Source organism: Medicago truncatula, chromosome 6 (genome assembly GCF_003473485.1).
Source record: "Medicago truncatula cultivar Jemalong A17 chromosome 6, MtrunA17r5.0-ANR, whole genome shotgun sequence".
Lineage (NCBI taxonomy): Eukaryota > Viridiplantae > Streptophyta > Magnoliopsida > Fabales > Fabaceae > Medicago > Medicago truncatula.
Genome location: NC_053047.1, coordinates 39664817 through 39736905, shown reverse-complemented (window position 1 = coordinate 39736905; position 72089 = coordinate 39664817). Strand labels below are relative to the sequence as shown.

At 33.0% G+C, this 72089-nt stretch overlaps 2 protein-coding genes and 4 long non-coding RNA genes across 7 annotated transcripts; 3 read left to right on the top strand and 3 right to left on the bottom strand.

Moving 5' to 3' along the window:
• Nucleotides 1–5970: 5970 nt before the first annotated feature.
• LOC11426893 (uncharacterized) lies at nucleotides 5971–6431 on the bottom strand. Its single transcript, XR_003012830.2, has 2 exons — nucleotides 6294–6431; nucleotides 5971–6156 (listed from the first exon to the last, which is right to left on the bottom strand). It is a non-coding gene; the product is annotated as an uncharacterized lncRNA (long non-coding RNA).
• Nucleotides 6432–11035: 4604 nt separating this feature from the next.
• LOC11435931 (probable sulfate transporter 3.5) lies at nucleotides 11036–17712 on the top strand. 2 transcript variants are annotated; one of them, XM_024785432.2, is made up of 12 exons: nucleotides 11036–11480; nucleotides 12051–12258; nucleotides 12808–12979; nucleotides 13618–13683; nucleotides 14221–14334; nucleotides 14449–14565; nucleotides 14662–14788; nucleotides 15581–15867; nucleotides 16274–16464; nucleotides 16572–16645; nucleotides 17038–17114; nucleotides 17367–17712. In XM_024785432.2, the coding sequence occupies exons 1-12, from the start codon at nucleotides 11162–11164 to the stop codon at nucleotides 17406–17408; spliced, it is 1794 nt and encodes a 597-aa protein (XP_024641200.1). In that variant the 5' UTR covers nucleotides 11036–11161; the 3' UTR covers nucleotides 17409–17712. The 2 variants fall into 2 exon arrangements, with proteins under 2 accessions (XP_024641200.1, XP_003620505.1); XM_003620457.3 differs by having other exon boundaries at nucleotides 11037–11480; nucleotides 17347–17687.
• A 2909-nt stretch (nucleotides 17713–20621) lies between these two features.
• On the bottom strand, nucleotides 20622–23716 carry LOC112422607 (uncharacterized). Its single transcript, XR_003013079.2, has 4 exons — nucleotides 23033–23716; nucleotides 22025–22100; nucleotides 21112–21218; nucleotides 20622–20992 (listed from the first exon to the last, which is right to left on the bottom strand). It is a non-coding gene; the product is annotated as an uncharacterized lncRNA (long non-coding RNA).
• A 17286-nt stretch (nucleotides 23717–41002) lies between these two features.
• Nucleotides 41003–42693, top strand: LOC112422497 (uncharacterized). Its single transcript, XR_003012817.2, has 2 exons — nucleotides 41003–41218; nucleotides 42422–42693. It is a non-coding gene; the product is annotated as an uncharacterized lncRNA (long non-coding RNA).
• Nucleotides 42694–58630: 15937 nt separating this feature from the next.
• Nucleotides 58631–60847, bottom strand: LOC120575948 (uncharacterized). Its single transcript, XR_005642192.1, has 2 exons — nucleotides 60806–60847; nucleotides 58631–58924 (listed from the first exon to the last, which is right to left on the bottom strand). It is a non-coding gene; the product is annotated as an uncharacterized lncRNA (long non-coding RNA).
• Nucleotides 60848–65124: 4277 nt separating this feature from the next.
• LOC25496891 (leucine-rich repeat extensin-like protein 4) lies at nucleotides 65125–68415 on the top strand. The gene has a single exon (XM_039826682.1). The coding sequence runs from the start codon at nucleotides 65482–65484 to the stop codon at nucleotides 67747–67749; it is 2268 nt and encodes a 755-aa protein (XP_039682616.1). The 5' UTR covers nucleotides 65125–65481; the 3' UTR covers nucleotides 67750–68415.
• The last annotated feature ends 3674 nt before the right edge of the window (nucleotides 68416–72089 follow it).

The window sequence follows — 72089 nt, the reverse complement described above, 5'->3', positions numbered from 1 at the left end:
AAGATAATTTTATAGAAACTAAAAGTTGAAGAATTTTTTCGCTTGGATCAAAAATAATTTTTATATTGGGACTAAAAATTAATATTACCCTACTACTAATTAGCAAATTCAAATATAATTAAAACTTATAATCTTAGTGTTCATCCAAGGCAAACTTGTCTTCAATTTTGACCTTTAGGTAGCACCAAGAGTCAAAACTTATCCACGAAAGGTCTTTTTGTGTGGGGGTTGATTAATGCTGTGTTTTTTTTCTTACTAATCCACAATAATGATGGTTCTAGTGAACCTCTAGTGTGTCTCACAAATTAAGTCATCTAGAAATACTATCAAAATTTGCTTCTCCCTCACAACCCAAGAAATTGAATTCAGGTTTTTCTTATAAGGAAGACATTACAAATTCTTCCTAAATCATGTTGGTTCTCAATACAAGATATTATCGCATATAACGTTTTGACAAATGCATATGTGAAGCTTCAATAAGATTCACTATCTATATAATAAATTAAAATTGCCATATGATGAAGCCACATTTTCAAAGAATTAGTTGCATCTCGGTAAGCTAGGAGACATAGTTATTTTGTTTAGGGTTTATAATGCAATTTGTGTTTCTAGTTATCATTTGAATATTGCTACATCATTATTCCATATTTGGATAGTGCTAGTAATTGGTAGTTGGTAATATGGATGCCACGTTTGATCCATTGCTATTGTTTCTTTGACAAATACACGTTTTACAATTCAATGGGAGAAATTAAGTTTGTTAATTGCTATTGTGTTTTTTTATTTGATCTTCACAAATAAATGCCATGAATGGATGACATTTGACGTTTCCAACTCAAAAACTTATGTGAAACAATCCCATATGTCATAATTCAAAAGCTAAAAATATGGGTTAGAAGGGGGCCGAGGGAGGTATTAATGCATCTATTTGATGAAAGGATTTATGCCGGGTTAGGGAGGGAGAGTGTGTGTGTGGTGGTGGTGGGGTGTTTGGTGACGCGTGTTGGTAATGAGGAAAAAACTTTGTTCTGGAATGATCCCTAGTTAGAAGTGGGACTTTTGAAGTCTATATTCAAGTATCGTTTTTATCTTCATGTTGTTAGTAATAATTTTTTGGTGGAGATGTGGAGGTCGGGGGGAGATGTGGATGTGGAGGTTGGTGGAAAAAACGTTATATGCGATAATATCTTGTATTGACAAAATGTGTTTGACAATACCACTTTGAGTTTTGATGACAACAAGATATTAAAAAATGTCAATTAGATATGCTAATATTTGTTCAAGTGTGCAAGACCATAGACAAAAATTTAAATATCTTTAGATCAAGCATAGGTTCTGGAAGAAAAAATGAGAGCAATGGAATTTACAAAGGAAGCTTGTGTTGCAAGAAAGCATCTGAAGATCATCAGAAGCTGTCTATCAGAAGCTGAAGTCATCAGAGTCTAAAGTTCATAAGAAGCTTAAGACTAGAAGCTCAAGTTAGTTAAATGTTGATATTCTAATGCTTATGATTGCAGAAGGAATGGAAGCCTGGAGCAACGACTATTTCAGAAGAATTTGAAGGGATTAGATGCTTATCCACTGAAGAGCTCTGGAATAGGACGATAGTACAATTGTACAACCACTACTCCACTCACCATGTCTACAACATTACAAGAATACAACTGCACCTATGCTGGTTATTCTCTATACATGGAATGGATTTGAAATTGTTCCCTCATAGGACAATAACCAAATCAAGCAACATATCATTGGTTATTATCAAGCTTCTACAACGACTCTTTTGATGTGCTGGAAATCTACAACGTCTCTCTCACACCTCTATATAAGTGAGTGAAGACTTGAAGATTGTAGAAGACTAACAACATCAAAGTGTATAACTCTGCTGAAATTGTTTCACATCAAAGTTCACTTAGAACTTCTTAACAACTTTCATATTTTTTGAAATTCTAAAGTCTTAAGAGTTTTATCTGATTTGTATTGTGAACACCACTAATTGTATATCAAGTGTTCAACCTCAAACATTTTCTTTGTAATTCTGTTTGATTATAAGTCTCTTGCTTTTGTGCTTGAGCATAGGAAGTCTATTGCGTTTGTGCTTGAGCATATGAGACCTCTTGCTTTTGTGCTTGAGTAGTTTGAAGTCTCTTGCTTTTATGCTCGAGCAATTGTAATCAGATATTGATTTTAGTGAACTCTCCTTGGAAATGCAAAGGGGACATGACTATTTCCGGATTGTGGAAGGAACCTGTATAATTGCTTTGTGTCTTTTTTCTTTCTTTCTCTCTCTCTCTCTCTCTCTCTCTACTTAACCGTTGCATTTAGACTTTGAACATTTCATCAGAAGTTGAACTCTACCAGGTTCTGATCAGTGAATTCAGTTTTAGGAGAAGAAAAAGCTAACACAATTCAACCCCCTTTCTTGTGTTTTTCTCACCTTTATATTTGTTATTGCTTCTAAGTGATCTGGTTTGCTTGAATCAGTAATCTGGAAGAAGCGAAACTCGTGGTTTTTCTCCAACGTAAATATGTCCATTGGACAATCGATTGAAAGGATGAAGTTGCATTCTTGGTGGTGGCTAAAGGCTCAAAGAACTACTTTTTTGCGCTTGAGTTCTTTGGTAGTCTAACCCGTCCTTTTGTATTGTTTATTTCACCTCTTAATGTTGTTTTTGGTGGATTCTTATCTTTGTCTTTTGTTTGTATTCTCATCGACTTTGCTGATTTCACTTCAGGCACACCTTGTGTTTGAATGATTTTTGGCCTTTTAATTTAATATATTTCATTTGGATTCTTAAAAAAAAAAAAAAAAAAAAAATAAAAAAAATTAACTCGTTAAACTACAAGAACATCTTTAAATAATTTTGCAATTGTCCTGTAAGGGGTATAGTATTTTGTTCCTCTTGCAACAATTAAAGAACCTTTGTGTTTTGCGATAACAAGTTATCGTAACCTTCATTACGTAGTTTAGTCATGGGAAGTAAATTTAACCGAATGTTTGAAACATATTTTACATCCTCGACAGATAGCATAGCTTGGTATATTAGACATCTCTAAATTAATTGTTGATGTGTCAAAATAGTTATGATGTTTCAATTGTAAGTTAAAGTCCGTCATTGAATGGAAGAGTTCAGATTGAACAACATATAATTGAGAAGGTTCATAAATCCAACGCCTTAAGTTCTGGATAAAGAATGTGCTGCTCAATCCCACTTGTATGATTTCTCTTATTCCAATGTGTCAATCCACACGAGTGTCGGCTCTCCGAGAAGTCTCAACAACGGTATCAAATCCCTAGGTTGACTTGATTGGGGAGCATCAGAGACTCTACATGTTTGATCAAGGATGAAGAGAGTCTCACACTTAAGGAAGAGATTGTTGTGATTAGTCGAGTGTGAGTTAAAGTCTCACGTTGGATGGAAAATATGAGGTTGAGCGACATATAAACGAGATGATTCATAAATTAAATGACTTAAAGTTTGTGGTGATAATGTGGTGTTTAAAATCACTTGTGTGGTTTCTATTAATCTAATTAATCTAATGTGATAATCCAACCCACGGAGGCTCCCCCATAGTCCAACACCAACTTTACATCACTAAATTGATACTCAATTCTTTTTCGATTATTAATATTAAATTTAAATCTATACCATAATTATAGTGAATTTGAAAACTAACTCTGAATATTTTTCTATTACACATTTGTCTTTAACAGCAAAATCTTTTTTTCAACTAAATTTAAATTAAAGAAAGTAAAACTTAAATAAGGTTATAATATATAGATATTACAAAACAGCAATTTTTTTAAAATATTATACATAATAAAATACAATACAAAAAATGCAGACTATAGTATATATAATCTATATTTATACTATATATAAAGAAAATAATCCCTTTTAGCTTTTTTGAGCTGACTTTTTCTCTTTTCAAAAATGCCCTCAATTTTCAATACAAATAACATATGTAACAAATAAATAAGAATAAATTTAAATATTAAAATAAAAGTGTGACAAACACAAATGTCCAGTTTTTTTGTTTTATCATTTTAAAAGTGTAACAAACTAAATGAATGTATATATACTTACTTTTTCATTATCCTAATTATACCCTTAAACAACAACTTTTTCCATAATAAAGATTGTTGTTGGTGTCATTGAAAAATAAGAATTTAGATTATATTTTTTGTTTTTTTAAGGAGATTATATTGTTGGTTTCGTTGAAATATATAATCACGGTTAGTTTGATCGGTTATAATTTAAAAGAAATAAAATATTTTTACTTTTAATCAAAATTAAAATTTCATAAAAGAAAAACAACGTTCATAATTTTCAAACGGTAGAACAATAAAAATAGCGGAAAAACGGGCACGTGAGTTGTCCGTCTTTTCACTAGTAATGATAATGATTTCAATTTTAGGAGGGGAAGGGTTGGTTTGCAGAGTGGGTCTCGCGAGAGGTGGGGGATGGGGCTGGTATTTTCTTTTGGTATGACCAGTGGATAGGAGATGTTCCTCTTTGTCAGCGTTTTAGTAGGTTGTTTGATCTAGTGGAGAACAAGTCGATTTCGGTTGCAACTTTGTTCTCTCTAGGTTGGGAGGAGGGGGTGAGGCGTGGCAGTGGACGAGGAGGTTGTGTTGTGGGCGTGGGAGGAGGAGATGATAGCGAAGCGTAGGAACTTACAATCTAATGTTACTTTGCAGTCTAATGTTTCAGATAACTGGCAGTGGCATCCCGACATTGTGGGGGGTTACTCGGTGCGTACATGTTATCAGCTGCTCACTTCTCGGAAACCCCCCTCTTGGATGTTTCAGACAACTTGATATGGCATACTCAGGTGTCATTGAAGGTTTCCATTTTAGCTTGGCGTTTGCTTCATGATAGGTTGCCGACATAAATCAATTTACTAAATCATGGCATTATATCTGCCACGGGCACCTCTTGTTCGGCGGGATGTGGACAGGTGGAAAGTGCCCAACATCTATTTCTTCATTGCGTTACTTTTGGCACACTTTGGCAGCAGGTTCGATTTTGGATTGGTGTTTCAGGTGTTGATCATCACAGTCTTTTTGCTCACTGTCTAGTTTACTAATTACTTGAGTGGCCTAAGGGCGCGTCGATCATTTCTCCCGTTACTATGGCTCCTTTGTGTTTGGCTAGTGTGGAATGAACATAATAATAGATTTTTAATAATTCTCACACTCCCATTATGGAGCTTATGGATAAGGTTAAATTTCATTCATATTGATATTGGTGGTTAAAGGCTAATAATGCCACTTTTATTTTTGGTTGTCAGCAGAGGTGGTTAGACCCGTTAACATGTTTGGATATCAGCTAACTACTTGATTGTGTAATTGTTTAACATATACTCTGTATTTTGAGCGTCCTCTTTGATACGCCTTGTGTTAGAGAGACGTTTATACTTGTGTAAATATATATATATATACTATTTTTCTTCTTAAAAAAAAAATGATTTCAATTTTACGTTGAATGTGTTGCACAAATGCACTTCGCGTATTTGATTTGGATTTTTGGACTCTAAAGAGCCAATTGAGGGAGGTTTATTTGGTAGTTTGAACATAATCTAATCCTAAAGTAACCACTCTTTTGGAAGCTTTGTGGAATCAAGATTTCCAAGCTAAGATTTTCTCCGAGACTGCTTTGATAAATGATTTTCCAAACTATAAGTATAAACAAATAATTTAATATATATATCATGAATAAATAGGGGTGGCCTTAAACATGGACGGAAGTCACAGCCCACTCAGAGTACCATTTTTTAAAAACACCAAAATTATTATTTTTACTTAGGAGGTAGTAGTACAGTATGCAAATCTATTTCTTTTTTATTCACTTTAATTAATTCTTTTGAAAATATTTTTTTAGAGAATCTTATTTATAAATAAATCTTTTGCAACAAAAAATATAAGAAGAAAAGTATTTGACTAATTAAACTGACACAATTTATTGATTTATCAAAGACACCAAAAGTTTTAGGATAGGTCTGTAAGTAAATATATAAACCAATAGAAATTGAGTTTAGTTGAATGAGTGAAATTTTCCGATATGGCGAATCAAAGCTCGAACTTCAACTGAGTGATGTATATCCACGTTTAGTGTTTGACGCGCCCGAATGAATATCTCTAATGAAAGGAACCTATAAAAAAAAAGAGTTACATATGAATAAAAACACAATTCTCATACAAATTAAATAACATAATTATCTAACTCCTTAAGCATGTAAATGAGTATTATTTTGTGAAAAAAATATACGAGTATTTTCCATTTTTTTACCTAGTAGTTGCACTTGCATATATTATATTGTAAAAAAAAACATAGTATTGCACTTGAATTTACAGTATATTATCATATATTAATTGCTTTACTTGAACTCCTATCAATTTACGAGTCTATAACTAGCTTTAATAGGCATTCAATTCATAGATTCTTATGAGAACGATATATACAATTTCACTCTACAGCTTGTATGATTTATTATTATACTCACCAAAAAGCATATTTAAAAACTAAAATCATTTTTTTAAAAAAATCGGTGGCCTCTGCGAAGAAAAAACACATTAATTAATAATTAAATAATGGTATCAACTTCAGAATCTTTTACCTTTTAAATATTTAAAATGAAAAATATGAAATATGAATTTTTTTAATTTGATTACTCAAGTTCCCAAACGGTGACACGGTGAAGATCCTATAATAATGCATTTAAAGAAAAATTAAGCTTGATATATTATGAAGACCTGAAAAGGTAACCATATATATGATTAAATAAATTTAGGTAGTTAATTTTTCCTGTCAAAAAAAATTGATCATTTTTATTATTATTTTTCTGTTCTTGGTCATTTTCTGTTAACCACTTAGTTGTTACACATCTGTAAATTTCATTGTAAGTGGTCTTTCCACCTAAATTCTTCTCAAATTATATTAAAACATCAACAGTTCACCCTAAATTTTTAACATAAACCGCTACAATTCTAAATACTTTAATTTCTTTTACTATTAAAAATATTAATTATAATTTAGAATATTTATTTTTATATCAGGTTACCTTTTTTTTTTTTGACAATGAGGTATATGTAGGATTTCATTTTAGTAAGAGATATATGTAGGTATTTGTATATTTGATAACTGTTAATTTTTCACCGTAACATTTTTTAAATGAGTTTTGCGTCAAATAAAAAAGGAAATTTAGATAAGTCATTACCTTTTTCCTAAAAGTATTCATGAAATTGGAGTTTTTTTGGATGGCTGGGATTTGAATCCGGACTTTGCGTATATTATGCATTGTCTCTAACAGAGGCAGAGTCTTTCATGGGCTGTGGTGGGCCACAACCCATCACGAAAAAAATTAAAAAATTAACAATTATAGATCTATTCTGCAAAATTTTAAACAATTTTACGTACCTTCTAATTTCTGGGGGGGGGTTCAAACCTCATTTACATTAAAAAAAAAAACTTCAATTAATATTGTTATACTTGATTTATATTTTCTGAATTAAACATTTCGTAAGTTTATATAATATAGATCATATATGTAAAATTTTATATCTAATGTTATTGAGATCGAACATGATCAACGACATTCAATAAAAATGCATAAACTCTTAGTTGCATTTAAATCGATCTACACCTGATTTCTTCCACTTTGAAGTATCAAAGATATTTTGTACCCTTGAGGGTCCGTTTGATGGTCATGATAAGATAGAGGCGGGATATGATATAAAACTGGATAGAGATAAGATATGATAAGGACATGATAAACATTAATCATATCATGTGTTTGATACGCACATGATAACAAATATGATATCATTAAATTAAATGAAAAAATTGCTCTCATAATTAATTCAATATTGTAAAAACGGTATGTTATTAATTATAATAGAAAATACATGCTATCATCATTTTAAAAATGACAATATTTTCAAAATGGTAGAATATCAACATAATAAATAAGGAATGATCTTCTAAATAATTTCTAACCCAGCATATATTCAGGATATAAATTACAAAGGAAAGTCAGGATAAGATATGAAAATGGTTTATTTTATCATATCCTTTGGTGCATCAAACATGCGATTTAAACAGAATACGATTAATGTATCATATTCTGCCTCCCTATCCTGACCATCAAACGGACCTTGAAGATTGTTGCCAATAGAATTTAGCTTATCTGCTCTCATGTGTGTTGATGGACAGGACAAAAAAATTACAGCCAATTGCTGAAATATATAGACTCTTCCATTCAACCCCTTAAAAAAAATAACTTCAAATAAATACATTGAGTTACTAATATATACTCAGTTACTAATTTGTGATCCTTTAAGATTTTTTTGGTGTGATCCTTTAAGATTTGAGAGTGGGTATTAAGAAATAGTTAAATTAGTTTTTTTAGGGGTGAAATAATAAAATTAGTTAAATTTAGATTTGTTTACCTTTAATTCATTTAATAAAAATAAAAGTAATTTAATGAATGTTTTTGTTTTTTTGAAAGGGTACATAAATATTTATATCATTCGATGTATTTTTTTTTTCTTTCTAAAATCTTATAGTTAGCCCTAGTTTTCTAGTGAGAGAAACTCTAACTTCTCTCTATACTTTCTTTCTCCTTCGTTCATCGAGGAGGGGTGGTTTTAAGTCAGTTTTTGACCTATAATCACCCCTTTGATGTAGTATTTTTGCATCAAACAATTGTAAGTATTTATATCGTCTCCTCAGGGACTAGTGCGATATCGCGGACCGTTCGACACCAGATATCATTCTAAGTTAAAAGATAATTGGTTGTTTGTTTTAGTAACTAAATTGCAAATGATAAAATTGAGATTAATAGGGCGTAAAACTTGTTAGGATTAGAGTTCCTTGATCGAGCGTCACATATAACCTAATGATCATACATGGATTCTAGCTTTTCTTTGATATTATCACGTATCCCTCGACAACACCATTCGTGTCCAAACAATATTGTGAAATCAATTGTATCATTCAATGGTCGATGTCTCAAACTATTGAATGATTCAAGAGTCGATCTTATCGTTCAATCGATGATTTCTCAATCTATTAAATGATAAGAAAGGTTTAGGTTTGGATACTCAAGGTGATTATCAAAGCATCGATTCCATGTCTAGAACCTATGTTTTGATAGATGGTTATTCTAAACCTAGATTCAAAAGTATTTCTCAATCACAATTAAATCAAAGATAAAGATTAAAGTGCAAAAATAACATCAATATCAAATCAAATGCTAGAACCATATATTTATAAATCAAAGGATTACATGTTTAAGCTATGATCAAGTACCTCTAATCCCAACATAGGAGATTTAGCTACTCATTGTCATGGAAGCCTTGCAAGAATGAATTGAAGAAGCAAGATTCATTACAACTTGTGATGTCTCAACAAAGGATGAAGAATCCACTCTCTATCACTCTCACTCTATAAAGCACAAGCCCTATCTCTCTCTCTAGAAATATTACAGGTGAAAAACTCAGAGAAAAACTATGTATATATCTATGTAAAAACTATATCCCAATGAAATGGTTGAGTGGGCTATTTATACAATTCTGACTCTGCATCAACTCGCCTCGCGAGCTCATTCATTCGCCATGGCGAGTTGAGGTTCCTTCGCCATTGGGTTTGTGCCACGTCAGCTGTAAGAGGCTAAACCGCCTTCACTCGCCTCGCGAGTCATTCTACTCGCCATGGCGAGTAAGCTCGCCTTCCACTCGCCATTGCGAGTTGGTGGCGTGTGATCTTTGTTGCATTCTGGAATTGCTCGCCTTTGATGCTTGCCATGGCGAGTTGGAGGCGAGTGATCTCACTTTTCTGCCTTTTTGTACTTTTCTCCATTTTCTTCTCTTTGCTTGATGTCTTGAGTTCGAATCCTGCACAAATGGGTGAAGTAAGATAGATAAAGCGTAAAAGGGCAATAATCACTTATTTCTCGGCTTTTCCCTTAATAACTTGCAAAACAAGTAACAAAAGTGCCTAAAATATATCACTTAAATTACAACTTTCTAGCACTTATCACCCTTTACATCTTTTTTCCCCTTTTCTTTCAATATAAATAAGTGGTTTTCACATCTATCAAGTTTTTCCTTTTGTGTTTTTTGTGATTTCATAGTCTAAGTGCGGCGTTGTGTTGTTCGTCGTCTTGTGCGGCGTTTGATTTCGCGTCTTGTCGCGGTGTTTATTCAATTTCTATTGAAAGATCTACATCAATCAATTACAAATTCAAGCAATGATTTTGACGTTAACGTTGCAGATCCGGAAGCATGAGTAGTTTGGTGATTTAGGTTTTATCATATTATTTGTAGGCATTTTGCCGTATGCTATTAACTTGGGTGCTGTGAGTTTGTTCGCATATTCACCCTTTACGTTTTTAGCGATGTTTGTATCTGATGTACTCTATCGATTTGAATGAATGAATATCGTTTTGTTTTTGTCAAAAAAAAAGTTTTAGGATAAATATAAAACTTAAAAGGACAATAAATCAATTTATTTTTACATTTGAAAAAAAAAAAATCTGCAACAAATTCAGATCCAAACTAGAAATGTCATATTTGTTTTTGGTACATAGAGGTGGTGGTCAAGCCCTTTAGTTTGTCTGGGCATTGGCTAATCTTGTTTCTTCTGTTTGGTGTATTTGTCTTTCTATAACTTGGTAACTTTGTTGTGGTTTTCTAGGCTCACCTTGTGTTTGAGAACTGATTTTTGGTTGGATATATAATTTCATTTTGGTTTCTTAAAAAAAAAAAAAAAATTTCAGATCCAAAATCAAGTCAAATCCACCATGCAAATGGCCAAGTCATAAAAAATTCTTCATCTCATCCCAACATAAAAGTAAAAATAGAAAACCAATCAATTTTGGGTTGGAAATTAGTCTTATGTCGACTTGAAAAAGTTTATATCTATCCACTATTGTGTCAACCACACGTGTGCTATTTAATGGTAATTAATTTTTACCCAAAATAGTTACCTCTACTTAAATGTTAAATCCTATAAATACACACATTACAACTACGCGACTCACTCACACACACCAAAACAAAACAACCTTATTTTCACATTCCAACCTTAATAATACAACACCTTTTTGTGTTTTTGTCTTTGTTTTTTTCTTCTTGAATTCTACACAAAATTTCTTGATGGCAAAAGTGCAAGAGATTCATCATAATGGGGTGAACTTATCAACCCAAAGAGGTTTTGTGACAAAATTGAAATCTGGGTTCAAAGAAGCACTTTTCCCTGATGATCCTTTTAGGCAAATTATGGAAGAGGAAAAAAAATCTCGTAGGTTGATTAAAGGGGTGCAATATTTTATTCCAATCTTTGAGTGGTTACCAAATTATTCTTTGAGATTATTTTTCTCTGACTTAATTGCTGGTCTCACCATTGCTAGTCTTGCCATTCCTCAAGGCATTAGTTATGCCAAACTTGCTAATCTTCCTCCTCTCATTGGCCTTTGTAAGTCATTCTTATTATTACATTACATTCATTCTTAATTACTTCGGTTTTTTTTCTTCTTCGCGCAATTGCAGAGATTATCACTTCAATTTTTCATTTCACTCTTTTAAACCTAAAGTATTTTGCTTTTCACGTCGTTTTAACTTTAATGACGTGAAAAAAAATACATAATATTTTTTTTTGTATTATTTGATGTCTCGGCAACCTCTCAAGGAGTCGAGATATACTGCTGTCAATCGGTATTATATTGCGGTAAGAGAGGGTGAAGAGACATCATAGATATTTTTTTCTTTCTCCTTTTACCCCTTTTAATGGTGGTGGTGTAAAGAGGAAATTGGATTTCCGGTGGTTATAGCGGGGACTTGACCGTCCGATCCCATTGTTAAAGTTTATAATTACAATCTCAATCTAGTGAACATGTAAAAACAAAAAAAAGAACAAAAATTCTAGTACTGCATTTAAGTTTTGCCCATATTCAAATCCTATGTTCTTTTTTTTTTTTTTTTTTTTCTCTATTTACAAATTAACAAGTGATTTTGATTTGATTTTTGGTGAATTAAAATATATCAGATTCAAGCTTTGTGCCACCATTAGTGTATGCTGTTTTTGGGAGTTCTAGGCACATGGCAGTTGGGACAATAGCAGCAGCATCATTGCTTATTGCTAGCATAGTATCAACTGTAGCAGACCCTATAGCAGAACCAACATTGTATCTTCACTTGATTTTCACAACAACCTTTATCACTGGTGTTTTCCAGGCTTGTTTAGGTTTTTTCAGGTAAGAAAAGAACATAGAACATGTCATTTTCCTATAAATACTTTCCTCTAATTTGATGACATGTGATTTTGTTTTGGCTTTGTTTGTCACTAAGAAAGTAAGATATTTATCTAATCTATAGAACAGTAACACATGGATTGAAGACGTATTTGATGTCTGATATCACGATGGTTATATTCAAGTACTTCAAGTTTTGTGCGTGTTTATTTGATTTTCATTCATAAAAATTAAATAGTACCAAATTCAAGGTGTGTCCAATGTCAAATACTAACACAAATTGCGATGAATGTTACTTTCAATTGTTTAGTGTCCAGCATCTGATACTAACACAAATTACGATGAAAGTTACTTTCAAACGTTTACTTATGTCACAAATCACGATGATTATATTCAAGTACTTACGTTTTTTGTCTGGTGTTGGTGTCTTGTTTCTAACATAAAAACAAAAATATAAAACAGTACTATTTGACAAATGCATCTCAATTATTTTCATTCTACTTTTTTTTGTGTGGTTGGTTTGGTGCTGATTTTGTGAAAGGACATTTGTAGGCTTGGGATATTGGTTGATTTCTTTTCCCATTCTACCATCACTGGCTTTATGGGAGGGACAGCAGTGATTCTCATCCTCCAACAATTCAAGGGTATTTTTGGAATGAAACATTTTTCAACCAAAACCAACGTTGTAGCAGTGCTAGAGGGCATCTTTAGCAATAGACATGAGGTTAGTATCTTGTACAAAATATTAATGTTTTTTTTTTTTGGCTTGACTGATCAAAATAATAAGAGGTTAATTACCATGCTAAATCAGATTTTTAATTACCATGCTAAATCACTATTTTTTATAAGGGTACTGATTTTTAAATAATAATGGTTAGTATCATCTTATGCCTTGTTTAATTAACAAATAAATTAAAAAAACATATTTTATTTATATTTGAAGTAAAATACTAATTACATGTCTGCCAAAACCACAATGAACCATAATAATTTTGCAAAAACTATATTGCGTTAAGATACATAAGATAGTTTTTCTAAAATCATCGTGGCTCACTATAATTCATGTCAACCTACCATAATATTAAACATGCACAAAATATGTCTAACTAAACTTTTTTCTTATTTATTTAAGGGAAAAGATTTTGCCACACATCTAAACTAGACATAGAAGTCTAGAAATGAAAGAGAATAGAAAAAAAAAAATGTGTTGTAAAAGAAGAAAGAGTGTGCAGCTATGTTTTGTTCAAATATTTACCCTAAAATAGATATTTGTGAGAAATTATTTTCTGACAAAATAGTTGTAACTATATACTTTTGTGTGTGGAAATAAAGGGTGAACTTCTCTTATTGCTATTTTAACAGATAAGATGGGAAACTACAGTTCTTGGAATAATCTTCCTTGTTTTCTTGCAATTTACAAGGCACTTGGTGAGTGCTCTATTTGGTAGTTATATATATATATATAGTCAATCTCATTTCATCTTTTGCTTTTGCATATTTATTTTGTTAGAAGAACATAGAAAAAGGTGGCTTGAGATAGAAGACTTTTTAGTGCACCACTCAAACTTGTGGACCTCTAGGGAATTTTAATTCCACAAACTATGAATAAAATATGGCACCAATAGCAATATTTTATATGTCTTTCATATTTCGAGTTATATTTTAAGTCTATTCAGTGAAATTAAAGTATGAATTATCTGATTTTTTTTTCAATTTTTAAAATCCTTTGATTTTGAGATATGATGATTTTTCCAATCATAGATCTTAGCTATTAGAGGAAAATCTAACGACTTGTATTTTATATTGTATTTTAAAATCTGTTTTGTAAAATTAACAAGTTGTACGATCTTCATCTAATAGCTAGAATCTCTTGTTTACAAGAAGGCATGTTTTTTCTGACAGTACAACAATTCGGATTCAAATATATTTTCTAATAAAGTTTCACTTTTGAATATAATTTTTCAGAGGCTTAAAAAACCAAAACTCTTTTGGGTATCTGCTATAGCTCCAATAACATGTGTAGTAGTTGGTGGAGTTTTTACATACCTTGTGAAAGGTACACAACATGGAATTCAAATTGTAAGTTACTTATAATTAGTATTATTTTTCTTCAATTTCTTAGTATCTTATTTATATAAAATACAACATTTTTTTTCTTCTTATATTTGATATTTGATGTTTATACATATGTAGGTGGGGCATCTAGACAAAGGACTAAATCCTATATCAATTCAATTTCTGACCTTTGATAGAAGATATTTATCCACAGTAATGAAAGCTGGCCTAATCAGTGGAGTATTATCATTAGCGGTAATTAATTAATTAATTAATTAAAATATCTTTAATTTAAACCATAATTAACATATTTTTATCAATTAAGTAAATTTTTTTTGTATGTATATGTAGGAAGGAATAGCCATAGGAAGAAGCTTTTCTGTAACTGCTAATACACCTCATGATGGGAACAAAGAGATGATAGCTTTTGGACTTATGAACTTGTTTGGTTCTTTCACATCATGTTACTTAACTAGTGGTAAGTTAATTTTTTTTTTCTTCACATTATATACTAAGTATGAGACTTGGTGTAACTATAAGATTGTTACCTTGTGAATGTGACCTAAAAGTCACATGTTATAATTTTATAATCAATCTCTCAACTAGTGGAAATATTTGCACTCTATGAATTTCATCTCATGCAATGAGCTACCTTTTTTTATGTACTGATAGTCATCAATAATAAATAATTATGTTTCATCTAAAAAATTATATAATAATAATAATGTATATATTTTTAGTATTTACATCCCTCAAATAAAAAATATTTAGCAATGATATTAGAAAAGGGCAATGACCGAAAATTGACAAAATTACTATCGTTGTCCCGTACTTAATTCTAGGCAATCATTTGGTTATTTACCTTTTTTCACGTCATTTTGGTTCTTCTCCCATGTTTGCATATGAATTTTCAAGTTTCAAATCTATAATTTTCTTTTAGGGCATAACATATATTAAGAATGAGAGCTACATGAAAAGAAAAACATAAATTTAAAGCTTGAAATTCATATTCGAACATGAGTGAAAGATCAAAAGGACATAGAAAAGATAAAGGACTACATCATTATCTAAAATTAAGTAAAGTGATCGCAAGAAACAATTTAGCCTTGAAAATAGAGTAGAGATATTTTCAGGAGGTATAATCAGAAATTCAAGGTTTCAAAAATCGAATCTAATGATTAACATATATCACACTGCAAATATAATCTTTTGACATAAAAATGTTCGTTATTTTATGCTGATATATTTACTCTTAAATTGATTTTTGTAGGACCATTTTCCAAGACGGCTGTGAATTACAATGCAGGATGTAAATCTGCAATGACAAATGTGGTTCAAGCAGTAATAATGGCTCTAACACTACAATTTTTGGCACCATTATTTAGCAACACACCACTTGTTGCTCTATCAGCTATCATTGTATCAGCCATGTTAGGGTTGATAAACTATACAGAAGCTATTCATCTCTTTAAAGTTGATAAGTTTGATTTTATTATCTGCATGAGTGCATTCTTGGGTGTGGCCTTTTTAAGCATGGATATTGGCCTCATGCTCTCTGTGAGTACTCAAATTTTTTTATTTTTTTTCATTTAATCTCTCACTTCTATTTTTTTTTCCCTTAACCCTAAAAAGAGTTGAATTAATGACAAAATATTAGAGAAAGAAAAAGAAATCGTCTCCAATTTTGTTCGTACATGTTACGAACTCCAAATTGGAGACGAGATTTTCATTTTATGTCTCTAATTTCTATCTATAACATGGTTTTGAATTGCAGTCTGCAACAACAATTTCGTACATATAATTGTTGTTAGCATTACTCTTTTTGTGGCAATCACGAACGCTACTACAATTTAAAACCATGATCACTAATTCAACTTTTTTTGGTACATAGAATTGAATTTTTCATAATTTAATTTTATTAAGTTTTTTTTTTATAATTATTTTATATGTATTTGCAATCTAGGTTGGACTAGGTGTACTTAGAGGACTATTATATTTAGCAAGACCACCAGCATGCAAGCTTGGAAAGTTACCTGATTCTGGCTTATATAGAGATGTTGAGCAATATTCTAATGCTTCAACAATTCCAGGAGTTCTAATTATACAAGTTGGTTCTCCTATATACTTTTCAAATTCTACATACCTTAAAGAAAGGTAATTAATTAAATCTTGAATCACTTATTTATTACCATCTAATGATAATCCATTGATATAGACATGTTAATTTAACAATCTAAAAATTTGTTAAAATTGTGCAATAGGATTTTGAGGTATATTAAAAGTGAACAAAGCAGTTCTGGAGATATGGTTGAGCATGTCATACTCGTTTTAACAGGTAAAAGAAAATTATATATGTTTTTAGTCCTTGTTGTTTTATTATATGTGTAATATGAAATACGGATACGGACACAACACGAGCACTGATACGCTGACACCGTTAATAATTTGATAAAATCACATAATTCAATGTCATTATATGTATCGGTGTCGTGTCGTGTGACCGATCCTGGGATACCTCTAATCCGAAGAATATCTGTCCTTCATAGTGTGTGTAATATTCAGTTCATATTGCATATACATGAATCTTAATAAAAAAATTTGTTGTTAATTTTATTATTTCATCAACTAAGTTTAATTACAAAAATAAAAATTAATCTGAATTTAATTTATCTGTCACTAATTTTTTACTAATTAAAATTTACCCCTCTTTTTTGTATGCTTATACAGCTGTGTCATCTATTGACACAACTGCTATTGAAGGATTATTGGAAACACAGAAAATATTGGAAATGAAAGGAATTCAGGTATCACATACATTTCATGTCTTTGTAATTTATTCTTCAAAAAAAAAAATGTCTTTGTAATTTATCTTTAATATTTCCACTACATTTAGTAACAAAAAAAAACATTTCATGTCTTTGTTTTTAATTAATTTTTTTTAGTTGTGTGACAAAATTGAATTTGCATAAATAAATTGAGCCACAAAATGAAAACTTTATCTTTTTTAATATATTTTTCTACCATATTTTTATATAGATGGCATTGGTAAACCCTAGGTTGGAGGTTATGGAGAAGCTAATAGCATCAAAGTTTGTTGAAAAAGTTGGGAAGGAATCATTCTATCTAAATTTGGAAGATGCAGTTTTGGCATGTCAATATTCACTTAGAACATCGAAGCCAAACAATAATGAAGACACTGTTTAATAAGAAACTATATACTGTCATATTCAAGTACATTAATAAACCAAAACTAGGTTGTACACACTTTGGTTGTTATTATCTTTTGTATCAATGTTGTATAACGCTACATTTTATGGAATTGAGAATGTGTTTGCCAAAATTACTTCTCTTCTCCTCATACTTGAAGCATATGGCAAGATTCATAGTGTTTTTTTTTCATTATACTCAAAGAGTTATAGTAGTTTCAAAAAATTATTAATAAGTTTATCATGTTATTACATGTATTAAGAGTTGGTTTTATTTTTTGGAATAACTAATAATATCCAACTTTTTTTTTTAATTATAATAATATCCAACTTGAGAAGTAGAGTTAGCTAGACATCTATCATTGCAATGAAAGACATTCATGAAACATGTATAGTACTAGTAATTTGAAGAGCATGATTTCCCCTCTAACTCAGCTTCTTCTTGTATTTAGAAAGAGTGTTTCTATTAGTAACGAACACAATTTCACGAAAGTGTCTGAAATAAATTATGACCGTTTGATGATTATTTGACACATTAATACATGATGAGTTGATTAAAAAGTAAAGACTTTGACTATAATTCAAAGTATGCAGTCGTGATGTATTCAAGAATATAATCTTCGAGATAAAAAACTTTTTTCATTTAGAAATCATATATGTGAAAGAAAAATTCCCACATCTACGTTGCCTTGCTTGTTGGACATCTAAAGATCTTATTTCAAACCTATTTTTGTAGGCCTAAAACAAAATTTTAAATTAGACCTTTTCAAAATTACCAAATTTTGACGAAAATAACTTTAACAATATCATCGTTTCCTTGCTTGTGGGACATCGAAAGATCTTATTTCAAACCTTCGTCATATGAATTTAAGACCACTCTACTGCATTTGTAGGTCTAAAGAAAAATGTTAAATTAGGAATTTTTAAAATCACAAAATTTTGACATATATAAATTTAACAATAAATCTATTTAAATCTAATTTATGTGTATTATTGTCCTCAGTTTCTTAGTGGAAACATTAGAGTCATGAATACCATAAACTTTCCACCAATTTGTGGTATCAACATAATTAGGAGAAGTAGAATTCCATACATATGGTTTGGGGATTGAAAATATACTACATTGACTTATAATCCCCATTTAAAACATGAATAGGTGAATTTGGGAATATATATGTTCATCATAGAATGTGTCTACAAGGAAACATCACCATCTTAACCTTAAATATATAGTTGTTTTCATCTTAAGTATTTTCTTTATTTAAACAAAGTGTGTCCTCTATTGCAAGTTTGAGCTATGTACCTATCCATTTATTCCCTTCAGTATGTCAGTAACTGAAATAGAGTGGATGCATGTCACAACTCCCAACCACACAATTTGGTGTAATTTCAATTTTTGACCTAATTTTTTTTACCAAATGGTCCCCCCCTTTTTTTTCTTTGAAGAAATCAAATGGTCCCTTAAATTTACCAAATGAAAAAATTAGGCTCTAAAATTGAAAAATTTCAATCAAATTAGTCTTTTTAGAAAAATATGGATAGTTAAATGAAGATCAATGAATGCTTTAAACAAAAACCTACTCAAAAAGGACTGGTCCAATATATTTTTAGGCCAAAAACGAATACTAAATAGTGGTTTTTAAGTGTGTTTATAGAGAAACATAAAAATTAAGAACACTAAATGTTTAATTTTATTTGAGGTATGTTAGACAAAAAATATGCATATTGCTTCGAGTAAGAGTTCAAACATTGATTTGTCAAATTGTGGTAGTTTAACTCCTTTCATTAGACTCAACCCCATTAGTGCAATAACTTTTTAAAGCAAAAATTTAGTTTAGTTAATAATATATGTCCAAATATAATTTTTAATATAGACATTATTTATCAACCGTTAAAACTTGAAATAGCAAAGTAATATTGAATTCTAAAACAAATATAAATTACTTTTTTACTTTTACGTATTTTGGTTGTTCACATCCTCTCTTAATATATTTCCAACAACTAATATCATATTTACAGAGATCTAAAGAAAAAAAAAGTATTTAAGATGCATATGATCTATAAAATAGGTATATTTAAAGATCGAACTTGCAACATGAACTTTAAGTTTACAACTCTTCATTTAACTACTAACCGAGCTAAACGGAAAAATGTTTAAAAAAATTGACTTGCAAAAATATATTTACAGCGAAAAATATTTGAGGACTAATATGAGGCATGAAAAATTTAGAGGTCTAAAGTCTTTACTTTAGTGGCAGCCCCCTTTGTCGACCCTGACTCCAAGTAACTTATAAACAATATGTCAACTCAACATTTTAATCTTATAAGATGACAGAGAGATGAAATTGATTGACAATCTTTAATTTTAAAGATTAATTTGTGTTTTTGCAAGTTTGAAGGATCAAATTGCTCAACCTCCTCCAATTTCAAAGGACAAATAAAAATGACGTTTTTTCTTTTCAAATGGCCACTTACTAGGTAAAAACTGATATCAGTCACTTTTAATTCACCTGCTGCTGTTATTTTTGTGTTGACTCTTCATAGCATGGCTATACAAAACATGCAAAAGATATTGGAATTTTATTTGGCGTTAAATCATAATAGCTTGTCCAAATAAATTTCATAATAAAAATAGCATTGATATAAATTTAAAATAAAGTTTATGTTTCAAATCAAAGTTGTCAATTTAATCAGAGACACGAATCACAATCAAATTCAGACAACAGACATCAAATGAAAGGCAAATGCAATTGGGATTATTATGCATTAACATATTCATGCAATTTAAGCAATCTAATATGATTGGATAACTTGTATTTCAACTTTACAATTACATGATTAAGGCATGCCTAAAATAAATTTTTTAGTGAAGTCTTTGAAAATAAACCAAGCTTTGTTCATTGCAAAATTCAAACCTGGACTAAGAAGGGATATGAGACTCTCATATTGACTAGAGAAATGATATTTGAACAACTATTTTTTACAACTTTAGTGACAGCTTTCTCTTTCATACTCACATTATCTTTTTACTTTATCTCTCTATTGCTTTGGTTTTTGTGTCAGTACCTCATTTTCTTTGTAAAATTTTGGTTGTCACAAAAGTTGTCACATATATGGATGTTCAAATAACACAACTCTATTGACTATTTTTCTTTGAACTGCAAAATTTATTAAAAATATGATCCTTGTTCAAAATGACAGAGACTACATAACTAAGGAACACCAATACACACATCATTTAACCAAGACCTACCTTCAACACACATAAGAACAACAATTACCAAACCTAACTGCATCACCTAGATCAAACTCCACGAGAAATGACCACTGAAAACGAAATTCATAAACACCCATCGCATGTTACTCACCCCAGAAACACCCCTCCTAATCAAACAACCTCTTCTCATCTCAATAGTCGAGACACACAAAAATGTCTTATTCCAACGCTCATTCGGCCTCCACCACCTCTATACCCCCTGTCCACCGAAGAAAAACACCATAATTAGCCCAAAGTAAACTTGAATCAAAGAACTTACTACCGATCTCGAATCAAAAGTGATTGCCCACCAAACTCCAGAACAAATCAATAAGGTACCTCTCATCTCCAATCCACCAGAGAATACACCATAACCAGCGAAACAAACTTGCAACTAGACACTAACTCTCAATCTCGAAGCAAAAACTATCGATCCACAAGAATCCCTAACACAAATATGTAAGGCATTCGATAAGATGGACTGTGGTACAAACAAAAATAATGTCAGAAAATGAAAAGGCTCATATTATATAACTAATTTGTCATGTCATATTACATATATTTTTAGACTCTCTTATGATGTCATGTAATTATAATCTAACATATATCTTTACACTCTATTTTGATACCTAAAGTTTTGGTTTGGATAGTTTGGTCTTTAGGTCAGTCTTATTAACATGACTCTCATATGATCTTATTAACAAATGTCTTTAAGGTATTTGTTAAGAAAGCAAAAAAATAGAAACTTTACATTAAAAACAACGACTTTTAAACATTCAAAAAGTGGAATATATATTTTCTCATCATTTTCTAAGAGAATATTTTTATTTTAATTTTGTTAACAAGTGATCTAAACGATACTCTTTTAACATTTCCATAAATAAAATAAGTTTAGCAAGAAAAAAAAAAAATGACAAACGGTATGATTCTCGTGGCCAAACAAATTATGTGGTCAAGTCTAAAGAGATTGATCATTGTTGTTCCCACTTTTGAGTTTGCTAAAAAAACTCACCCGACGGCAGTTACCTGCCAAAATTTCTTGTTTCACGACAGTTAGCTGCCGAAGTTTTATTTTTTGTAGTGTAAATTCGATGGCAGTTAACTGCTGACGGGATAAATGTGTAATTTACTGATATTCCATAGCAAAGGCTGAAGCGGGAACAACAAGCTTAAAAGAGATTAATATATTCAAACAGCTTTTGCGCAATTTTGGGCATATAATTTAAGTCCAAAAATATTAGTGACAACTTACAATAAACCACGTTCATTTTGCTTCATTCCATGCCTTATTTGAGGCCAACACACAAAATAAACAGCTCTTTTCACACCTAGACACCTCTCAAAAGAAAAATGATGTGAAGGAGGTGTACAAAAATAAAAGGAAATAAAAATGTGATAGATAATAATATGGTAAAAGGTGAAAAGCTTCTTACCAAAAAAGGGGAAAAAAATAGAGCATAAAAATGTCATGGAAAAAAGATAAAAACATACGTAAAAAATGATTTGACACCCTTGGTTGGAAATTTTGCTCAACTAATGCGATAGAGTTAAATTTGTTTGGACACTTGACGTGGGTTTAACAAACTCACTCACATGTTCAATTCAGAGTTTGTAGTTCGTGATGAAAAAGGAATCTAACGTACTGATTTTGTGGATTTTGTTGGCCTTCCAATATTTTTGCACCGAAAAAAAGTTCTTCAAAAGTTATCTAATTAATGATAGTGTACTTTTTTGAACATCTTGATCACACCATATTGATGAAATCGGTGTTGTTGTTATTGCCTGTGTCACACACCAATAAATGTGTTCGACATTGAACACATGTTCAATCTAAAATATCAATGCGACATAGCTTGTAATAACAAACAAAGACAGATTAGAGGGCTTCATATATTACACATACTAGTTGCTACTACATGCATGTTTTTGTTTCTAATTGGTGAAATACTACATTTTATTTGCTTGTATTCAAGAGAGGATTTAGTTTCCTTAAACAAATATGAATTGGATGAATCCTGTTTGTAGAAAGCAAATTCTAGGGTAATCATTTGAAAAAATATGTATCTATGTCGAATCAGTGTCGAACACTAACATGTGTCAGAAGCCGAACATACCTTCAATCTAAAATGTATGTGCTACATAGCTTATAACAAACAAAGACGGATTAGAGGTATTCATATATAATACACCTTCAGTTACAATCTTATCATCGATATGAATCATAAGGATTATCAGATTTTGGATCATGTTTTGCTCTTACCTTGCTCATGTTCATTTTGATGCTTATCTCATCCAAACTAAACTACCTTCAACTTCTAGGCTAATAACTATGAATCTGTCATGCTTATTTCTTGTTTGGGATGCTTTTCAACTTTTTGCTTTCTCTGATGATGTGTTTTAAATTTGTTGATGAAGGCTGTCCATGAGTTGTTGTTTTAAAACCGACTAGCATTGATGTTTTATGAATAAACGATCAATTTGGTCCTAAACTATCATGAAAACATATGCTAGCTTTGTGACTAAACTGGTGAGAGAATGATAGTTTAGGGACCAAATTAACTTCTTATTCTTGAATTTATAGGTGCTATCGAGCTAGAGCACATAGGTCATATGCATTAATCTCAGTAAATATGTAAATTTCTCCAAGACTTTGCAAAAGGCTTAACGAAAAGTTATGTAGCAAATAATTTGAACTGAAGTACATGCTCTCGTGTCGAATATAAGCAACAAAATAGTCATGCTTAGGATTCTAGAATGCCATTCAATTGATTCAAATTTGGAAGATACAATAACTTTTTTATTACGCTGAAAAATTAAATGACATTTTTCTAAAGAGTGTGAGGAAGTTTTTGTTGTTGTTTATAAACGAGACCAGAGGGAGCAAATAGTGATGTATGTCTCTAGAGTCTAGACAAGATACTTTCTTTGATGAAATGACAATTTATAATGTGTTTGGTTCTTTAATTGAACACTATATGTAGTGTAGCTTAATTATCACAAAAGTGTCAAAAACTTCCCTAAATCTGATATATTTCAACTAATTGAACCCTAAAAATATGTAGTTCTCCCTAATATGTCACAAACTTAATCTTTGGACCTGTAAGCGTATCAGCAACTTTTGTATCCAGTAGGCTTGTCTTGTCGAAAATGTCTACGGCATACTATGAAGCACGGACATTTCTCGGGTTAAGTGTGTCCCGGTGTTGGACATACGTCAGTGTCTGACACCGACACGACACCCACACATATAATTGCATTGAATCATGTTATTTTCTCAACTTATTATTGGTGTCGGCGTGTCAGTGCTTGTATCATGTCTGGTGTTTATGTCTGTATTCATGCTTCATAGATGGCATATTATGTCTGATAAGTCACTGCACTATACTAGGATTTTGCGACCTCTATTCTCAAGAACTATTGCAATTTGCTAAGGTCATTTGTTTGAAAGTATGAGAAATGTTTTTGTGCTACCTGAGATATGTCATGATGGTTGGTACTTGCTACTGTCTGAATCATGTTATTGTTGAATCATTGTAGATTAGTTTTTCACACATTTTTAGTTTTATGACAGGATTGTTCTATTCATTTTCAACATTGTTTTTGAATGTGTGCTATATATAAAGCTCAAAAGAAAAAATTATTTTACTTATGTTTTTCCTGAGTGATATCAAAGGAAACAATGTAAACAGTTACATATCTGGTAAAGCAGTTATAAATTAAAACAATTAAGCGTGTGTTTGGTTTCCCGTTAGCAACATACAAAAGCATGTTTGCATGCTTTCCAATGTGTTTTTGCCGTGATTTCCAAAAGCTCCAGATACTAGCTTCTACGCTAACATGGTTTTTTGCCGTGATTTCCATCAAAGTCCGTTTTGCAAACGCCGTACCAAATAGACACTAACTGTAATACTATTAGGCAAGTAGATGTAGCCTGTAGGAAAGAATGACAGAATCTGTTAGGAACCTTTCTTTTGGTACAAGAAAGAATTCCCAAAACTCGGTGGAATTGAATAAACAGAAAAATAATTCTAACTAGAATAAATTTTTCTTTTTGTTATTATCAATTGAATGAAAATGATATGAGTCTGAATCTTTTACCATGCTAGCTGGTAGTTGGTCTTGAAGGTGAAAAACACAAGAAGGGGGGGGTTGAATTGTGTTTTCTTTTTCTCTTAAAAAAGGATTCTTCTTCTGATAAAACTTCAGAAGCAGTTTGATTGCTTCTGATGAAATGATCAGAGTCAGATTGCAGCGGAAAAGAACAGAGCAGAGAAAAGAAAGACAAAGACACAGGCAGTTATCCTGGTTCCTTCCACAACACGGAAGTAGTCCAGTCCCCCTTGCACTTCCAAGGAGATTTCACTATAATCACAAGATTACAACTGCTCAATACTTTCAAAGTATGAGACTTCACAAAACAATGCTCAAGCACACACGCAAGAGTCTTCCAATGCTCAAGCACTAAGCAAGAGACTTCTAATGCTCAAGCACGCAGGCAAGAGACTTCTAATCAAACAAAAATACAGAGAATTGAGTTTGAATTGAACACTTGATATACAATCAGTGGTGTTCACAATACAATACAGAAAAGACTCTAGACTTTGAATTTCTAAGATGTATCAAATCAGTGCAGAAATTCAGTGTGCTTTGTAGAATCAAATTGACAGAGTTTTGGCGCTTTTGAACTTATGTATGTCTCTATCAAATCTTCAAGTCTTCACTCCTTTATATAGAGGTGTGAAAGAGACGTTGAGATAATCAGCACGTCTAAAGAGTCGTTTGAAATCCTTTGATTATCCACCAGTGATCCTTTGCCTGATTTGGGTGTAGTCCTTTGAAGGATAAACTTCAAATTCATTCCCATCTTGAGTGTACAAATTCTGCAGGCATGGCTGTTGTTTTGTCTTGTAGCGTAGACAGAAAACAGAGTAGTGGAGGTAGTGGTTGTACACTTGTACTTTGTCAACTCTATTAATGAGAGACAAGTGCAGAGTGCTTTCCATATATCCGTTGATACCTCCCTTTCAATTCTTCGTTCTTCTTTGATAAGACTGAATTGAGAATCAGCAACTTTCTCTTCAGTTTGATTAAAGGATCAAATAGCTTCTGGTGAAAATATTGCTTCTGATGAAAACTTTTGCTTCTGATGACTTTCTGCTTCTGATGGCTTTCTGCTTCTGATGACGTCATCTCTTCAGGAGCAGTTTAGCTTCAGGAGCAGTTGAGCTTCAGGAGCAGTTGAGCTTCAGGAGCAGTTTTCTTCAGATGCTCAGAATTTCTTTTTCTTTCCATTGTTCTTCCAAGACCTATCAAAATAACTTGAGTAGCTTTTGGTCCTGTACACTTGAACAATTATTAGTAATAACCAATTGACAATTTTTAATACCTTGTTATCATCAAAACTTAAAAAGGTTCTTTGTGAAACACATTTTGTTCCAACAATCTCCCCCTTTTTGATGATGACAAACAATAGTATTTAAAATGTTCAATTGTTGTTGATCTAATTAATAAGTTGACTACTGGGACAGAGGTTTGTAAGCTCCCCCTGAGTCTAATAGTTCTTTGAGGTGAGGTTTGTAAGCTCCCCCTAAGTTCTATTCTTATTAATTAAATTTCAATAAAATACTCATAAAAATCAAATCAGAGGTATTTAAAAGAAATTTAGAAGTGGTTATAGTAGGGCTCAGTGCCTTAACAAATACTATACATTTACTCCCCCTTTTGTCATCAACAAAAAGAATAGAAACAAAAGAAAGAGTAGCAGAGCATATAACCAAATAAAAACATAAGAAGTATCAGAGCAAGAAGTATCAGAGCATATGACATTAAAATCAATAAATATCATTAGAGTTTAAAAGAAAAGAGCATAATATTTCAGAAACAATGATAATATTTATAAAGAAAGGTTAAGGTACAAGGATAAAACTACACAGAACAAAAGTAAGAACAAGCTAGAGTTGGGTGTGCAACTAAGGTTGGGCTTGCTTCTTCAACTGTTCTAAGAGAAGTCTAATCTGTTCATCCTTCTTCTGAAGTAGCTCATCCTTCTTCTGAAGTAGTTCTTCCTTCTCTCTTAACTTCCTCTTATGCCCAGCATAAATTCTTGCAGCTCTTGTGATGTATTCTGCCTCTGGATAGAAAGGAGTGATGTCCAATAGAGGCACAAAGTTCAGCTCTTTCTCCTTAGCTGCTTCATGCATATCATCCAAAAGCTTTTGAAGCATTACATAGTGGGATGATACACACTTGGTTCTTAGCTGACTCAGAAGATCATTGAAGCTCTTTTGTAGATCCATCCACTGATCATAATAGTGAATAGGAGGTACAGGAACTGTTCTGCGAAGAATCAGTGCCTGAATCTCATCACTAAGACTGATCAGTTGTTCCTCTATATACTCAGACTCTAGGATATGGTCAGGGATGGGTGAAGGTTCAGTTTGAGTTGTATTTGATGTGGTTGGTTGGTCAGAGGTTAAGTCTATTATAGTAGGTGAATCTGGTTGTTGTTGTTGTTCTGTTGTTTGGTCAGAAGGAATATGTTGGTCAGAAGTTGTTTGGTCAGGAGCAACTTGTTCAGAGGCAGTTTGCTCCTGAACAGTTTGCTCAGGGATGGTTTGGGTTTCTGTTTGGGTTTCCAAGACAGTCTTTTCAGGAACTGTCTTAGAGGCCTTAGTGGGTGTTGGTTGCATTTCACCACCTAGATGTTTTTCTAAGTTGTGAAGGGTTGAGGTTTCTTGGTGTTGGGGAGTTTCTGAAGTAGTTGCATCTGAAGCTACTTCAGAGGCTTTTTGTGTGGTTGAGTTATGTGGTGAGTTTGTTGTAGGTTCTGGGTTGGGTTGAGGTTGTTGTACACTAACAGGTTCAGGATTATCTGGATAGAGTGGATGAGTAGGAGGCAAATTGAATTTCTCACAAAGTTTAATTCTATTCTTAGAAAATTCTATTTGAGTTTGCTCCCAGTCAAGTGTTCCTAAATCTGTTAGTTTGGTAGGTTTGGTTTTTAGAAGCTTGTTTATATGTTGGCTAAGGGGTTGGTCATCTGATTCTGTTGATGATGAAGAGGGTGAAGAGGGTAGAGATGGAATCTGAGTATTAGTTGGAGCGTTAGATGGATTACCTGAAGACTGAGCTTCTGGATGAACTGCTTCTGGAGCTTCTGAAGATGGTTCTGATGAAGTTGCTCCTGAAGCTTGCTTATTCTTCAAGGCTTGAGAAAGCAGAGTTGCTCCATATTTAACAGTTTCTAACTCCGACGCTAAAGCAGCAATGTCAGGAGTAGGCACATACCCTGCAGCCTTAAGACGTTCATCCCTTTCTTGTTCATACAAAATCTTCATCCTTTTCTTTTCTGCTATCCTGGATGCAGCAACCTCCCTAGTATACTGCTCCATTTCTTCAGTCATTTCGAAACTGGGCATGACTATGGGCTCAGAAGTTGCAGTCCTTTTTGCTTTCTTAGGGCTTGAGTCTTCATCCCAGTTCTCTTCCAGTTCTTCCAGCATTTGTGCCCTTCTTCCTTCAGCTGTCTTCAGATTTCTTGTTAAATTAGACCTTTTCCTTTTGATGGTCTGAAGAGCAGCTTCTCTTTTATTTTTGGGACTTGGAGGCTTTTCAGAAGCAGCTTGATCAGAAGCAGCTTGTTCTGAACCAGCTTGTTCAGAAGCAGGCTGTTCTGCTGTTTCTTGAGTACTCCTTGTCCTTTTCTTGATAAGAGGGACATCATCCAAATCCTCCACTTCCTCAAGAATGGTGGACATAGCAGATTTTAACTTCTTAGCTTTCTTATGCTTCTGAGCACCCACCTCAGTAGCATTTTCAGCAAGGTATTCTTCCTTGGTGATCTGCTTCTTCTTAGATTTTCTGCTTTTGGCCAAAGGCAGCTCACCACCATACATTTGGTCAGGAACATCCTTCAAGCTGATTTTCTGGTTATAGGTTTTGTAGTGATCTATGATATATGCCCTTTGAACCTCCAAGGGATCTTGTTTGCAGATGGGAGGAAAGTCTGGGATAAGATCTGATTTGGCATCAGAAGGTTTCAAGTCAGTAGGACTCTTCTTCACATCTTTTGCTTTAATCAGATGCATAGCCCTTAGAGTCTCACCATTGATAATCTTCCCTCTAACAGTTCCCAACTGTTCATCTGTGAAGATCTGAGCTTCTTTCAGCATCTCAATAATTCCTCCCTGATGGAAAATCTCAGAAAGTAGTCTTCCATAGGGTACCCAGGTCCTATTATTCAGTTGACTCTCTCTGAGTTGATGAACCATATGCCTGAAAATGTATCTGGGAATATTTGCCTCTACACCCTTTATGACAAAGTGTAAGAGGATTTTATGTTCCAGAGAGGGCTGATCATTACCACCACCTTTTGGTAGTAGGTTTTCGTTCTGAATCTTCAACATGACTTTTGTCTTGCTATTCATATCAGCATAGGCAAAGTCCTTTACCTTGTTGTAGAGAGTTCTATTGACAATAGCATTCCAGGGGCTGTCCTTTGGCTTTGAAATCCCAGCCTCATGTTCTCCTTCTGCTGGTCTTCTGATGACAAAGGCAATAGTGTCCTCAGTGATCCAGACACGGATTCCCATGATGCTTGATCTTATCTGGGTTTTGGAGAAAGTTTCCAAGCCCATTTCCGCTCTAGACTTCCCTTTGAGTTCAGGATTGAGAAGAACTTTTTCATCTTCTTCAATCTTGGCGGCTTCTCTGTCGTAGATGCTGGCTCTAACCCAGAAATGACGAACCAGTGTTTGATAAGTTGGTCCATTTAGAAGATTGAAGTACCTTCCCAGACCTTGTTTCTCGTAGAACATGCCAATGTCGCAGCCGTTAGCGGCTAAAGAATCAAAATCCACCGGACTTTCTGATTGGATGTTTAAATCCCATTCTTCCAAGGACATGGTTCTTCCCTTTATCTCGTAAGCAGGAGCTTCTCCTTGTTGTTCGTTTGATGATGAACCAGATGCAGAACTTGAAGAAGCCATTGATATGAAGTGGTTTTAGGGTTCTAAAGAGTTTTTGAGAGGATGAGAGAATGCGCTTACGTTCGCAGAGGGTTGAAAAGAAAAATAGCAAGTGTTTGTTGTGAAGTGAGAAGTGTGTGAAATGACTTAGTGTTTTTATTAAAACGTTTGTAATTCAGAGGGGACAAACAAACACAGCATTAATGACAAATTGGGGGCGCGTGTAAGTACGTCAAAAAGCGAATAAAAACATCATTGCCCTTTTTGTTATACTCCAGTACAAATAAACCACGTCAGAGACTCTTCAGAAAACTACCTTTTGGGTAATGAGACAGCTGTTACATAAAGTAACTTCCAACGTTCCCACTAACCAAGCTATTCAGAAGCAAAGAATAACACTTCTGAAGTTTTAGTGCTGACGTCATCTTCAGAAGCACATTTTCCTCAGAACCTCAGTTAAGAGCTTCTGATGAACCAAAATGCTCCTGAATAAACTTCAGAACCAAACTTCTTATTCAGAGGCAAGCAATTTTTCAATCAGACACAAAATGCATGTTCAAATTTTTCTTAATAAAATCAAATCTTTCAACAGACAAAGGTTTTGTAAATATATCAGCCCATTGATGTTCAGTATCAATGAATTGTATATCTAAAATTCCTTTTTGAACATAGTCTCTGATAAAATGGTGTTTGATTTCAATATGCTTGGCTCTTGAATGTAGAATTGGATTCTTTGACAAACAAATAGCAGCAGTATTATCACAATAAATGGGAATACTGTTAGCATTGATCTGATAGTCTTCCAACTGATGTTTCATCCAAAGTAGTTGTGTGCAACAACTTGCAGCTGAAATGTATTCTGCTTCTGCTGTAGACATAGCAATAGTTGCTTGTCTTTTGCTTGCCCAGGATATCAGATTCTCTCCCAGGAATTGACAATTTCCACTGGTTGATTTTCTTTCAATCCTATCACCAGCATAATCAGCATCACAGAATCCAATCAACTTATAATCTAGGGATTTCCTATACAGGAGTCCAAGATTAGTTGTTCCTTTCAGATACCTGAAGATTCTCTTAACTGCAGTTAAATGAGATTCTCTAGGATCTGATTGAAATCTTGCACACAAGCATACACTGAATAAAATATCAGGTCTAGATGCAGTGAGGTATAACAGAGAACCAATCATACCTCTGTAAAGCTTCTGGTCTACTACTGTTCCAGTATCTTCTTTGCTTAAGGTGCAGGTTGGATGCATTGGAGTGTTCATCATTTTACAGTCTTCTAGCTTGAACTTCTTCAGAAGCTCCTTTGTATATTTTGTTTGATGAACATATACTCCTTCTTTACTTTGGTTGATTTGAATTCCCAGAAAGAATTTCAATTCTCCCATCATACTCATTTCAAATTCATCCTGCATTAACTTAGAAAATTCTTTGCAAAGAGATGCATTAGTAGAACCAAATATTATATCATCAACATATATTTGCACAATCAAAATATCTTTCTTAAGAGTCCTTCTGAAGAGTGTTGTGTCAACTTGTCCTCTTTCAAAATCATTTTTAATTAAGAAATTACTTAGTCTATCATACCAAGCTCTGGGAGCTTGTTTCAAGCCATATAGTGATTTCTTAAGTTTATAAACATGGTCAGGATGCTTAAGATCCTCAAACCCAGGAGGTTGTTTAACATACACTTCTTCTTCAATGACACCATTAAGAAAAGCACTTTTGACATCCATTTGATATAATATTATGCCATGATTAATTGCGTAGGATAGAAGTAACCTGATTGCTTCCAATCTTGCAACTGGAGCAAATGTTTCAGTGTAATCAATGCCTTCTTGTTGACTGTAGCCTTGAGCAACAAGTCTGGCTTTGTTTCTGGTTACTTCTCCTTGTTCATTCAGCTTGTTTCTGAATACCCATTTTGTTCCAATAATGTTCTTCTGAGAAGGTTTGGGTACCAGATCCCACACATCATTCCTTTGGAATTGATTTAGCTCTTCTTGCATAGCTAATATCCATCCATCATCTGAGAGAGCTTCTTCAACAGTTTTAGGCTCAATTATTGAAAGCAGTCCTATTAAAGACTCTTCTTGTCTAAAATGTGATCTTGTTCTTCTAGGACTATCTTTGCTTCCAATGATTAACTCCTCAGGATGTGAAGATTTGTGCTTGAATTTAGGTTGAATAACCTGCTGAGTGTTATCTTGAAAGTCCTCAGAAGCACTTTCATTCTGTACTTTTGGGCTAGGTTCTGCTTCTGAATTAGACTCAGCTTCTGGAGTGATTTCAGCTTCTGGACAAGATTCAACTTCTGTATACTTTTCAGAATCAGAAGGTTGATCAGATTCTGATGCATCTTCAGAATCAGTTGTACCTGCATTACTTTCACTTTGCTCTGAAGTTTTACTTCCAGGCTCTCTATCATCAAATTTTACATGCATAGATTCTTCAACACATTGTGTTTCTGAATTATACACTCTGTATGCCTTTGACCTTTCAGAGTAACCTAAAAAGATTCCTCTTTGAGCCTTGGCATCAAATTTCTTCAGATAGTCTTTAGTGTTTAAGATGTAACAAGTACATCCAAACTGATGAAAGTAAGAGATATTGGGTCTTCTTCCTTTAAAGAGTTCATATGCTGTTTTCTCCAACATAGGTCTGATATAGATCCTATTTTGAATATAACATGAAGTATTGACTGCTTCTGCCCAAAAATGTTTAGCTAAGTTGTTTTCATGGATCATGGTTCTGGCCATTTCTTGTAAGGTTCTGTTCTTCCTTTCTACAACCCCATTTTGTTGTGGAGTTCTAGGAGAAGAAAACTCATGGAGAATCCCATGTTTTTCACAAAAAAGTTCAAATGGCTCATTTTCAAATTCTCCACCATGATCACTTCTGACTTTCAAAATTTTCAATTCTTTTTCAGATTGTATTTGAGTGCAGAAGCTGCTAAACACTTCACATGCATAGTCTTTACTTTTAATGAATTTTACCCAAGTCCATCTGCTGTAATCATCAACAATGACTAATCCGTATTTACTTCCATATAAAGATGCAGTGTTAACTGGACCAAAAAGATCAATATGGAGTAATTCTAAGGGTCTGGAGGTTGATACAATGTCTTTAGATTTGAAAGAACTTTTCACAATTTTCCCTTTCTGACATGCACCACAAAGTGCATCTGAATGATAATCAATGTTAGGCAATCCTTTGACCAGTTGTAACTTGCTAATTTTAGAAATTAATCTCCAATTAGCATGTCCCAACCTTTTATGCCATACCCATTTTTTATCATTCATTGACAGAAGGCAAACTACCTTCTGATCAGCCAGATCAGAGAAATTTATTTTATAAACATTCTCAACTCTCTTTCCCTTGAATGTAATGGATTTGTCATCCTTGTTGACTAGTGTGCAGTTGGTCTTACTGAACGTTACATCATACCCATTGTCACAAAATTGACTAATGCTCAATAGGTTATGCTTCAGACCATCTACTAGCCACACATTATTAATTGAGATGGAGGAATTACCAATAGTACCTGTACCAATGATCTTTCCAGTTTGGTTGCCACCAAACTTCACTTCTCCTCCATCTTTCATTGTAAGGGTAAGGAACAAAGCTTTCTCTCCAGTCATGTGCCTTGAACATCCGCTGTCTAGGTACCATGACCTTTGTTTCTCTCTTGCCCTTAAGCACACCTGCATTTTTGGTCAATTCAGATTTAGGTACCCATATCTTCATGGGTCCTTTTGGGTTAGTTTTGGAGGTTTTACTTTTCCTCCCTTGTACCTTAGGGTGAATGCTGAGTGGCTTCTGATCATTCAGTACTTTAGGTTTGACACCTTTTGGTATTGTTTTCTCAGAAGCAGTAGCTGCTTTGTTCTTCTGATCCTTTTGTTTTGGAATTTTAGATTCTGATTTAATCAGATTCTGATGAACAGGTTCTGATCTTTTCAGAATTTTAATCTTTTGACTCTTAGGATCAGATTTTGTCATTACCTTGATCTTAAGATTCTCTGGCTTTGATGTGATCTTAGCCTGTGAACCTGAAGCTTCAGGTTTTGACTGAACAACAGTTATAGCATTTGTACCTTCAGGCACAAAGGTGGATTTCAATCCATCCTTGATACAATCACAGTAGCTCTTGAGACTGTATTCTTTGGATTTCTCCTCAGAATATCCAATCCCTTTGCCTTTGTTCTTGTATGTGCTGTAGATCATAGAAGCAACTTTGCTTCTGTCTATTCCAGCCATAATAAAATCATCCAAGGCAATCTCATGTTTATTGCCTGAACCTTTATCACATTTTTCTTGTAGCTTCTGACAAAGACTCTTGAGTCTATCTTCATATGTTGTTGATATGAGGTTAAACCCTTTGAGTTCTTCTTCAGAAGCTTTCAGTTCCAATAGAGTTGATTTTTGTTGTTTCATCAAATCAACATATTTTTCTTTTAAATCTGTCAACTCATTGGTTCTGTGTTCAAATAGTGATAAAAGTTCTTTTAGAGAATCAACAAGTTCTTGTCTAGGGATTTTGGAATATACCTCATTTTCATCTTCTGAATCTGATTCAGCTTCTGATACTGCTTCTGATGATACTGTTGCCACTAACCCAACGGCTGCCTTAGCATCATCATCAGCTTCTTCTTTATCAGAACCAGATTCACTATCCAAATCTTCCCAGGTCGCCATCAAGCTCTTTTTGATTTGCTTTCTGAATTTACTGGAGTTGAAGCTTGATTTCTTGGATTTGCCTTTAAACTTCTCCTTCTGAAGATCAGGGCAATCAGCAATGAAATGACCAGGCTTCTTACAATTGAAGCATCCCTTCTGATCTTCTTTCTTGAAGTTCTTGTAGCTACCTCTCTTGCTCAAAAATTTCTTCTGCTTCCTTGCCAGATACTCAAGCTTGTTGGACAGCATAGCCATCTTTACAGATTGATCTTCATCAGAATCTCCATCAGGTGATTCTTCTTCAGATTCACTGGCTTTGTAGGCTTTGGAAGACTTTGAGGTCTTTCCTTTAGATGGTAAAGCAATGGATTTACTCTTCTTAGAGGTTTCATGCTCATTTAAACTCATTTCATGCACTTTGAGTGAGCTAACAAGATCTTCAACACTTAAAGTATTTAGATCCTTAGCTTCCTCAATAGCAGTTACTTTGGGTCTCCATCTTGAAGGTAAGCTTCTCAAAATCTTACTAACATGATCAGAAGCAACATAGCTTTTCTTCAGTATCTGCAATCCAGAAACTAAAGTTTGAAATCTTGAGTACATTTCTTCTATACTCTCATCATCCTTCATTCTGAAAAGTTCATACTGATGAACTAGCATCAAAGCTTTAGCCTCTTTCACCTTCTTGCTGCCTTCAAAGTTGGCACATAGTGACGCAAACATAGCCTTCGCAGTAGATTTGTCACTCATCTTCATGTATTCAGTGCGAGGTATAGAAGCCACAATAATCCCTCTGATTTTGTGGTGCTTCTTGTAAAGCTTCTTCTGAGCAGGAGTATGTATTTTTCTATCTATAGCAGCTCCTTCTTCATCTAAATCCAGGTCATCAACTCCATCTTCCAGTATGTCCCATAACTCTTCATCTAATCCCATGATAAAGCTGTACATATTAGTTTTCCACCAAGAAAACTCTTCTGGATCTCCATTAAACCTTGGAGCTTTTCCAGAGTCTGTTTTCTTGTCAGCAGTGTCATAGTCATGCTTGACACTTGTGTATTTTGGAGTAACTGATTCCTCATCTCCAGACATGTTTTTCTAATAGATCTTGAACTGTAACACGGTTAAGTGCTGTGATAACAGAGCAAGCTCTGATACCAATTGAAGGTGAAAAACACAAGAAGGGGGGGGTTGAATTGTGTTTTCTTTTTCTCTTAAAAAAGGATTCTTCTTCTGATAAAACTTCAGAAGCAGTTTGATTGCTTCTGATGAAATGATCAGAGTCAGATTGCAGCGGAAAAGAACAGAGCAGAGAAAAGAAAGACAAAGACACAGGCAGTTATCCTGGTTCCTTCCACAACACGGAAGTAGTCCAGTCCCCCTTGCACTTCCAAGGAGATTTCACTATAATCACAAGATTACAACTGCTCAATACTTTCAAAGTATGAGACTTCACAAAACAATGCTCAAGCACACACGCAAGAGTCTTCCAATGCTCAAGCACTAAGCAAGAGACTTCTAATGCTCAAGCACGCAGGCAAGAGACTTCTAATCAAACAAAAATACAGAGAATTGAGTTTGAATTGAACACTTGATATACAATCAGTGGTGTTCACAATACAATACAGAAAAGACTCTAGACTTTGAATTTCTAAGATGTATCAAATCAGTGCAGAAATTCAGTGTGCTTTGTAGAATCAAATTGACAGAGTTTTGGCGCTTTTGAACTTATGTATGTCTCTATCAAATCTTCAAGTCTTCACTCCTTTATATAGAGGTGTGAAAGAGACGTTGAGATAATCAGCACGTCTAAAGAGTCGTTTGAAATCCTTTGATTATCCACCAGTGATCCTTTGCCTGATTTGGGTGTAGTCCTTTGAAGGATAAACTTCAAATTCATTCCCATCTTGAGTGTACAAATTCTGCAGGCATGGCTGTTGTTTTGTCTTGTAGCGTAGACAGAAAACAGAGTAGTGGAGGTAGTGGTTGTACACTTGTACTTTGTCAACTCTATTAATGAGAGACAAGTGCAGAGTGCTTTCCATATATCCGTTGATACCTCCCTTTCAATTCTTCGTTCTTCTTTGATAAGACTGAATTGAGAATCAGCAACTTTCTCTTCAGTTTGATTAAAGGATCAAATAGCTTCTGGTGAAAATATTGCTTCTGATGAAAACTTTTGCTTCTGATGACTTTCTGCTTCTGATGGCTTTCTGCTTCTGATGACGTCATCTCTTCAGGAGCAGTTTAGCTTCAGGAGCAGTTGAGCTTCAGGAGCAGTTGAGCTTCAGGAGCAGTTTTCTTCAGATGCTCAGAATTTCTTTTTCTTTCCATTGTTCTTCCAAGACCTATCAAAATAACTTGAGTAGCTTTTGGTCCTGTACACTTGAACAATTATTAGTAATAACCAATTGACAATTTTTAATACCTTGTTATCATCAAAACTTAAAAAGGTTCTTTGTGAAACACATTTTGTTCCAACAGGTCTAAGCTGCTTAAATTTTTTTACCATACTTGTTTCGTCTAATGGTTTCGTGTCTTCTACATCGTGTCTGTTTGGAAATCTAAGAAACCACGTTTCCACCGCACGTTTGACTAACTCTACTATTTGTTGCTTCTGCAAATTCGCGTTTGTATTGCATAGGGACGCGAGAAAAGCATTCCAATCGTGCATCCGAACATACTAAATCTTTCACTATATATATTAACTAGCAGTTTGACATAATAGCTCAGTCTAATGGTTCTGCCTAAGCTGCCTAAATTTTTTATAGCGTGTTTGCTTTAGCGGTGGGAAAGTAAAAAACGTGTGTTTGGTCAAACTCTCCAACAGTTAGCTTCTAAAAAATCACGGTAAAAGTGCATAGGGACGCAATATTAGCCTTCTTGTTGCTAAAACAAACACACTATTGGTATATTAGTGACTCCGTTTAATGGTTTCATTGCAATTAATCTGCTTATTATACCTCTAAAAAAAAATTTGTTTATTATAAAACTGAAATTTGCAACTATATATATAACACTATCAACTCTAGTAATGTTACAGTAATTGTCATAAAGGAAAATGAAAATGAAGTAAAGTAGGACACTCGTGACAAGTGAACATCATTCTAAAAGCAATTATTATTAGACTAAGTTTGGATACGCATTTTCCAGTGCATTACCGCGTCCCAATGCACCTTCACCGCTAAAAGCATGAAGCTACCTTATACAACTTCTACATTACTGTGACTTTAAACATGAGTTTGGATAAAAAAGACGTCAATCCAAACATACACTTAGTAACTTCATACAGTTTGTTGATCTGGCTATCCCTTTTTTGTTGCTAATATCATTATCTATATTTTGAATCTATAGGGCCATCAAACTAAAGCAATATTGTGACATTTTATCATATGTTTTTACTTGAAATTTTAAAACTTTTACTTTTCTGTTTTGGTTGGATCTGACATTTATATTTCCTGTCCATTGACCTATTAGACCTGACCCTGGCCCTCAACTATTGTGGCATTTAGCAACTGCCAGTTAGTGGACCTATCCTTTTGCTTATATAATTTTAGGGTTGAACAATTTTTCATGAACAGTATGCCTGACTGATAGTAGTATCAGCAACTTTTGCATTCAGTAGACTTGTTTCGTCGAAAATGCCTGTGGTATAGTATGAAGCACAGACATTTCTCTGAATAAGCATGTCTTAGTGTAGGACATGGTCGGTTTTCAACACCGACACGTATAACTACATTGAATTATGTGATTTTCTCAAATTATTATCAGGGTTGGTGTGTCAGTATTTGTGTTATGTCTGGTGTCTGTGTCTGTATCCGTGCTTCATAGATGGCATATTGTCTTTGATAATTCATTGCACCCTACTTGGATTTTGCAACCTCTATTCCCAAGAAGAACTGTTGCAATTTGCTAAGGTCTTTTGTCTGAAAGTGATGAGAAATGTTTTTGTACTACCTGATATATGTCATGATAGTTGGTACTTGCTAGTGCCACCAATGATGTTGGACCTTCTTATGGTTCTTTTACATATATTACAATGGAAGGGTTCATAACTATATGTATTTATTACTTGATATATCTCTTTACAATTTCAATTTCCATCACATTATTTGAATCATTGCTGAGACTTCACCTAAAAGCTTCAAATTTTGAGGAGTGTTGAATCATTATAGACAGTTACATATGTTATAAAGGGATTAAAACATAAAACAATTAACTAGAATACTACTTGATTAAGTAACACACATCTATAAAACTATCTTACATAAGAAAGCATTAAGGTAAGTAGTTATAGGGAAGAATGATAGAACCTGAAATCTGTAACAATATGCATAGCATATGAAGCACGGATACGGACGCAGACATGGATACTGACATGCCAACACCGCTAATAATTTAAGATCATCACATAATTTAGTGTAATTATATGTGTTGGTGTCAGACATGACATATGTCCAACACCAGAACACGCCTAATTTGATGAGTGTTCATGCTTCATGTCCTATTCTAAAAGCATTGTTTTAGTAATTTAGTACAGTTTGTTGATCTGGCTATCCCTTTTTGTTGCTAATATCATTATCTATATTTTGACTTGATAGGGCCATCAAACTAAAGCAATATTGTGACATTTTATCATATGTTTTTACTTGAAATTTTAAAACTTTTACTTTTCTATTTTGGTCATTGGATCTGACAATTATATTTCCTGTCCATTGACTTATTTGACCTGACCCTGGCCCTCAACTATTGTGGCATTTATCAATTGCCCGTAAGTGGACCTATCCTTTTACTTTTAGGGTTCAACATTTTTTCATGAACAATTATCAGTTTTCCATATCTTTGATTGTCTTATGTATTTTTTTTAATCTTTCTTTAAGCATCATTTGGTTTAAATGATTTGGATTTAAACGATAGTAGTATTTTAGTACACATCATTATGACTTCAGTTCCATCGACATTTTTTTATTGAATGCGTGTCTCGTGTCTGATATGTGTCGTGTACACTGACACTGACATTTCTAATTATAATGAATTATATCATTTTCTCAAAATTTGATCGGTGTCGACGTGTAAATGTCAGTGTCCGGTGTTCATGTCTGTGTTCGTGGTTTATACATTATAGATTATGATTCTTCTATAAGGCCGGCACCATCAACATATATAACCACTGAAACAGTGTGGACAATGTGATCTAATGGACATGGATACATTGCTATCTCCACATTTATTTTCTTGGCATGTTCCTAACCCCCTAGCCTTGTCTTTTTCGTTAGATGTACTACAAATGATGTTATTTCCTTCTAGTTATAGTTATTTTCCTATGCATAATCCAAAGTGATTCCTGTATAGATCCTGGTAAGGGTGGTTATTCTTTTAAACCATTATCGCTTTGACTAACATAAAAGGAAAAACATATGATTTGAATTAAGTTCCTTACAGGTAGTTTGGTTGATGAGTTACGCAACAGAACAATTAAAAAGAGTTTTAAGAAAGAGTTTCATCGTTCAAATTCTAAAAACCAGCATAATTACTAACTTACTATGATTTGTTTATAAGAAAATTAACTGAATTCAAATGTCTTATGATCGGATTTGGATTTCCTGCACTAAGAAATTTTCCAATTACAAACAATAAATGATCTCGGTTGGACGATTCATTTACACAACAATAAAACCAATGTACAACAATCTCAACCGTTAATCAGAGATCAAACGTCGAGCCGTTACGACAAATTTCCCTTATGAACAAGTTATACAAAGGTTTGATTAGATTATTGTATATGTTTTACAACTCAAAGCCGGTTGTCAGTGGGCCCTAAGCAGGTAATCAATGGGACCAGGTACCACAAAATGGTCTTTGTATCTTTGTTGGTGTAATGAATTTATGTGATGTAAGTGTATTTAGTAGAATAATAATAATCGTACCTTATATGAAAAGTATAATCTACATATACCTTTCTTGATTTTGTTCCTATCATTCACTTTTTATTTTTGATTTGCCAAACAAATTTTTCATTATTCTTAATCCAAACCGGCACTCATATTAAAGAATGTTCCGTTCTAATCATAGCCAATCATTTGGTCATCTTTCGATTACAACATTATTTCATCAAATATAAAATGTGGTCGGAGACTTCAGGATAAAAATATTTTGCTAAGTCGTGCTCTCCTTAACATTAATTTTTTTGTTTTAAATTAAAGAATTTTTAAGCATCTTCTTAACTTTACAAATATTTGTTTCTTAGCTGACCCTTTCTTATCAGGCATGCTAACTACTGAGCTGGCCTTCAAATAAAAATGTAGGGTCTCCTTAATTAACGAATCTAATTTGTTTCATGTTAGTTTGAACAATACAAAAAAGTTGTTTGTTTTTGCTCTAACGTGCCGACATGTACTAAGGGTTAAGAAAAGTATACTAGTTTTGGTTTTTGTTTTTTAATTCATATTGCCTACAGATGATTTCACATTCACGTATTTCAGACATTAATGACCAAGATTTTAACTAATAGTCGCGATCGTATATAGAATTTTGCGATTTTGACTGTTACAGATGTTGCGTTATGGATTATGGTTGTCGCGGTTTCACACCATTGTACAACTCTTAAACTATATAAGGAGATACCATTATGTAACTTATGATCAAATATGTACTAAAAATATGATTTTCATCTATCTCAATTGAAAAAATATTCAGATTTTGTGTCTATTGTCATGAACCGCATTTTTTGTGGCCGTAACAATGTTTCGTCACGGCGATAACGGTGTTTCATCGTGATTTTTGTTCACTCTGTAAAAACGGTAACGTTGGTATCTATACCTTTTTGTCGCAATCATTTTCTTGGTAACGGACCGTTAAAAATCTTTCAATGATAGTATGATATTGATTGTACTATCTTAAAATTGTAAATTTTAATTATATAATCTAAAATACTTAGTTTAAATATAAATCATCTGATCTTGATGGATCGAACATTGAATCCCAAATACATAGAGTTGGATCCTTTTTGTAGTTGCCTTGCCTCTATTCCTTTTCTTATATGTTTACTTTATCTAAATTGAGATGTTATGAGAAAGGGTCACAAAATTGGGTGGAGGGGGGGACAAATAGAAGCTGGTGGTTTTCATGTTCTGTATTTCTAACACTTGTAAGATTCAAGCATGATTGCCAACTTTTTGATTCTACACTTCTTTTAATTACATGTTAATTGAACTTTTATTCTTCTAATAGATTATAAAATCAATGTTTTGTATGGGGTGCATAATTTAATCTTGTTGTACGTGGTCCAAAGGTTATGTGTCCGGTTTAACGCATGTTAAGCAAGTTCAAATTTTCTAAATTTATGATAGGGGAGAGTTCATTCATCCCTACATTTTATTTATCATGGGAACTTCCTTGAGTTTGATGTGTTGAATTTTTGTGTCAAAATAAAATTACTCTCTCGTTTCAAAATAATTGATATTGTTTGATCATTTACATTATTCATATATCATATATTGATTATATTTCTTTTTACTACTGTATAATGATAAATAATAGAAGATAAGATGTTGGATTTTTCAAGAATTTTTTCAAAATATCAACTTTTAATAATTTTTACTAATTTGCGTATTGATATATGTTTAACAATCTGCTGATACAAATTTGTATATTTAAACAATCATTTGTATGACAACTTATATAAGATAACAATAAATTTACAAAGAAAAGTAGATATTGATACAAAAATCAAAACAATAAAGAGATAAAATAAAAACATATAAGGTGTATATAGGAGAGAAAATTATCGAAAAAGTTGTCACAAATGGTAGTATAATTATAATTTCTAATCATTTTAAGGGAGTATTTTTTTAATTTTAAATGAAGTTGTAAACCACTAAAATTAAATTCACACTCAACTGTGAGATCCGGATTCGAATCTGGGTCACAACATCCGACCTTGTAATTTTCGCATTTGCTATTTTAGCTGCGACTTATAAACAAGGGAGTATTTATTATTGTAGGTGTGTAAGGTTTTGACACCAATGCTCAAGGGAAAAAGTGAAATGTCGATATCAGCATATAATATCTATAGGCAAGTAGATATAATAAATGTGGAGTGGATGCTGTGAAAAGAGTGAGACCAATGCCACAAAATAGGGTTAGGAGACCTTTAAGGCTCTATCTTATCTTCAAATTGTACCATGTTCTTCATTGTAAAATGAGAGCCATATGCACATGGCACCCACAATAAGGGACCGCCACCAAGTTTGGTATATAGTATTTTGATTTGCTATTCTATGTTGCCATTTATATTCTTTTTATGGTCCTTATAATTCAATCAAAATTTTAGTTAATAGTTTTTTTTTTTTTTTTGCTGAATCCAAATGTTAATTGGTAGTTGATCCAATATTAAACCAAGAATTCATTTTCAACACTGCATTGCATAGTTGGCTAAACATGTTAGGATTTCTTAGCACAAGACAGAGTAACAGTTGTAGAAAAGAGTTTTACTATTTTAAAGGAAGAATTTTCATTAAAAGAAAAAAATTAAGTATAGTTTCTATTTTAAAAAATGATGTTGGTATATTAATAATATGAGAATGTGTTTATTTATTCATTTGTAAGCTTTAAAAGTTTAGGTAATTTTAGATGGAACAACTTTTTGTCAGACTTTATTTATCTTCTAACTGAACTTCAAATTATCAAGACTATTTTTTCCTGAGAACCGCAGGGTTAACACAAAAAAAATCTCAATATTTTTTCCTAACTCATTTTAATTAAGATTCAATAGACAATTTGAGTCAATTAATTATCTCGATTAGAGCATTCCAAATAAGCCATGTGGCGCTACCTAATTGGTGAATGTCATGTGCAGTTCGCACCGGAAAGACACTGAAATGCAAGTTTACATTTATTCTATCAAGTGCAGTGTTCATTTAAAATAGTAAAATTCAATTAATAAAAACCAGCATAAAATTACAATAACAAAATTATATTTACTTGATCCATAAAGACATATTTATATTTAAAAATTATGTCATATTATTGCATTATTAACATTTCTCATCCATTTGTCAAAAAAAAAAACATTGACTTAACTATGGTATGGTTCTCCCTAAAAAAAACACTCATAAAATTATAATAAAACTCATTAAAAAATTTAGTTTCAACTTCACTTTTAACATTTTTAAGTATAAAAAACTAATTAAAGAAGCAAAAATATAATTGACCCAAAAACATTTCTCATCCAATATTTATGCAATAGTTTTATAAGACAATACAAGACTATAAAGTAGCAACACCTTCATTTTCACCACTACTTCTATTCATCTAACGTTCTTTAAAATGTAAATAAATTTTTTATGAGTCAATTTTTATTCTATGAAGGGAAAAAAGGCTTCCTTCGTGGCCTCTCCCTCTATGTATAAATTTTAAGGATAAACACAAAATCCAAGCATGTGAAACAACTCAAAGTATCTTACTTCAAATATTGTCTTTTCCTCTACTTTCGATCGAACGTTTAACGGTATAATCCAAACAAGACGGCAAGAGAAAGAAGACAATGTGTATGTTGAAAGAAAATATAAGTATAAACATTTTTCACAGATTGACAATGTGTGTATTCACACATATATGCTACTTCCTATGTTTCATTTGTAAAACGGGTGTACTTGCTTCAACAAAAAACCAAGGGGGTCCATTGAGAAACGGCTGTATAAAAATATCGATAATTTTTTTTGTCAACTTACTGATTTTGTGGGAAGAGATCTTCATAGATATTGGTATATAAGTGTTGGAGTTCGAACTCCGAATTCTCCATTTCTCAACACTTATAGTTTGTGAGTTTAGCTATTAGACTAATTGTCAACAAAAACAGATCAAAAATGATTTTAATTAAGAATCGGTAAACATGTGCAGGTTGTAACATTTCTGACAACTTTAATACGGATATTTTCAACGTGTTTTGTCCTGACACGCTTTCTGGGAAACTTTTCGTAAAGTCATCCATCTTAAAATTGCTCAAAGTCAAGTTCGCTTAACTATGGAGTTCTTATAATGTGTTACTAAAAACAAGATGTATTTTGTTGGTATAGGTAGTACCAAACAATTCTTATAAGCCTTCATTCAACCATGCAGTCTCATACCTGCACGATCTAAGGATTTCTCTCATTCCAATGTGAATTTGGTTTGCCTAGAAGATGCCAGGAGCTGCTCATTGTCATGTCTTGTGCACCAACGATCACTATCCGCCTTCGTTCGTCTCAGGTGTTACATGATCATCAGTTTCGCTTGATTCGTCCCCTGAACCTAGGGATGTAAATGGATATCGATGGATGCGGATAGTATGATATCCGTGTCCGCTCCGTTGGATAAATATGAAATCCATACCCTATCCATATCCGTGCGGATAATCCACGGATTTTGAGATATCCGCGTGTTTATACAGATGTAGTCTTATTTTAACATTCTTATAAGTAGCAACAAACAATTCTTATAAGTCTTATTTTAACAATATAGTCTCATACCTTCACAATCTCAGAATCTCTCATTCCGATGTGAATTCAGTTTACCTAAAATTTATCGAAAGTCGCTCATTGTCTGACGACCACTCTCAACCCTCTTTAATTTCAGGCGTTACATAGGTTGAGAGTTGGGGATAAGGATGGGGAAAGCAAAATTTTCCGCCATCATCCCCATTGCCATGCATATTCTCCATTAAACTCTATTTTTATATAGTGGTAAGTACTAGTTACACTAGTATTACATTCATTGATGAAACGATAATAATGATGGTTTTTTCGATCGAAGTAATCGTGTGCAGTAAGCAAGCTGCTAAATGCAACAAAGAAAAATATTCTATAGAATTCTTATGATGATTAGGAGTGATCATCGTAAGGAGGATGGGACCAAATTATTCTTTTATGTGTTAACCAATCCGATTTTCATGAAAATAATCATCATTTAGAATTCGGGGGTTTGGTAAATAAAGTTTGGTTAAAAATTGTTTTATTTGAGAATCAAATTAATTCGTTTTTTGTTCAAGTTTATTAAACTATTTGAGCTTAATTGTTTGTTTAGACCAAATTATTCTATTATAATAAATTTTGCTTTAAATTACTCTACTTTTTACATAGATTAAACAACAATAATCATTGAAAACACACAAGTTGAAGAGACAAAGTTTGAATCCCAATCATAAATTTAACCTAATAATTTTGATATTTTTGTTAATTGAGTTAAGATTTGTAAACATTAAATTACTCTATTTAATAATTTGTAATTAAATTTCATAATTCAAGTGTAAAATAAAAAAAAATATTCTATACATCCGAAAATTTTATAAAACTTTAAAACGGTTAATTTGCTTTTTCAAATAACTTCAATTTTGACTTTTAATAAACTTTTTTCAAAAAGATAAGTATATACCAATCAAAAGATTACAAGGTATTCTTTCCAAAATAAAAAATTACAAGGTATAAATTTTATATTGTTCATATCACTAATAATATATAATATGATACTAATTAATCAATGTTTAAATTGATTAAGAATCCAACAACCTAAAACATTGGAGTGTTAATCATAGAAAATTGCACATGAATGAAAAGCAAGCGGACAACAAGTTGCGCCATTAACCTTTTTTAGATGGCAAAACGGGTCCTCTTAAAAATTGCATTCATAGACCTAAGAGATACAACATTACTATGTATGACCTTTTAAACCCTCTATAGAATATCCACAACCTCTAGTGCTAGGTAGCCAAAACTGTCAAACACAAATAATATAAATGCATGTTGATTGTTAGAACATGTTTCAACCACTTTACTTGAATCAGTTTTGAAATTGAATGTCCCACCATAAAAGCCCTAGTGCTTAATCCCGCGAGTAGGGAAACTCTGGTCAAGTCAAAACATGTATGTTTCCCTCTTACACTACCCATCAGAACATATGTTGTTTATATTTCATCATGAATTGGTTAACCTAAAAGTCAAATTTGAATTCTCCAGAAGGATTCAGTTTTTCAGAAATCGTGGTTGGGCCTAACATAAGCCCACAAAACCGACCTGCGAGATGAGGATTGCCCCATTTATAAACACATTGCCAGATAATCTTCTATCTGATGTGGGACTTTTAACACATTGACTCACGACCAGCATTATTGGGCTTGATTTGTGGACATAAATGGTGGGTGGCCCGATAGCGAAAATCTGATAGTAGGTGGCCCGATGGATATTGGAGATGCTCTAATACCATCTTAGAAATCGTTGTTTGGCCTAACACAACCCTACAAAATTGACTTGCGAGGTGGGAATTACTCCCACTTATAAACACATTATCAGGTCATCTCATGTTCCACATGTATTTGTGGGACTCTTAACACTTATTAGCCACTTGAGTCAAATGATTTTTTTTCCAATGATTTTTTATTCTTCAATCCATCCTCTTGTTATGATTGTGTTACAATTTCTCTTTTTTCTTCATTAAATTGTTATTCCATTAGTACATGCTTGTTGTTGTCATCCATTGGACATGATAAACTTGACTTTTCTTCATACATTGTAGTTATACTAGTATATAACTATTATTAATTTAATATTATTAATTAATGAAAAGAATATCCACTCCACACAGAAGGTCAAGTCAAGGGTAAAATCAAAGCCTTTAAATGCTTTATATATAAGTATATATTTCTCACGTATTTTGTTTGAACTTCAAAGAAAGACTGAAAAGAACAAGTACTATGTACAAATACATGGAAGAAAAAGAAAAGGAATAAACGCGTCCCTTGATTCTAAAAAGGAGAAACAGAATGGTATAAAAAAGAAAAAGAAAAGAAAGGGTGGAAAAGTTCATCACTTTTCACATCAAATAAAAAATGATACTATATTTTATTATATTCCATTATAATTATTCCATCCAAAAAAAAAATCCATTATAATTAAGGTGGGGTTAAAGCTACTTAACTTCTTCTATACAAAAAAAGTTACTTACCTTCCTTTGAGTTTATATCCTATAAGTAAAGGATAAAAGAAACAATAGGAAAAAAATATCCTTTTAAATATTCTTCTTTCCAATCAAAATAAATAAGTAACGAACCTAATTCCACCTTCTTCATTTTTTTATGAAGGAACCTTCTTCATTTATTCCTCCTTTCTTTCTCATAAAATATCAAACAAAGCTATAAAGTTTAAAAGGTCCTACATGAATAAATCAAATTCAATTGGTCATAATCCCATGAAGAGTGGAGAGCACGAAGGGTGGAAAATTATGAAAATCATACCTCATCTTTTCATACATTGTGTGATATAGGTGGTAATAGTATAGTTACTCATGAAATGAAATAGATGTGTAAAATATATAAATTCATGACAAAGTTGACCTAAAAACTTAGTCATGCATGTATATAACTAAATAATCAAAAGAATGACAAATAAAAAATATTGAGTAACAACAAAGCAAGAGGAGTCAGCTTTATTACTTCTTAATTTTCTCCGTGATTTCAGTCACCGGCTAAGTTTTTATTTCTTTTAGTTTGCTCTCACAAATCCATTCAAGGTCAAATTGAATTACACTCTTTTTTTTTTTTTTTTCTGTCTTTGATGAAGTGGTAATTCACTGATAATAAACTTACACACAACTGTGAGGTCTCGAGTTCGAATTCGGATCACAACATCCGGCTTGCAATTTCGGCATTTGCCAGTTGCTAGAACTTCTAGACTGAATTACACTCTTTTCTTCTCCTTGATCTTATATTAAAGAGGAAAGACTCATTTTAGTCAACGAAAAAAATCACAAGACCTAAATTGGTCCTTTTTTTTAAAAAAACAATCAAAAATAGAATATATTATCACTAAAGGAGAATCAATTTTAGTACAAGACGCGCCAAAAGCGGCCTTAAGAGTTTATAACACAATCCAGGCTTACAAAATTAGATTGGTCGATACCCAAACAAACAATCGGGTTCGAACACCAAATATAAAAGTTTAAACTAATATTAACATGAGTAGTATATCCACCAAAAAGAATGCAACTTAACTTTATCTAACAACGGGTGTATGAAGCTTTCGTTGTGCTTAAATAATCTGTTATTTCTTCATTCCACATAGCTCAAACGCAAGATAACCAAATAAGTTGCATAAAAGAACGGCACATTCACAACCCTCCTGAGAAATGAACAAACTGAACAAAGTGATCTTGTATGTGGAACAAAATATTCTTTTTTTTTCTTTTTTATTCTTGTATGAGGAATGAACGAAATTATTTTAATTTTTTTTACAAAGAAAAAAAGACAAAAATTGTAGCTAGCTTTTATGTGTTGTCATGATTTAAGTGGATGTGCCCAAAAGTTAGGTGTTCTATAAGTGATTATAGAAGATTTTATCCTAAACCAGATGATTAACATGTTGTTTCAATTCAGGTCTTGAGGCATAAGCTAGTTCTTAAAATATGATAACAAAAAACAATTTATTCCATAGAATTTTCAATACTTAGATTAACTCTCACCATTTAAAATTACAATACTTAAATTAAATTGAAATAGTTTTAAATTTAACACTTCAAAATCTAAAATTACATCAACAAATATAACACATTCATGTATAATTTACTTTCAACTCATACGGATTGTTAGATTGCGATTAAAAATTATAAGTATTTTCCCTCAACTTATTCACAATAAAATTACACTGAATCGTCATGATTTTACAATAATTGTATTTTGTGTATGTTTGGTTGTGCGTTTTCTTCATATTTCTTGCATCTCTGTGAAGTTTGAATGTGATTTCATGAAGCAGCAAATCCAAGCTTCTATCAAACTCACGTTGATAATGTGACTTTTGTCCGATTATAAGGCGAAACTGGTGGCTGAGATGTTTTCCTTGTGACGGGGGAAGGGGGAGAAGCTTAGAAATGGCGGTGTCGGTTGTTTGCATGGGAGGAGGAAATCGGGGGTGAGTGTATATCTATTTTACTTGATGTCATTTTACAAGTTAATAGTCTGGATGAATGGAAGTGACTTCCCAATCAAGGTGAGTGTTACACTTTTTGTGGTGCCTATCAGTTGCTCCCCCATCAGGAGGATCATCACTTGGATACGGTCTTGGACAACGTTTGACATAAACATGTTCCTTTCATGGTGTCTATTTGTGTTTGGCGCCTTTTGCGCAACAGATTGCCAACTAAGGATAACTTGGTTTGATGACACATTATTTCAACATATGATCATGTATGTGTTAGTGGTTGTGGTCACATAGAATCAGCTCATAATTTGTTCATTCATTGCAATTTATTCAGTTCCTTGTGGATGCAAGTGCAGACTTGGATTGATTTTAATTCGATGGATCCTAACAATATTATGGATCATTTTATTCAGTTATCTCATTCCACATGAGGTTCTTGTGCTCGCCAAAATTTTCTACATTTACTTTGGTTTGTATCAGTGTGGGTCTTGTGGACAGAAAGAAATAATAGGCTATTTAAATTAAAAGAAATGTTAATTATGCAGTTGTTAGATAAAGTACAATTGATTTCTTTTTGGTAGCTGAAGGCAAAGTAGGCTAACTTTCCTTTCGGCTATCATTTTTTGTGGCAAGACTCTTTAGCTTGTTTGAGCATTGGTTGATGTTGTTTTTGCTTAGTTTGTAATTTTGTAAACTTTATGTAGTCTCTCTGATACACATTGTGTTGGAGGGACCATATTTAATTGTTAATATATATCTCATTTATATTTTTAACAAAATCACAAGATCACCGTAATTTTGAATATGAAAAATCACAAAATCATCAAGGTGAGTGTTACACTGTTTATGATGCCTATCAGTTGCTCGTCCATCAAGGATCATCACTTGAATACGATCTTGAACAATGTTTGGCATAAACAGATTCATTTCAAGGTGTCCAAAATAGAGATATATAGATATTTTTTAGATATCTATTTTAACAAAATAGATATTTGATATCTATAATTTTTAGGGGACCAAATATCTTATCAAATGAAGAAAAAGAAAACACTTATCAAATGCTTTGAATATGATTGGACTATCGAATTGATCATATTGATCAATATTCCTAATGTTTTATAGTGAGAATGAGGTCTATTCCTCCACATGTGTCCCTGAGTTGGATTATGCAAAGTGATAGAGCACGCCACGTATTGACAAAGAACAAAATAGCTTACAGTTGGCATTGCATGCTGGCAATTTTGTCTTAGTTCAAATGATTTGTTTCACATTAATACGTGGCAAGTATGCCACCTAATATTCTTTCAACTCCACCATCTTATTTGATTAATTCCACCCTTCATTCAAAGTATGGAAAATGCTACATACGTTCAAACAATCAATTCAACACACACATATACATTATTTTATTTTTTTTGGACAAGAACACACATATATGATAAGTATTACTTTTGCTATTTTAATTTTAAAATAGTTGGTTTTTATAAAATGAATGAATTCATCAAGTATTATTTGTTTTGCTTGGTCTTGTTGCCTATCATACAAAAAAAAATGAACCATACCACCTCCTTTAAGAAACAAAATACTATTGTCTGAAATGTTTAATTTCTCTCAAAAGTTTAAGATAAAGTTGATTTTAAAAGCAAGTAATTTATGTTGACATTTTTTAATGTGTTTTTTTATAATCAATTGAGTTCATCCTTAATGGAAATACATTAAATTAAAATGATTGATTAATCTGACAGGACTAATTCCACAGTTTACTAACAAAGGGTCTATTTAAAGGAAGAATAAAGTTTTGTATAAACTATCCCATTGAATTTGACATAGGAGTATATATTTATTTTTTTTTATCATGAAGAAATGATAAAAACAAAACCAAACTACAATTTCAAGCTAGCAACTCCAAGAGCATCATCCAGAAGGGAATGATGCAGTTGAGGAGGGCAAACAATCCAAAATTTTAGAGCATCCGAAGAAGAAGCATCATTCTTAACAAGTCAATCCGCACACTCGGGCATAGGAGATGTAATGTAAACTTGAGACTTTGAGATAACCACTCTCAAATATTTTAAGTATATCATTTAAATCTGTATTAATTTTGTTAGTTGAATTGATTAAAATTTTAGATGACTTGTAAAACTTTGAACTAAATTACAAACTTGAGACTTCAAATCTATTGGTCAACTTATCTAAATTTGGTAATAAACTTGTCAGCTAGGGAGAAGTACAAAAATAATCTACCCACCCAAATGATTAACTAAGCACACAAAGCCAACCCAATAACTATTTAGACATACAATCATGAGATGAGATTAACAATTCACTCATAAGCAAACATGGCTCACCCCTCTTTTTCGCCACCAACCAAGACCAAGAGTTTCTTTGAATTTCTTCAACTATGTTCACCAATTTTGGCTCTTTAGAGAATAAAATGAAATCATTCCTCCCCCTCCTCATAAATGAAGTCATATCCTTTTTATGTGGTTTTTTTTTCTTCAAAACACTATTGTGCTTATTGCGTGTAATGGTGGGTGTCACAATCGACATGCTCTTATATCATATTTGATTTTGATATTGCGGCTAACTTGTCCTTAAAAATTCAACTTGTATGGTGATGTATGTCTCTTTTTATAGATGTTATAAAGAGTCATATATTTTTTATGTGAGACTTGAGTTTTTCCATGGGAAAACTGGTTAACTCGTTCCCCATTAACCTGTCTAAAATAGTAGCGGAAAAGAATGGAATTTATCATTATTTATCCGATAGGCCAACCCGCACACCTCGTTATGACCATTCCATTTTTAGCAGATTGATTAAATGGGCGAACCACTTAGAAGTGGTAGGTTCAAAATCTTAACCTATCCCACAAAAAATAACGGCTAAACGGTCCGATCCAACAAACTCAACCCATTTTACTATCCCTACTTTTTCTAATACCAAGAACAATCTACTTTTAAAAAAGTTCACTTTTAAGTTTAATAATTCAAACAATCTGAAAATTGCTTTCGTACGCCACAATCTATTTAATTTACACAAATATATTTAAAGATATATCAATCGATATCCAATTCATTTTCAACTAAAATTAATTTTACAATATCAATCAATATACACTAAAAATGGAACTCCATATCAATACTCGATTGATTCCAAAATAGAACATGTACCAATCTTAGTCTAGTTTATAATTTCTGCAAATGGAAACACATCACACATGGTTTCTTGTACAAAACGCTCCCACCCCACCCCTTCTATTAAAATTGTGTACTATAAAATTCAATATTGTTATCAATGATGCAAAGGACATCAAGTAGTAGTTCATATTCTAGCTACCACTGTGTCCTCTAGAGCAATGGGATAACAATTAATTTTGACGTGAAGAGGGAGCCAAAGAGTGGGGTCCAATAAATTGTCCTTTTATCTTTTTCGCAAAATAAAAGTTATAATATGAAATAATTTTTGGTCTGACTATACGAATCTCAGAGCTAAACTTTTGATTATCAGATGTCTTTTTCATAAGAAACGGACGGTTATCACTTATCACATAAAAAATGTTAGAAATGTATTTTTTTTATAATTATGTAATTAATGTGAAATATTTCCCTAAAAGAAGTTAATGTGGAATATCTAATATTTTTGTGGATGGCAAACCTATCTAATCATCTTATGTAGAGTTTCGTTTTTCAAACCTAAACATTACTTATGAATATTTGAGTTCGCTTTTTTTGAACCAACATAATTTATGGTGAATTTGGCAAAGTTAAGGTGACACATTAAATTTTTTGAAGGATCAAAGTACAACTTATGTAAAATCACTTCTTTTTTTCATCTTGATTTTGACAAAATCACCAAAATTTCAAACACACACTAAATTGTGCATATAATAAAAAAAAAACCTTTGTAATTTGATCATCAAAGTATTGATACGGTATGTGACACCTTATGTGTTTATATTAAAAAAAAAAAACCTTTGTAATTTGATCATCAACGTATTGATACGGTATGTCACACCTTATGTGTTTATATATATTTTTTTTTTGAGTAAACCTTATGTGTTTATATTGGATCTCTCATAGTTTTTGTCTTGTATACTTTACACAAATTTTTCAAACACACAATAAAAAATCCTATTTGAAATCAATATTTTGATGTCCAAGCGTATTTATCATAAAAAATAAAAAATAAAAGATTTTACATAAAAATTAAAGAGTCTCAATGTCTTAACTCAATTGGCTAAAATGTAACCCATTTGGGTTGTCTTGATGGTATTGGCTTGAGATCTGAAATTATGCTCCTCTTCGAGGTTTCAGGTTCGATTCTCCCAATGACAAGTTAAGTGGGCTAATTTAGCTTCTTTAAAAAAAAAAACCGGTTAAAATGTCAAAATTGTTAGGTCATATGTCGTAACCGGAGTTCGAATTCCGACACATTCACCTTTTTTTTGTCTAGTAGTCTAGTGGTTATAACTCACATAATTAAATGTGGAAAAGTGAAGTGTCTGGGGTTCGAACCCCGACCCTTGCATAAATTATGCAATGTCCCTACCAATTGAGCTAAGCTCACAGGGACCCGACGCCTTCATTTTATGTATATAAGTATATGATGACTTTGTTATTTCGTCTATCTAGTTAAAAAACAATGCTCATGAGGTTTAATATGAGAGAGTTTTTTTGTTTGTTTGTTTTTATTTATTTATTTTCTTTTATTCACGTGAAAAACTAGAACCTGAGGTTACAACTCACAAGGTCGTGATCTAACCGCCACTGCCATAAATGTTTGGTACTTAGGATGCAACACTATCCCATTCCATCCACACGATTGCTGGGATGTTTATGAACATTGTTTCAAGTTTTTATTTAATTCAATTTTTACTGTTTCAATATAAATGGAAGTTTGGCAACAAAAGAAAAAAGATTAAATTGTATTTTTGATTCCTTAACTATTTAATTATGTGATTTACTAAAATGATCAAAATGTGTAACGGAGAGAAGTTAAGATACCAAAATAAATCAAATTTTAATTAAGGGACCAAAGTGATACTAATTAAATAGTTAAGGGACCAAAAATATAATTTAGCCAAAAAAAAAACATGGAAGGAGGAGTGGGCATAGAAAACTAATTCATAAACTGTATCATTATATAAGCAATATGTGAACCGCAGACCGTAAGACTTAATGCATCTGACAATGTCGATATTGTTAATTTATATATTTATATAGTTATTTAGGTTTGAATCTTAGATCTTCTCTTTCAAGTAGTTTTTGTCACTTCGTTTATAGGACCAAAAAAAATTGGATTGTAAAATCTTGAAATAGTATATAATAGTTTCTAAAATCTTCAAGCCATTCTTTCATATAAACAAAAATCTAATTCAAAATGCAGTCTAAACATGACTAAGTTGCAACATATTATAAACACAAACCCTAATAAGAAAATATAGTTATTTTTGGATGCAATTTATAATTTCCTTGTTATTATCATGTTCGAAGTTGAATGAGAAAAACTAGTATAATACTTACATGCAAGAGTTTTGTTTTCCAACTTTCAGTAAGCATATAAGTTTTAAACTCAGTGAGAAGAATCTGAAATGACACAAATTTAATTTAAATTTGTTCAAATAAGATGATAAATTAAATGTAAAAAAATAAAATAAAATTATACAGTAGTATAAGCTAATATGCTAATCAAAATAACATTTCAAAAAACACTATAAAATAATGAAAAACTTGAGAAGACTGTTACCAAAAAGAAAAATCATTAATCATAAGAACTTATATATCAAAATATATTTGTTTTAGTTAGGAATTTTGTTACCAATCTTTATGGCCTATGAGAGATAGGCAGTCATCATTAAACAAAGATGCTATGAAAATAATAGGTCGAATTAAGTGGTACCATTGAAAATGAAATATCATTAATTTGGAGAGTATATTAACAAAAAAAAATGCTTATAATAAATTAATACAACTGGAAAATGGATGTATTTGGAATTTGGATTAAGCAACTTCCACCGGTTGTTTGCTTAACTTTTTATGGTCCAAACGCGTTTTTGTATGATAACAACTAACAAAAGCATGAAAGATCCATTGTATGCTACTACTATTTTTGTGTCTTTATTTGTTAATTGTTGCTACCAAACAATACATTAAGAGGATATGATTGTGACGAATTTTTCTATTATATATTTATTTACATTGTTTTGTAGGATTTAGTATTAAAATAATGAGAAAAAGATTTAGTGTTATGTTTTTATAAAAAGATTAAATAATGTTTTTAGTCATCAAAATACAGTAATTCTCATTTTTTTTTTAAATGTATTGAATTTGCTAACTTTTTTTTAGTGGTAAATTTGTTACTTAGACTTGGAACTAATTTAGTGAGGCAGAGAATTGATGTATTCATAGTTGCCCTAAATGCAATGTTAAATATACGGTATTTTTTAACGGCGTTAAATATACTGGATTAATTTAAGTGATGAACATAATATTAATTAGGATCGAACTAATTATACATAATGTGTAAAGAAGTCCTTCAAAAAAATGTGTAAAAAGGAGTAATGTGGTATGAGATTTTTCATTTTAGATTCTCCTAAACAAACTGTCTTTGGTGGATCTCATTAATCACTTTAGCTCAATTGTTTCGTTATGTCATCATAATCAATATATAACTACTTGTTAAGTTCGATAGGATGCATCAATATATACCTTGGATTGAAATGGAAACAACTTGGATATATTAAATATGTGTTCGTGCTTTTATTCCACATCTGAATTTTGTTAGAGTCTGTTAAAAGTCTCATGTTGAACAAGAGATATAAACACGTGTTTATATATGTGGGAGGATTTTTTATCTTACAAGTTAATTTTGTTGGTATTGTTAACGTGATTTCAAAATTCAAGAAAGATGAAGTAAGTAAACTTGAGATTTATTTGCAAGAGAAAAAGTCCATAAACAAATTATGAAAGCGTCAAAAAATAAAGCATACAATAACACCTAAACTAACGTGTTACATCGTTATTAATAGTAAATTTTACAACATCAAATGAGAATTTTAATTAGTTTTGGTGCATGAAAGACATTGACCTAACATAAAGCGTGTTTCTATCCACTTTAATAGGATATCAACCTGCAGAAACAAACGCCAACAGAACACATTCATAGTAAAATACCAAGTCTAAGATCTAAAAAGTGAATCCACACCACAAAACTTCTCTATTTTTGTTGTAAGACAAATAAAAACCAAAGTGACCAATTTCACACTTTAAGGTAATGATAAAAATTTCACCATAAAAAAAATGCATTACCTACATCCATGATATCAAATGCGACTATTACTTTCTAAATGCTAACTAACTTGTTCTTAAAAACTTCACAACGAAAGGAATCCTGCCAACTAAAAAAAACTATTAAAACTATTTTTTAATAGAATTCATATCCAACTCAATAAAGTGATAAGATGATACAATTACATAAAAAAATAGTATTCAACATTATATTGAAAATTAAATGTGTCTATCATTTTTAGACAAAATAAAATAAAATATTTTTTTTGTCAAGTAGCTAATAGATAGAAATTTACCTCATGTGAATAATAGATGTCTGGGGTTCGAACCCCCGACATCTGCATATATTATACAACGTGTTGTGAATTCGATAAAAAATCACACAAATAACAAACTTGATGTATGGAGTAAGTGATAATCAAGCAACCAATACAAGTGGGTAACAATTATAAATACAAGCCAAAAGTAGAAAATAACATGAGAGAAAGGAAGAGAGAACACAAGAGAATTTTTTGACCAAGTTCGGTCCAAATTGACCTAGTCTGGGGGAGAGAGCAGCCCTCCGTTTTACTATAACGATGAGTAACTTTACAAAAGAGATATCAATGGGTTACAAGAATAAGTCTCCCGCCTAATTCTACCTGAAGTCCCAATCTCTTCCCGTAACCAAGAGACTCAATCCTAATAGTGTTTCCCAAGGTGAATCAACCCTCAAACCCAAGTGTTTGTTGCCAAGAGACAAACTCTATACAAACCCTAGATTTGTTGTTGCCTTTTTAAACCCTTGTTTCAGCCCCTCTATCTCCAAGTTTACTATGATACAAGGTCTATATATATAGGAAAAGTATCGCTTAAAATTTGGAACAAATCTGCACTCAAAAATACATTTATGTTATTCGCCGCCAGCGCACCATCGTGCCACGACTTTTCCAGCGACTTGCCTCAGAACTGAAACATCCAATCGTGCCACGTTGCCCAACAATCGTGTCACGTTTCCTGCAGAACTGATTTTAAGTTAACTCTCACACAATGTCCTAATTAATTGAGATAAACTAACAGGAACATCTATATTATATAATATAAAGAAAATATACCGTTTGAGCTGACTTTTTCTCCTTCTAATTATATCCTTAAGCAAATTTGACCATAAAAATGTTATTTTGTTGGTGTCATTAAAAAAGATAAGAATTTATATTATATTTGTTATATTTTTCTAGAAAAATATTATATTTGTTGTATTGTTAATATCATTGAAAAAGATAAATATAGTTTGCTAGAATATAAAAGTACAAAATATCTATTATCTATACTTATAATTTTAATCAAAATCAAATTAATTTTAATACGGTGGCGGATATGCTTTTTTTAGGTTGGGAGGAGAGGGGTGCGGCGTGGCAGTAGCGGAGGCGGTTGTGGGAGGAGTTAGAGGGAGAGTGTAGGAGTTTGCTTTCTGATGTCACTTTGTAGGATCAATCTTCGTATTAGTGGCATTGGCGGCTTGATCCAGTTGGTGGTTACTCGGTTCGTAGTGTTTATCATATGTTCACTTCAGATGACAGTCATACTTAGGATGATCCTTCCAAGGGGTCTATTCTCGCTTGGAGACTTCTCCGCAACAGGTTGCCGGCTAAAGCAAATATGGTGGCGCGTGGGATGCTTTTATGAGGATGCCCAAGCATGTGTAAGCATGTGTGGAGAAGTGGAGACGACTGGACATTTATTTCTTTCTTGTACAAATTTCAGGAATCTTTGACATTTAGATCGTGTTTGGATTGAAGTTTATGTGGTTGATCTGTATAATATCTCTGATCATTTTCTACAGTTTACCTATTCGACAGGTGGATCAACAACACAAAGATCTTTTAATTTATGCAACTCATTTGACTTCTATGTGTTTCGTGTAACACCCTATTTCTATTAAAGCAATTAAACATGCGAATAATTCATATATTCGAGAAATAGACGCTACTTTCACCAAAAACGAAAACCAAAGATCAGAAACTAACATGCATGTATAAAAAAACTCATCAGTCACAGCGGATACAAATTATTATACATCAACCATACATGTCATGTAATCTCAAAATACATAAGCATGAAATCTCCAAGTCCGACACATGGACAAAATCTCAAAATATAAAAATAATTCAACAAGATCTAGAGCTAACAACAAAACCCTAGATCAGAGCCAACTCTACTCTAAGACCCGATAGTGGAGAAAGCTCCCACTATCCACCAACATCAGGAACTCACCAAGCTACTACTCCTGCACAACGTCTACTCACACATACAGGCAAGTAGGTGGTTAAAACAACTGGGGGTGAGTATTACATCAACATAATCAATAACACAGATAAACAGGAATAAGATAATCCAATATCATGTAATGAATCAAAATAGATAAATTCCATACATACATTATCACCGCAATCCAAGTTTCACCGACATATATTCAACGAACACATCATCATCAATAATCATCATTCACAATTCCACCAATTCCATGAGTTCATCAATTCACATAATTAATCATAACATGACACAACAATCCATCAAATATAAACATCACCATCAATCACTTACAACCACAAGTACATCAAGTAATTTCACAACTAGGACTCATGTCACCTCAAAATATGATCCTAGACACAACACCTATATGCATGCGGTACCGGTCATCACCAATATTTAGGCCGTCGCCCATCATCACCAATATCATCACCAATTGGATATATAAACATATCCGTCATCACCAAATATGTATGCATGAACATATGACTCAATAATAATGCATATGTCCACACAACCACTCACCAAATCATCACCAATATTTATTTGCATTTATGCAATCACATCAATAATTCATCACCACATACATAATCAATATCATATCATAATAACAATGTATACGGACTCACCAATACCATCTCATCATTGCAATATTTCTCATATACCAAGTAAGAGAACATACAACACCTCATGTTAATATCATATCCAACATATAATAATTCATCCATACATCTCCATTTTCAAAATAAAACCAAGTAAAGTTCAAAGGAACCAATCTCATCCATTTCCGGAAATTTAGTAATCATTAAACAACATTAATCCCATTCCATTTCTTAAGAGAAATCACATTCCGGAAAAATCGACATTCTAAGTAATTTTCCAAATTAAGTCTCAATTTCATAAACCAAGTTTCAAATACTCTAAAACCTTTAATTGAACTTATAATAAACAGACTTTGAAGTTTGGAAACAATCCATAAGGTTTAGGTTGACTTAGAAACAATTGTGCGGAATTTTCGTAAAGTTTTATTAAAACCTCCTTAGAGTATTTTCTTCATAACTCAAAAACAAAACATTATTTTCAAGTCAAACTAAGGCCAATGGAATTCCAACTCAATTGTCTAAAACTTTCATGTTAAAATCAAAAGGCAAAACAAAACGGAAACGAGTGAAAACGACGCAAAATGCGAAAACATGGGATGCTGCAACTGGGAAGCTCGCCTGTCGAGGAAGATTGCTCGCCATGGCGAGTTGTCACAGTAGCTGCTCGCCACCAGCTCGCCTTGCGAGGGAGCACAGTTCAGAAAATTCTGTTTTACAGGAAAAATCCATTTTCACCCCAAAATCCCAATTTTTGACTTCCCATTATCCAAATTCGATCCCAAAGTGCATCCAAACGTTTCTCAACATGAAAAGACACTCAATTTTATATAACTACTTGAATCAAACATCATTTTAAACAAAATCACCATTTGACCCATTTTTGCAAAACAACCAACAGCATCTTATTTCTCACCAACAATCATGATATATGAACACCCAAGCCATAATCATAAACAACAACATATCTCAGCAACAACAACATCAATTGAAACTTGATTCTCACCTCAATTCAACAATAACATGTCACAATTCATCAATTAAGCATAATTTCACAACTACCCATTTTCATACATTATGAACATGTTATTTCATCACCAACAATTCATTTATCATTCAATTAACATACTCAAACTTATCACCAAAACAAGAGCACGAAATTCAAAGATTGGGTTCAGATAAATACTTGCTCAATTAAGCACTTTTTCATACAAATAAAGAAAATTGCAAACAAAACAATTATGATTATGATGAAGACTAACCCCCTTACCTTAGATAATGATTAATCCAAACTTAAGCTTCACTTTAGCTCCTAATTCTTCAATCTTCAAGCTTCCCCCTTTCTCTAACCCTTGTTCTTCATTTCTTCCACTTTCTCTCTCTACCTCTCTAACTTTGTGAAATGAAAAGGAATGAATGAATTTCTCTCCAAGTTTTAGGTTTAGGTATGCTCCAACTCAATTGGGCTCAATTCTAGACCCTACTGGGCTTAACCCGTTTCTATTCAAACCAAAAATATTTCTACACTCCAAACGATATTTTAACTAATAACGGTAAAATAGGGTTAATAGTGTTTTTCACCCTTGTAATATATGTCATTTTCGATTTTCGCCCCTATAAAATTTTCGGTTTGATTTGGACCATCGTAAAAAATTTATTTTCCAGAAAACACCCTTATTAGGCCATTCAAAAACCAAAATTTCTTGAAAAAAAATTCTGAAAATGGCCTATTAGGGGTGTTTTTCGGAAAATAAAATTTTTACAAGGGTGCAAATCAAACCGAAAATGACATATATTACAGGGGTGAAAAGCACTATTAACCCCGGTAAAATCACACACAAACACAAAATAAAAGTAATTAAAATAAATCTAGCTAAAAATCGGGCTGTTACATTTGAGTGTTATGAACTTAACGTAATAATGGAATTTTTAATAACATTGAAAACACCCTTATTTAATTGTTAGACAAAGTTAAAATCCATTTGTATTGGTTGATGAAGGTAGCTAATGCTATTTATGCACTTGGGTTTTATAGTTGGTTGTTGGGCCCGCTTGTTTGTTTAGACATTGGTTAATCTGTTTTGAATTATGCTCATTATCCAAATGGTTCCGCTCATTCCCAAAGTAAATGACTGAAATGCCCCTATGCAAGTTAACATGCGCTACGTTACTTAAGTCACGTAGCGCATGTTAACTTGTGTTAAGTACTATTTTCGTTCAAAATCCAGCAGGCAACCACAAAGCTCCATTTTTTCTTTTCCTCCACCTCCAAAAACCCCAAAAGTGCGAAATTTTGGGTAAAAATCTTCATTCCAAATCTTTGCAAATCGTCAGGAAACAAATTTCTACGCTCATCAAGCATCAAAGAACATGTAATGTACCGTCAAAACTCTTTCATTTTTGCTGGTTTTGCTGGTAGTATCGTTTTTATTTCAGTAGGCATATTTCCCAATCCGGAGTGCTCCACCACTTAATCCACATTCCAACATAATGTGCCTTTGCATAATTCCGGAACACTTTCTTCATGTGAAGTTGAAAGAAAATTGTCCGCTACCACCTCCTTCTAAGGAGTGGATGACTCACAAGATTGGTGAGGTGGAGCAATGACTTTTTCAGTTTTTCGATAGAAAAGCCGCCCTCGATGAGCTCATGTCTAAGGAGCCGATGCCGCCAAAGAAACCAACAAATGAGCACAATCCTATTAATTTGGACACTCCGGAAAAGTCAAAGCAAGAGATCAAAGTCATGGATGAAGACGAAGAATATGCACTATCACTAGTCTTGTTAGATAGGTTATGACACTTTTGGGTTGGTCGGTGTTCGTTATATTTTTTGGTGGTATTACACCCCGACATATTTTTTTGGTGGCTGGTTGTGTAATTTTGATATTTATGGCCAATATGTACCTAATATTATATAAATATATGAAATGAATTATTTTGGATCGTTTACGTGTCATTGAGTGTGTTTAAATTATTACGGGTCATTATCGGCGAATTTGTGAAATTTGGACCGTTTGGATCGTTTATGTGTGATTACGTGATTGTGAGAAAAACGATGTTTTTGAGTAATTTGGATCGATTATGTCGTATTATTCGATAATCTTCTTAAACTGGCGTAATTCGGTTAAGTTATGAATGTGTCGTGATTACGGGTCATTCTAAACTTTTCAAAAGACAGTTCTGTAACTGCCTGCACTTATTGCAGTTTCTGTTGTCTTCTACTCCCTCCATTCATTTTCTTTTGATGTTTTAGCTCTTGACACAAGTTTTAAGGAGTAATTAAAGTATATAAACATTTGTGTATTTTTTACTTAAATGTCCGTATTTATCATTAAAGTCACATATGATAAACCAAAGGTCACAACTACTTTAATAGTTTATTGTGTTTTCCAACAAGGGTAAACTTGAGAAAACAATAACAAATTCACTAAAACATCAAAAGTTTTGGAATATAGTTGAAGTTCTAAAACATCAAAAGAAAAGGAATGGAGGGAGTATGAACGTGAGTTAACTAACGCTAGAGCAAATGGAAACGTGAGTTAACTCACGTTACACAATACACTGGCGCATGTTAACATACGCTAAGTATTCAACAAATAACACACAATTAACACTAGTGCATGTTAACTTAGGCAACATATCTTAAGTTATGTTCTAATTTGCACTAGCGCATGTTAACATGCGTAGGGGCATTTCGATCATTTACTTTGGGAATGAGCGAATCCATTTGGGCAATGAGCATAATTCGTCTGTTTTTGTCTTCGGTTGTTGGACTCTGGTTGTAAACGTGAGTTGACTTCTTTGGGCACATCTTGTGATTGAGTTGCGGCTTCTTTATTATTAATATATATTCCATTTTTGTTTATTAAAAAAAAAACAAAAATTCATAAAAACTATAGTTCATAAATTATACATATTAATGCAATAAAAAGAACGGATAGATGGACAGAGAGTACCCATCTACCTAAACTACAGTAAAATATGAGTAATATTTATTGTGAGACAAAAGAAACTCATTTTGTTAAAAAGAATTATACATATTAAATTCGGAATGATTTACTCACCGTTAAACACAACTATCTACATGGGGATTGTCTTAATCATTCAATTCAATCTTATTAATTGGTCTCTATTGCGGAATAATCGTCATCAAAATACTTTGAATTTTCTTCCTAATGGACCAATGACATTCTTCTACATCGTAGGACCTACTAATAACTCTCAAAGTCAATCAACATTTTGCTTTCCATAATTAGTTGCTCTAAAATTAGTCATCTATAATTAAGAATCTCCAAAAGAATTTTAATTAAAAAAAGAGAAATCGGTGGAGTAAGTTAATCTGAAAAAGCCATAAATTCATTCATAAGGCAAAAAAGCCGTCCACAAATTATCAATATCACGGGATTGTAGAAATTTGAAAAAGTCCAAATACCATGACATAATTTAATTCTTAATTTTATTAATTTATTTTATTGTCTATTTATTTATTTAAATTTAAAAAAGAGGTTGCTGATATGGCAATAGACGCCGACACAAACAACCACTTCTCAGGTTATGATTAAACAAAACGATTTGACAATTCAATTAACACTTTGATTAATTATTATTTAATTAAACTTAAGCTACCATCAAAGTTGAGGATCATGCTAACAGCTTTCTATATTTTCTTCAATAAAAAAATACTAGTAAGTTACAACAACTCTAAATAATCATCATTATATTTTTTTTGTTTAAAATATAGTAATGGAAACAATGATTAGTTTTTTTTTTTTATGATAATTTTTTTTCTAAACATATTTTCAACTTAAAAGAATACTTGTTTTTCTCTTTTGGTTTAAGAAGTCTTATTACTAATTTTTGACAACTGTTTATTCCATTGCACACGCCTTATTCTTTCTTCTATCCGCGTCTGCCCTTTATTCAAAGTGTGTGACAACTAAGTTTTTTTCTTGGCTCAAATGAAATGTAGTTTAACCAAGAATTAGAAAAATTTAACCTATAGTTAATAGAGTAAATGCTAAAATAGTCTTGCATTTTTTAATGGAAATAGAATTTTAAGTTAAGGGACACCCATGTTAGAAACATTAACCTTACTACTCATATTAGTGAAATTTTAGACTAAAATCAAAGTTACAACTAAAATCATGTATGTCAACTACAGTTGATTAGTCTTACATTCTTTGTATACGAAACGATAGTAAGTCACAAAAATAAAATGCACAAACAAATAAGTTATAACTACATAATAATGAAAGTGTTGACGTCATGACAATGGACTCATATTTTAGTCTTTTAACAGACTCATTAACTCTAAAAATATCTTAGTATATATTTGATATTACAGGTGTATGTCGCAATTACAGTGATATATTGTAATTTTATATATAGCTTCAATAATCTGTCAAAAAAGAAATATATAGCTTGAATAAAATCACAAATCACCGTGATTCTCGTAATAGAAAAGATTGGTTTAGAGAGTTTAGTGGAGATCAAGTATATCTAAACAATGGTTAGAAAAAAATGTTAAGTGAAAAAAACAAATAAGACCAACCATAAATATGAATAAAAAAACAAGAGCCTAGGAAAAAAGATAGAGAGAGAATCTGGTGGGCTTTGAGCTGTGATTTAGCTGTCCCTTGGAATGAATTATTTCATCTCCACTCTCACCTTCTCTCTCTTCACACACTCATATACACCTTCTCACACAGTTCCAAAATCCCTAGAAAATCATCTTCCTCATCTTCTCTCTCTACCTCTCTCACATTAAACAACCACATTTTCCATTTCCATTTCTCTTAGATCTCACAAACTCATAATCTTACCATATCCTTACTTCAAATTTTATTTGTGCTAGTTAACCACAAAGAACACACATTTAGAATCATCTAAACATTCACTAGTGAAAAACAACATTCATTATTTTTTTTCAGATGCCTCATGTGAGATGAGGAAGAAACAGCATTATTCATCTCCATCTTATGTTATTGTTCTTTTTTCATTCTTCCTAAGTTTAACAACAACACTATCCTCATCCATTGTCTCAGATGGGTCCCACCTTACAGAAGCAGAAACACAATACATAAAACATAGACAACTCCTATACTACAGAGATGAATTCAACGACAGAGGTGAAAATGTTACGGTGGATCCAACCCTAGTTTTCTCCAACAACCGCATCAAAAACGCTTACGTGGCATTACAAGCTTTTAAACAAGCTATTCTTTCTGATCCACGTAACTGCACCGTTGATTGGGTAGGTTCCGATGTTTGCAGCTACACCAATGTTTTCTGTGCACCCGCACTTGATAATCCTAAGATCAATACCGTCGCTGGTATCGATCTTAATCACTGTGATATAGCCGGATACTTACCGGAAGAGCTCGGTCTTTTGACCGATCTCGCTTTATTTCATGTTAATACTAATCGATTTTGTGGAACTGTTCCACATAAATTCGAGAAGTTGAAAATCTTGTTTGAATTGGATCTGAGTAACAATCGTTTCGCCGGAAAGTTTCCGGAGGTTGTTCTCCGGTTACCGGAGTTAAAATTTCTAGATCTGAGGTTCAATGAATTTGAAGGAACTGTACCTAAGGAGCTCTTTGATAAAGATTTGGATGCTATTTTCATCAATCATAACCGTTTTGTGTTTAATTTACCGGAGAATTTTGGTAATTCTCCGGTGTCAGTGATTGTACTGGCGAACAACCGTTTCCACGGTTGTTTGCCAGCTGGGATTGGCAATATGACGAGATTAAATGAGATTATTGCGATGAATAACGGTTTTCAAGCGTGTTTGCCTGAGGAAGTAGGGTTGTTGAAGAATTTGACTGTGTTTGATGTTAGTTTCAACAAGTTTTTGGGGCCGTTGCCAGAGAAGTATGGAAATGCTGTGGGTTTGGAAGTGTTGAATGTGGCTCATAATTATCTTTCCGGTCAAATTCCGGCGAGTATTTGTGCGTTGCCGAATTTGGTGAATTTTACTTACAGTTATAACTTCTTTACCGGTGAACCACCGCAGTGTTTGGTGTTGCCGGCGGCGGATGATAGACAGAATTGTTTACCGGCGAGACCAAGACAACGGCCGGCGAAGACGTGTAAGGCGTTTGCGTCTCACCATGTTAATTGTAATGCTTTTAGATGTAAAGCATTTGTTCCTTCTTTGCCGTCACCGCCGCCGTCGCCGGTGTTTCCACCTCCAGTTGTTACTCCACCGACACCGGTATTTAATCCACCACCATCACCAGTATTGTCTCCACCACCGCCCTCACCACCACCACCAGTGTTTTCTCCACCACCGCCAGTGTATTCTCCACCTCCACCACCACCGCCGGTATATTCACCACCACCCCCACCTCCTTCACCACCACCACCTTCACCTCCACCACCACCTCCACCAGTTTACTCCCCACCACCCCCTCCGCCATCACCTCCACCACCTTCTCCCCCACCACCACCCCCACCGGTGTATTCACCACCACCACCTCCACCAGTGTACTCCCCACCACCACCTCCACCAGTGTACTCCCCACCACCACCTCCACCATCACCCCCACCACCTTCACCACCTCCTCCAGTTTACTTACCACCACCTCCTCCACCTCCACCACCACCTCCATCGCCTACACCACCATATTGTGTTAGGTCTCCACCACCTCCACCACCAAATTCACCACCACCACCGCCTCCACCTGCTCCTGTATTCTCACCACCTCCACCAGTTCCTTACTACTATAGCTCACCACCTCCACCACCAGCTCACTCACCTCCACCACCACCTCATTCGCCACCACCACCACCTCACTCACCTCCTCCACCCGTATATCCATATTTATCACCCCCACCACCTCCTCCAGTACACTCACCTCCACCACCAGTCTATTCACCACCACCGCCATCTCCACCACCTTGTGTAGAACCTCCACCACCTCCACCGCCACCTTGTGTAGAACCTCCACCACCATCATCGCCAGCGCCACATCAAACACCTTATCACCCACCACCATCCCCATCACCACCACCATCACCAGTATATGCCTATCCCTCACCGCCACCACCGGTATACACCTCACCCCCACCATCACCAGTATATGCATATCCCTCACCTCCACCACCGGTATATTCATCGCCGCCACCACCACCTGTATATGAAGGGCCTATACCACCTGTCTTTGGAATCTCATATGCATCACCACCACCACCACCCTTTTATTGATTCTTTTGAGAACTTCTCCTCTTACCCTTTTACCTACTCCACCACCAACCTTTAACACATTTTTATCATCAATCAAATTCAGTCATATATGCATGCATACTCGCGACTCTCGTCGCGCAATGTTAGAGGAAAAATCAAATCAAATTACAATAAACCAAGAGAGAACCTAGAAGGGTTTTGTGTCAAGGAAGCAGCATAATTAGTCCTTGTTTGTGGGTCAATAGATAAAGGAAGTGAAAAAAAAATGTGGTTATGGTGGATTGAGTTATAGGTAAGAGGAGAATGTCTCTGTCTCATATTGATTTGAATTGTTATGGATATTCAAGTTGTGTAATAAAAATGGCCGAGAAAGAAGATTAGGTTGCAGAGAAAAAACTTGTATCTATGGGAATGAATGAATGAATTTGGAGGAGACCATGACACCATAATTCAGGGCCTGCAAAGATCAGTGTGAGTGGCACTTTCTTCTGCTGCTGCTACTGCTGTTCTTGTTTATGGAGTTTATTGTTATAGTCTCTCTTATATCATACTTTTTATTTTATTTTTTACTTTTTTTAATTTATTTTTGTTTCTTTGGCATTGCAATTTATAGTATAAGTTTATGAACATTTTACATGTATTGATTTTTCTGAATTGAGGTAATTCCTTTCTCTTATCATTGTCTCATATATTTCCTTGCCACTTTAGTGTTTCTCTGCCTGCATTCACGTTCCATATCTTATGAGAATCTGTCTTTGAACTGGATATACCTGTCTGTAATTGGGAGGTTACATAGCCACATTTGTGTGAATGTGGATTGGTTTAGGGCTTGTTTGTCATCATAGTAGGTTACCAGAATCATCCTGATATTGCAAAAACTACACTTCAGACGACTCAGATCACTTTGGCAAACATGTAATGATATGTAGCTTTTGCAAAATCACGGTGGTTCACTGTAATTCTTTGACAAACTCACGATGATATGTAGAAAAAAAATTCCAATCATCGTGGATTGATTTAGGGCTTGTTTTCCATCACAATATGTTTACCATAATCAATGTGAGTCATTGTGATTTTGCAAAAACTACAAAACTTTGCAAAATCACATGACTCACGTCATTCTGGCAAACCTATAGTGATAGTGTAGTTTTTGTAAAATCACGGCAAATTCACACCGATACGAACCAACCATTCACGTAACAAAATTTTGTTCTAGTAGACAATGTTTTGCAAATAAAATTTTAATCATACTTATGGAAGGGGTAACAAAGAAATATGTATGGTGTTTTTATTTTTCTAAAGCAATAATTAAGGTGAAATTAGTCCTTCAATTATGGAACTTTGTGGTTTGAAATTTGTCCTCAATCTTCGATCGAGGTCTCCACCACTATCTAATTTCAACAGCTTCATATTTCAGATTCATTATGGTGGGACCTTAATGTCCATCCCAAGAGCCTTTGTTTATACAATTTAATTGTTAATGGAGCCTTTTTCTTGCACTTGGTTAATAATATATAATATATAGTTTTGATTAAGATTACACTCCATGTGCAACGTTAGTCTTGATTTGAATTCAAATTTGTTTACTTCACGCACACTTTTTCTCATTGGAATTGTGAACATTAATACTGTTAACCTTGTGATATCTGAAAAGCTTATATGATTCAGAAGTCTCTAATTTACCATGGCCACTTATTCAATTCTTGTGAAAAACTATTCAAGAATTCAATGAGTGAAACATAGTTGGTCATTGTGTTTATTATCTTTTTCATTTCACATAGCTTTTGTCATTTGCTTTTCTATTTCATGTTCCTCTTTTTTTTACCCCTATGAGAAACTGTTTCTCCCCTAGAGTGGCCACTAAAGACCAATCTACACATAAAAGTTGTTAGCCAAGATGAAAGTGGAAAGTTTATAATCCAACTAAAATTATGCTTCTACTATTTTTCTCCTTTAACACTTTGAAGCCCTTTGTGGTGATTTTTCATTCATTGAGAGAATCTCTTAACAACAAAAAATTAAAGAGATTAAAGGGATATTTGGTTCCATCTAATTCTTATGATCATGTAGACTATGGTCTATGCAAACATAATAAGGAATAGTACAAAGGCTCCAAGTTTTCATGGTACATTGTCATCCATCTTTCTTTTACTATTGTCTATTTTTTCTTTGAAGAGGTGGATTGCACTTGCGTGATTTTGTGTTTGATGACTTTATCTTAATCTCTTTTCTAACCAATAATTCTCTTCCATCAGAATAATTTATTTTAATCATTAATCTATCATTCTCATTCATCTAAAATAACACTAAAATTACCAAAACTCAAAGTCACCCGAACATTTTTCGATGAGAGGCATGTAATTGAGTATGACAACTTTGCCATCTAATAAGAGGGAGTAATAAATTTATGTACTTGCATTTGCTGTTTTTTGTGGTTTAATGTACTTTTGCTTTTAATAACTTGTTTGTTGATGGTCCCTCAATCAAAGGAGGTGATTTTTCAAATAATTGCTTTATCTTATTTATGCAATTCTTTGTATATTAGTATACCAGATATTGAGCTAGGTAAAACAAATTAGCTAGGTAACTTGTTCGGTTTATGTTTAGAATTACTGTGGGTTTGACAAAATTACGGCGACCTTGTGCGTTTTAAAACTTCATTGTGAATCCAAATATGCATTTTACATTTTATCCGACTCATTTTTTTTACGACACCATTCAATGGATATGGTTTAGTTGATAACACACGTTGAGCTTGTAGGTGGATGAACTAACTTCTGATTTCCATAATACACAATTGAATTAGGGTGATCATCTTTAACCGCGATGGTGTGACTAATTGCGTGTGTGTTTGCAATCACAACAAAATGTATCTTCATTGTGCGTCTGTTTGCCGTTACATTTAGGATCTTCATAATTTTAACGGTGTATTTACAATGGGACACGATAAAATGTATGTCACTATCAAAACAAACATCGCGGGAGTCTCAAACCAAAATTACTCTCGTTGTAAACCTAAAGGGTCTAAGCTGTGGAGATACCTCGCGTAACATTGTTTTGTTACCAAAAAACTTCATGTAACACAATCTAATATTCACACCAAGTAAAGCAAAAAAGAATTTCCCTTCTAAAATTTCCAAGATCTAGTGGACAACTTTGGACCTCTAGTCACTTTCTCAACTATGGCAACCATGGTAAGTGTGATGAAAGTTCCTTATACCTTGGCGGGTTTGGCCTTTAAATTAATTCTCCAATAACCTTTGTGTTAGGGAAAGGGAAAAAGTGGAAAAACTTAAAAGCACACAACTTCCACTTGTCCTTGTAATTGTAAGTTATAACCCTTGGATGAAAGGAAAAATGCAAAAGAAGGGCATATCCTACCACCAAAGGTGTAGTGATGTAAATGAAAAGGGCCCCTATATGTATACATTCACATGGGTTGTAAAGCCTTTTTGTTTTCCACATCAAACATGCAATGAAAATATTAATGTTATGAAGTTAGTTGACTTGTTCTATTGCCTCAACCAGGACATAACTATCATTTAATTATGCTTCTAGGACAGCCTGTGATTAGGTCAAGCATATTTAATGACATTTTTCATAAAGTGACTCTCATGATATTGACCCCTTAGTCACATTCCAAAGAACAGACAAGTCTATGTTTCAAGCAAGAAAAAGGAAAGGCGCCTACATATATATTTTTTTTTAAACCATAGTAATTAGAGTGTCTCAAGATATCATAATCGTTTAGCTCTTTCGTACTTGTTATTAGATTAATCATCGAGTCGATAGTTAAGAATTCAAATTTTGTTTTTTCTTTTAAGAGACTAAATTATTTCTCAAATGAACGACTTCAGATATTAAATCAAGATTCTTTTTCTTATGAGAGAGTAATGTTAACAACTCTTCCAACAACATGTTTGTACGCACGCACACTCCTATGAATCTATTTATCAAAAGATGAGAATTTGCTTTTTTATTTTTTTTATTTTTAATTTTATTTCTTTCTCCTTTCAAATTAATTGGTATTTTAATTTTTACCACCACTCTTTTAACATATGCCCCACAACTTCGAATCTCTCTCAAAGCAATAAGATCAAGCTTTTATTTTTCTCTTATTGTAATCTAGTTAGCTAGGCTTAACCCTAATATTAATATGGGACACTACATCCAAACATAGGGTAGTATTTACCTTCGGCATTCCCATAAAGAAACACCATTTATTTAACCTCCTCCACATCCTCAAAGTAAAAGCAAAATGAATGGTGGTAAACAAAAAGAGTGAGATTTATCTCTTTTATATTTCTAGGTAATTTATTTATTGATGTAGGGGCAAGAGGGTGGCCAGTGTGCCAACTAAT

Bases quoted from the DNA above. Each gene is read 5' to 3' on its own strand.
- LOC11435931 (XM_003620457.3), top strand. From the start codon at position 11,162: ATGGCAAAAGTGCAAGAGATTCATCATAATGGGGTGAACTTATCAACC. The intron at 12,259-12,807 runs GTAAGAAAAGAA...GGACATTTGTAG, and splicing joins GCTTGTTTAGGTTTTTTCAG to GCTTGGGATATTGGTTGATT. The intron at 15,868-16,273 runs GTGAGTACTCAA...TTTGCAATCTAG, and splicing joins ATATTGGCCTCATGCTCTCT to GTTGGACTAGGTGTACTTAG.
- LOC25496891 (XM_039826682.1), top strand. From the start codon at position 65,482: ATGAGGAAGAAACAGCATTATTCATCTCCATCTTATGTTATTGTTCTT.